The sequence below is a fragment of the Odocoileus virginianus genome, chromosome 6, assembly GCF_023699985.2.
Source record: "Odocoileus virginianus isolate 20LAN1187 ecotype Illinois chromosome 6, Ovbor_1.2, whole genome shotgun sequence".
Classification (NCBI taxonomy): domain Eukaryota; kingdom Metazoa; phylum Chordata; class Mammalia; order Artiodactyla; family Cervidae; genus Odocoileus; species Odocoileus virginianus.
In genome coordinates this window covers 32271684-32343772 of record NC_069679.1, presented here as the reverse complement: position 1 = coordinate 32343772, position 72089 = coordinate 32271684, and the positions used below count along the sequence as shown (strand labels likewise).

The following is a 72089-nucleotide window of genomic DNA, read 5'->3' as shown; positions in this document are numbered from 1 at the left end:
AGTAAAATTAGATGATGAGAGGAAGCAAAGGAGATGAGCAGTTAACTCCCCTTCCCCACTGGGAGAATCTGGAGAGGCTTTATTGGATGCAACTTTCAGAGGCTTCCCTTGAGGACCTAGCAGCATCTCTGTCTGGGGGACACACATTTGACTTCATTTACCTGGTGACTCTGGGGGTGGGGGGTGGCCCAGTGCCTGAGAGGCCAGATGTCTCTTTTTTTTAATATACCAGTAATACATTATTAAGTGATTTATTTATTTATTTGTATTTTTGGCTGCCCTGGGTCTTGGTTGCTATACACAGGCTTCTCTCTAGTTACAGAGAGCGGCGGCTATTCTTCCTTGTGGTGCATGTCCCATATGCCCTGTGTTGCCAGGTGAATTCTTAACCACTGGACCACCAGGCAAGTCCAAGGCCAGATATTTTTGAATGGTCTCACCAAGGCTAACTTCCCGTCGTTCATCAGACTAGAGAGTTTTTAGGATTTGAAATGAGGTTTGCAAATGTGAAGCCTGGAAGAGAGAGATAAAGGCTGCATTTGGAAGCCTCTAAGGCTTTACTGACTGTGGCTCAGATCATGAACTCCTTATTGCCAAATTCAGACTTCATTTGAAGAAAGTAGAGAAAACCACTAGACCATTCAGGTATGACCTAAATCAAATCCCTTATGACTATACAGTGGAAGTGAGAAATAGATTTAAGGGACTAGATCTGATAGACAGAGTGCCTGATGAACTATGGACGGAGGTTCGTGACATTGTACAGGAGACAGGGATCAAGACCATCCCCATGGCAAAGAAATGCAAAAAGGCAAAATGGTTGTCTAAGGAGGCCTAACAAATAGCTGTGAAAAGAAGAGAAGCAAAAAGCAAAGGAGAAAAGGAAAGATATTCCCATATGAATGCAGAGTTCCAAATAGCAAGGAGAGAGAAGAAAGCCTTCCTCAGCGATCAATGCAAAGAAATAGAGGAAAACAACAGAATGGGAAAGACTAGAGATCTCTTTAAGAAAATTAGAGATACCAAGGGAATATTTCATGCAAAGATGTGTTTGATAAAGTACAGAAATGGTATGGACCTAACAGAAGCAGAAGATATAAAGAAGAGGTGGCAAGAATACACAGAAGAACCGTACAAAAAAGATCTTCATGACCCAGCTAATCACCATGGTGTGATCACTCACCTAGAGCCAGACATCCTGGAATGTGAAGTCAGGTGGGCCTTAGAAAGTATCACTACGAACAAAGCTAGTGGAGGTGATGGCATAATTCCAGTTGAGCTATTTCAGATCCTGAAAGATGATGCTGTGAAAGTGCTGCACTCAATATGCCAGCAAATTTGGAAAACTCAGCAGTGGCCACATGACTGGAAAAGGTCAGTTTTCATTCCAATCCCAAAGAAAGGCAATGCCAAAGAATGCTCAAACTACCTCACAATCTCACTCATCTCACATGCTAGTAAAGTAATGCTCAAAATTCTCCAAGCCAGGCTTCAGCAATACAGGAACCGTGAACTTCCAGATGTTCAAACTGGTTTTAGAAAAGGCAGAGGAACCAGAGATCAAATTGCCAACATCCGTTGGATCATCAAAAAAGCAAGATAGTTCCAGAAAAACATCTATTTCTGCTTTATTAACTATGCCAAAGCCTTTGACTGTGTGGATCACAATAAACTGTGGAAAATTCTGAAAGAGATGGGAATACCAGAACACCTGACCTGCCTCTTGAGAAATCTGCATGCAGGTCAGGAAGCAACTGTTAGAACTGGGCATGGAACAACAGACTGGCTCCAAATAGGAAAAGGAGTACATCAAGGCTGTATGTTGTCACCCTGCTTATTTAACTTATTTAACTTGCAGAGTACATCATGAGAAATGCTAGGCTGGAAGAAGCACAAGCTGGAATCAAGATTGCTGGGAGAAATATCAATAACCTCAAATATGCAGATGACACCACCCTTATGGCAGAAGGTGAAGAGGAATTAAACAGCCTCTTGATGAAAGTGAAAGAGGAGAGTGAAAAAGTTGGCTTAAAGCTCAACATTCAGAAAACTAAGATCATGGCATCTGGTCCCATCACTTCATGGCAAAGAGATGGACAAACAGTGGAAACAGTGGGAGATTTTATTTTTGGGGGCTCCACAATCACTGCAGATGGTGACTGCAGACATGAAATTAAAAGACGCTTACTCCTTGGAAGGAAAGTTATGACCAACCTAGACAGCATATTAAAAAGCAGAGACATTACTTTGCCAACAAAGGTCCATTTAGTCAAAGCTATGGTTTCTCCAGTGGTCATGTATGGATGTGAGAGTTGGACTGTGAAGAAAACTGAGCACCAAAAAATTGATGCTTTTCAACTGTGGTGTTGGAGAAGACTCTTGAGAGTCCCTTGGACTGCAAGGAGATCCAACCAGTCCATCCTAAAGGAGATCAGTCCTGGGTGTTCATTGGAAGGACTGGTTCTGAAGCTGAAACTCCAATACTTTGGCCACCTCATGGAAGAGTTGACTCATTGGAAAAGACCCTGATGCTGGGAGGGATTGGGGGCAGGAGGAGAAGGGGTTGACAGAGGATGAAATGGCTAGATGGCATCACCGACTCAATGAACTTGGGTTTGCGTAAACTCTGGGAGTTGGTGATGCTGTGTGTGCTGTGATTCATGGGGTTGCAAAGAGTCGGACACGACTGAATGACTGAACTGAACTGAAGGTTTTACTCTAATGTAGAATCAGCAAGGATATTAACACCTGGGCAGCAGGCTGCCCCTTGGCTCTCTCCTCTCCTCTTGATCTGTCTAATTCCTTCACACAGAGCCTGGCTGCTCAGAGAATGCTGCTGACCTGAATTGGAGTCAGGGGCACAGGAAATGAATGCATTTGTTCATCTGTTGGTTCATTCAGTGCTTCTGCGTGTTGAGCACTATGCTGTTGGAGTGGTTTCAGGTCCCCGGTGGGAATTCCATTTGAAGGGCACTCCTGGGATTGTGCCACTCAGCACAGGCCTGGACTCACATCCCTCCTCCACTGGAGCAGAGCACCCAGCTGATGGCAAACTGGAAGCTGACGATGGGCCCCAGGGGTACGTACATTTGCTGCTGAGGAGACAGCTTCACAGGGGATCCAGGCTCGAGTCAGGGGGTTCAGCCCACCTCCTTCCATGATCTAGGGAAATGTCAGAGTCTAGGTGGAGCTGGTTAACCATCCCAACAATCTAGACTTAATTTCTTGACATTCCAGCAGCGTTCCTATAATTCCAGCAACATTCACCTGCTGTGTATCATGGTCACCTTTTCCCCAGGGTCTCAGCCTGCTTTTTCCTTCAACTTCACCATCTCATTCCCTGTCTTCTGCCCCCCACCTTTCTCTGCTTTTTAAGACTCTACCAATCCCCCTTCCTGGCCCTTTTATTTCTGCTCTCTAACTTCCCCACCCCCTCTAACTGCACTCACTAGTGTTATGAGGACAGTTGGGCCCCTGGAGCTATGCTTTCCAGCATGTTCGATTCTTTGCACACTATGTCTTATCTCTACCCCTACCAGGGAAATCTCAGACACAGCTTCCTGGTTTCCAACTTTAGCTGAGTCCTCAGATCCTTTAAGATGACTGATGACACTGGAAGGAGAATAAGAAGGGTGAGAAGTGAAGTGGTGGGAATGGATGAGCTCAGTCAGGCACAGAAGAAGGAAGAAAGGGGTACATGCTCAGTATGTCAAATGTGGCAGAAGGTCTGGCTGGAATGAGAACTGAGAAAAGGTCGTTGGGATTGACCATTACGTCTCTGATGACCTTGGAAGGGAGGTGGTGCTATTTCTGCAGAGGGTGAATGCAGAAAGCAGACTGCAGCAGGCTGAGGAGTGAATGAGAGGTGAGGAAGTAGACACACAAAAAGGAACTTCTTTAAAGGAATTTGGCTGGGAAGGGGAGGAGAGTTATTAACAGCCTGAGTAGAAGTGAGGTTCTGAGTACTGGAGGCAGATGAACCTGAAGTGAGTCCCAGTTTCATCACTTGGCAATTGCTTGAGCTTGGGAATGAGTAGCACAGAATTTCTTGAAGCCTCAGCTTCCTCATCTCTAAATGGAGAAGGTATCTCATACTTTGTTGGGTTGGTGCAAGGATTAACCAAGATAAGGCAGATAAATCATCATGCACTTGGCATGTAGTAGGTACCCAGATCACCACCTTTGTCATATTTACAGGATGGGTAGTAGCTGGCAGAGAAGGAAAAATGAAAGATTCTGGAAGGGGAGGTAATGGGCACGGCACATCCAAGAGGGGTGGGACAAATGAGGTCAACCTCCAAGAAGGAAGAGCAACAATTCTGAGACCGGGAGGGAATGAAAGGATAGGGGAAGATGCATATCAAATTTTGATGTGCACGGGGCTGGAAGTTGTGATCTGAGAATGATGTTGCCCTTCTTCAGTTCTCTAGGCTTCCTCTCCACCAGACCAACCAACTATTTGAAGAAAGATTCAAGTCCATAAATTAGCTGAACACCAGTGTTTTTTCACGTGGTGTGGTTTCACACAAACATCTGAGGGATTCTTCTGATATATTCAAGTGTCTCTTAAAGTGTGGATCCAGACCTGAGCCTAAACATTTCAGATATGGCCTTGCCCTGTGACAAGCCCAGAGGGCCCCCACCTCCATCTCCAGACACTTGTGACTCTACCTACACTGCCAAAGGCTGTTCAGTCTTCCAGATGCTGGGTCAGCTCTTGGTTTACACTGAGCTTGCAGTCAAACAAAATCTCTAGGTCAGTTTCACACACAGCACCATCCAGACGGGATTCCTTCTTTTGTCATTCCCCGCCGCCACCCCCCCCCCGCCCCGCCCCCCGCCCCCTTTACCACTAAGTACAACACTCTACTTGATTCCTTTAAAATCTTATCTTCATTTTGACCCATCCTTCTAGTCTTTCGCATTCAGTCCCCCTGGCCCCAGAGGAGGAAGTTATATCTCAGACTTGTCAAGTGACTCAACCCCATCAACAAAAAGAGTCCTTGTTAGTTGCAGCCAAGTGGCTCTGATTTCCCTGAGAACAGCCCGGGACTGTGCAAAGATACCTCTGGGTCTTCCAAATGCCCATGCGGATGTGCTCATCTGGGCCAGGATATGTAAGACTTCTTTGGAGAAGTGGGCCCCTCCCTGCGAACTTGAGACACAGCTTTCAGAAAAGGTTGTGAGTAACATCTACTTTCAAGTTCAAAACCACTCTTGGTAAATGAAACTAATTGTACAGAAAAGTCAATACAAATACATACTCTTCCTGGTATCAAATGGAGGCAAGATTTCCAGACAGAATCAACTGGTGCTCAGTAAATGCTGAATAAACAGAGAATGAATAAATGAGCCAACAAAAGAATGAAACATAAATGTGGATGATTTTGAAGCCCCCACGGATGTCAGGTATGGTTTGCTGGTCACACACACGTGCTGTATGGTGGGGAGGAGAGTTGCCCTAGGGTAGGGATAGTACTGCGCAACATACAGACTTCAAGGACATGGTGCCCAGAGATCAAAGAGCTGTCTGGGGGCAGGGGAGCAGGCTCTGAGGACAACTGGTCTTCCCCCAGGTCTTCTGGCATCCTGTTCCCCAATCTCATCATGTATCCTGGAAAGAGCTAGGGTAAAGAGTAATGCAAAATGAAACAGCCATTTTGAGAAGCCAGCTGTTTTACTCCTATATTCCCAAGAAACCATTGATGTAAAACCAGTTCTTGGGAAGCTCCACGTGAGTCACAGCTATTGCTGCTTTCATCAGCACAGAGTGCAAGGGACAGAGGGAGTTGGGAAGAAACAAATGTGGTTGTCCTCATTTTAGAGAGAGGTAAACTGAGGCAGAGGCTCAATGAGGGTGTGGGAGGTGACAGGGCAAACAAAAGGCAACACTGTTGCTGTTTCCAAAGGTCTACCTGCAGCTCCCCAGGCTCTGGCCCACGTGAAGTACAGGGAAACCTCGGCATCCCTTCCAGGAGGCAGACTTGGCCATTTAGAAACCAGGCTCTTCCAAGACCCTTATAAATGCAGGAAGCAGGATCCCAGCTTCTCTTGAATGTTTTTTGTTTTGTTTTAGTAATTGACATGAAATAAAACACAATTCTTATCTTTCCTATTAGTAATGGGCTTCCCTCATAGCTCAGATGAAAAAGAATCTGCCTGCAATGCAGGATTCAATTCCTGCATTGGGTTGGGAAGATCCCCTGGAGAAGGGAATGGCTACTGACTCCAGTGTTCTTGCCTAGAGAATTCCAAGGGCGGAGGAGTCTGGTGGGCTACAGTCCATTGGGGTTGCATATTAACAAACTCCTTGAAGGCACGAATGGAATCTTCTTCATCTCTGTGACTATCCATGGCCCTTAGAGCAGTCCCTTATATATAACAGACGTGTAATAAATATTTTTAAAAATAGTAATGATGACCATCAGTGCTTTTCTCACCAAGAAATACTCAGGCCCATATTCTATTACTATTTACTGAACTCCTATCAAATGCCAACCAGCATTTTAAGCACTCTGAAAATGTTAAGCAGTGAGTAAGGAGGTTGAGTTTCTTCGCTAAGATGGTTGCCCTTTGTTAGTGACCAACCAATGCGGCTACAGCTCTCCTGAGCTGCAGAAGGAGCTCTGGGACCCAGCAACCTTGTGTGGAAATCCACAGTTCACTTATTCATATCAAATGATAGTGAAATATGTTAATAAACTCTTCCCACTTCATTTTCTTCACTAAGAAAGCTGCTATTGTGTAATCTCAGCTGAGATGGGGTCAACTAGGGACATAACTCCTTTGCCTGTTCTCTGACTCCCTGGGAGTTTCCTCAGACGTTTCTGTGGATCTAACTCCACAAGTCCAGCCGTCCTTGAGAAGCTGAGGTGGGGTTTGAGTTCTTTCTCTTGAAGAACAGTGACCCCTGAATGGTCAGGACAGAAAACGATGGGGAAGGCTTCCCTAGGTGGTCCCAGGCCATTTCTTAGTATTCATAACAGGAAGGAATTACACATACAACTGATACAAACGGAATGCATTATTCTTTTTCCCAGTGGCCCTTGTTACCAAACTGAACTTGAGTCTGCTTGCCAAGCAGCAAAGCCAATTTACTGACACCAGTTTGTGATGAAGGAAAGTGCAGCATTTATTGCAGGCACCAAGCAAGGAGAAGAGGCAGCTCATGCTCAGAAGCCCCTGACTCCAGGAAGGCTTTCAGGGAAAGGTTTTCAGGCAACATTTGTGGGGAGGGCTGCAGTGTACATGACTTTCTTCTGATTGGTTGATGGTGAGGTAACAGGGTGGTGTTCCAGGAATCTCAATCATCAAACTTCTGGTTCCAACCAGTCTGGGGTTTCAGCTCCTAGTTACCCTTCTCCACCTTGGGAAGGGGGTGGGGGGCAGATGGGAGGGGAGAAGGGTCTCAGTGTCTGCAAAACAAGATTGTTATGTATATCCCCTGAGGAGGAACTTGGGCTCTGTTTTACAATCATTACTTTTCTTGCTTGACTGCTTTTCCTTTGTTTCTGCATTCTCTCATTCCTTGTGCCTACTTTTTGGAACTCGGTGAAGGCTAGGAGGCTATCAAGGCTTTTTCTAAAACTAAGGCATGGGGAACACATGGGGTTTTTGTACCTGGGAAGCCCCCACAGGGTCCTTCTCAGTTTCAATCCCCCCCTTTTCTTTGATACTCCTCAACTCTGAGGGGATAAGGGAGGTTTGACAGGAAAGGGGAGCCTCATCTAGGGCCCAAGAGTGGACTCTTGTCTATCACTCAGAAATGAATCATCCAAGGAGTCACACGTGCTGACAAAGTAAGAGACTTTACTGGAAAGGGGCTCCCAGGCAGAGAGCAGGAGGGTGAGGGAACCCAGGACAATTGCTCTGCCACGTGGCTCCTAGTCTCAGGTTTTATGGTAATGGGGTTAGTTTCCAGGTTGTCTCCAGCCAGTCATCTTGCTTGGTTCACAGTCTGACTCAGGGTCCTTCCTGGTGGCATGCATCTTTCAGCCAGGATGGATTCCAACAAGAAGGACTCTGGGAGCTTGGCCATCTCCTCCCTCTTTCAGCCCCTCCCAAATTCTCCAGTTTAGTTTTCAGGCAGCAGCACCTATTTCTTATTGGGATCTCCTGTCGTGAGATAACTCAGGCAAGCGGGCCTGGCGAAGGCAGATGTTTTCTGTCAACGGCTCCAGGAAAGGGAATAAAGTTTTGGATAGAGAGGTTAATCAGTAACTCAGCAGGGGAACTCAGTTTTAGGGGAACTAAGTTTCACCCTCACTGGCAGCCCCAGCAGTGGGGCAGTCCCTGAGAGCGGCTTTGGTCTGCCCCATCATGGGTTAACAATCCAGCAGAGACTCCTAGTATCCCCCAGTAGCCACTTTAGTTTTCTTCCTTAGTAAAGTACACCCAATACTTAGCTGGCACACAGAGTGAAGAGGGTCTTGTTGGTTGTGTCTCCGTCTGCACGATGTTGTGAGTGAATGTGTGGGGTGTGGGGGTGGGAGGGTTGAGGGAGCAGGAGAGGGATGCTGGGAGGAACACGCCCAACACTGAGGATGATAAGGTGAGATAAAATGATACTGGGTTCTCCACAACCTCCTGAAGCCTAAGTCCAGACTTCCTTTATGTGAGAAAGAGAGATTTCTGTCTGGTTTTAACCATTTGGGGGTGGAGGGCGGGGTCATTACGAACTGAATCTAAGTCTCGCTGGCTGGCACCTGGCTAGGGCATGAGGCTGCTTGTCCCACTGGAGGTCTGAAGATTTTTGCAAGCTGCACACTTCCTCCAAGAATTATTTTCCTTGTCAGAGGGGAGATCCAGATCACCATTCCCCACAGCGGCTGCCATCAGCTCAAAACAATCTCAGGAAGGATTCATGAAGGGATCCTCAGAGAGAAAACCTCTCTATGGTCCAAAAATCCTGCATAACCAAAGCAAGTCTCTCAGGGTCTCCTTTTCAAGAGTGTGTTTCTGAAAACACGTGATTACACGGTTGTGAGGGTGGGAGGGGAAGGGTTTTAAAATCAGTGAGAAAAAGGCAGCATTTTAGACTCCCAGCCCTCTACCCAAGCTTCTGTTATTCCTTCACCCTGCTTTTCTTTCCCTCTGCTTTACCTGAAAAAACACATTGTCTCTGATTGATAGAAATCAGTTTACACGTCAGCCAGCTAGCAGTCAGATCTCTTTCAATTGAAAGTGAAATAAATTCCTATTCAAAGGGACCTAAACACAAGGTAATAATTGATCAGTTCATCTAACTGGCAAGTCCAGGGGTTCCACAAGCAGCTGGATTCAGGACTGCATCCTCAGTAATATCTCTCAGCTTTGCTTTTCTCTACAAGGCTCCCCGGGCTTCCCTGGTGGCTCAGATGGTAAAGAATCTGCCTGCAATGCGGGAGACTTGGGTTGGATCCCTGGGCTGGGAACATCCCCTAGAGGATGAAATGGCAACCCACTCCAATTCTTGCTTGGAAAATTCCATGGACAGAGGAGCCTGGTGGGCTTACAGTCCAGAGTTGCAAAGAATCAGACATGACTGAAGCAACTTAGCACGCATGCACAAGGCTCCCCCTCCCCAGGTAGTGGCAAGAGGGCCAACAGGGGCCATAGGACCGCCTGGTTCTAGCAAAGCCAGCCCAGTGGAAGGCCAGACCCTCCTTCTCAGTAGTTTCAGTAAAAACCCTGGGACTAGCTCTATAGCACTGGATCATCGAAAAAGCAAGAGAGTTTCAGAAAAATATCTATTTCTGCTTTATTGACTATGCCAAAGCCTTTGACTGTGTGGATCACAATAAACTGTGGAAAATTCTGAAAGAGATGGGAACACCAGAACACCTGACCTGCCTCTTGAGAAATCTGTATGCAGGTGTAGAAGCTACAGTTAGAATTGGACATGGAATAACAGACTGGTTCCAAATAGGGAAAGGAGTACATCAAGGCTGTATATTGTCACCCTGCTTATTTCATTTATATGCAGAGTACATCATGAGAAACGCTGGGCTGGAGGAAGCACAAGCTGGAATCAAGATTGCTGAGAGAATCCATGGCTAATTCATTTCAATGTATAACAAAAACTACTGTAATGATGTAAAGTAATTAGCCTCCAACTAATAAAAAAAAAAAAAGATTGCTGAGAGAAATATCAATAACCTCAGATATGCAGATGACACCACCCTTATGGCAGAAAGAGAAGAAGAACTAAATAGCCTCTTGATGAAAGTGAAAGAGGAGAGTGAAAAAGTTGGCTTAAAGCTCAACATTCAGAAAACTAAGATCATGGCATCTAGTCCCATCACTTCATGGCAAAGAGATGGACAAACAGTGGAAACAGCGGCAGACTTTATTTTTTGGGCTCCACAATCACTGCAGATGGTGACTGCAGACATGAAATTAAAAGACGCTTACTCCTTGGAAGGAAAGTTATGACCAACCTAGACAGCATATTAAAAAGCAGAGACAGTACTTTGCCAACAAAGGTCCAGTTAGTCAAAGCTATGGTTTTTCCAGTGATCATGTATGGATGTGAGAGTTGGACTGTTAAGAAAGCTGAGCGCTGAAAAATTTATGCTTTTGAACTGTGGTGTTGGAGAAGACTCTTGAGAGTCCCTTGGATTGCAAGGAGATCCAACCAGTCCATCCTAAAGGAAATCAGTACTGAATATTCATTGGAAGGACTGATGTTGAAGCTGGAACTCCAATACTTTGGCCACCTGATGCAAAGAGCTGACTCATTTGAACAGACCTTGATGCTGGGAAAGATTGAGTCAGGAGGAGAAGGGGACGACAGAGGATGAGATGGTTGGATGCCATCACTGACTCAATGGACATGAGTTTGAGTAAACTCAGGGAGTTGGTGATGGACAGGGAGGCCTGGCATGCTGCAGTCCATGGGATTGCAAAGAGTCAGACATGACTGAGAGACTGAACTGAACTGAAAGCTGAAAGCTGAAAGCTAAGGGATGGGGCAGCAGCCTTGTAACTAAGTATAAGCCTGTCTTCTGAATATTAATTGCTTATTTGAAATTAAGGCCAATCTCCCTGGATCCAAGATGTAGATGTACAGAGCAATTAGAGAGGGTGAGGGGCCTGTGCTGGGAGGTACCCAAGGGGAGTCCCAGCTCCCTGAACTTCCAGCCCAGTGAGAAGGGCAGGTAGGTCTCACTGCACTCACTGGGCCTGGAACACAGCTGTGAACATCACAACCACCGTCCCCAGCCCAGCCCTGCCCAGGGATTGGAGCCCTCAGGGAAGTTCCTACAGGCCCTCCTCAAGGTCCATGCTGGGGCCCCCCACCTTCAGAAGTGCCCTGTTTGCCTCTGAAAGCTGCCCCAGCCCAGAAACATGGATATAAGGATCAGAAAGGCAACCTTGGTCCCCCTCTCCCAAGGAAATCACCCCCAATGTCATCCTCTGTCACTGTCACCTTCTGAAACAGGCATTCTCTCGGCTGGCACTGCCGAGGAGCCAGCCGACACTTAGGCCTGCCCTTTAGGGGACCTGCACAAGGTTGGAGGAACTCTCCGTCACTGTATCAACCCCACCCTGCCACCCCCAAATGAAATGACCAAATCTGCCCTCGGGTCAAGAGCACAGGAGCTGCGCGAGTGGGAAATGGCCAAGATGGCAGGTCTGCTGCCTCTGCAAACCTCTGCGGGCTAGAGAACACGGGCAGGTTCACGTATCCACCTGGCCAAGACTTCCCCTCTCACCTGCCCAGGTGGGCCCTGGGAGAGTAGGGGCTGAGCCAGGCCTGAGAGGCCCTCGCCTAGGAAGAGGCGGTTTTCCCCTTCTGCTTGCCATCTTGGGTGCTTGGGCAACTGCACTTAGAAACTGGATTGGGAATTTAGGTTTTTCTGCAGTTTGGGGCTAAGAATTGAGGACAGGTCTTTGTATTCACAGCACAACATTCTCTTCTAACATTTCTTTTTTTTAATTTATTTTAATTTGAAGGATAATTGCTTTAAAATATGGTGTTGGTTTCTGCCCTACATCAACATGATATGTATGTACGCCATAAAACAGCTTAGGTATACCTATGTCCCCTCCCTCTTGAAACTCCCTCCCACCTCCCACCCCAACCCAGCCCTCTAAGTTGTCAAAGAGCCCCAGTTTGAGTTCCCTGGGTCATACGGCAAATTCCCACTGGCTATCTGTATTATATACGGTAGTGTATATGTTTTCATTTTACTCTCTATTTGTCCTACCCTCTCCTCCCACCACCACCATCCCCTCGCCCCGTGTCTGTAAGTCTGTTCTCTATGTCTGTGTCTCCATTGCTGCCCTGCAAATAGTCAACCCCCAGAGGTGACTAAATTATAGTCATCTCCCAGAAAAATTAGGACTATGGACCCTCCCAGGTCCAACCTAGAGGAGAGAAGATACGTTCTCATGGAATAAATGAAAAATAATACTGATTTTAAAAAACAAGACCAGAAGTCTCGCAACATTTAAACTTTACAGACTAAAAGAATCTCAGCCTCAGGGTTAAACATAACAAACAACATACAGTACAAATATTAACAATATTATAACACCAAGGCATCATACACAGCATCAGAAATTTGCTGAGGCCACCATTTAATTAAACCAAGTTGAACATATGGCTTTGGTTACATGTGGTTCCAGGCCAGAGGCACAAAAGCCAGTATTTTCAGGAAGGTCGGCAGGAAAAGTTGCCAGTGCAGATGGTGGAGCCAAGGAGTAGCCTTCCCCACCCCCAACTTAATGCCCCAGATTCTAGTGCTTCCACCTTGGGGTGCATGCAGCACCCATCCTTCTCTTCACTCCTGCACTGACCTCACTTATGATGCTGTCCTTGCAAGCCTATGAGCTCCTTCAAAGCATAGACGTGGCCCTGTGCATTTTATAATCCATGTGAGCTTGTGGAGAGAATGAATGAGTGAGTGAATAATCAAGCAGAAATAAATGAAGGGACACAGAGGGGAAAGGGAGCTCTAACCAGGGAAACTTTCTCTTTCCTAGAAAATCTTTGATGAATCTGGAGAAAGTTGGCTGAACAAAAGGTGATCAAGAATCCTGCCATATTATTTAACTTATTGAGTTATTCAAAAAGATGAGAAAGTGATCAGGAGCCAGATTGGAAGGAGTAGATATCCACTAAGTTCCCTTAAGCATGGTAGGATTTATTTTAAGACCACACATAGAAAAGGAAGTAAGGGCCATAGACCAAATGACAGATCTAATGGTGACCTGGGACAAACCATATAGGATCTCTGGAGAGCCCAGCAGAGCCCCAGATGTAGTTCAGGAACCAAGATCCCTAAGAAAATGACACTCTGTCATCTTGCCAGCTGAGCAGCAGGCTCCATCCATCCTTGCCTTCATGCTTCATCAGTGGGACTCCATCTCTGCCCCTGCTCTTCCTGCTGCTTACTTACACACCTGCTGCTTCAGGACCCCAAATCCCTGCTTTTTCTCTGTCTCCTTTACTAACAAGTGTTCCCTCAAAGTCTCCTTGTCAAGTTTGCCAAGAGAGAGGATTTCATTGGTGTCACTGGGCTGAGCCTTCAACTGGCTAACCGACCAGAAGTGGGCAGCTGCTTGGATCCAGGGTGATGGGGTCATGGGTATGAGTCTGTGTGGGGTGGTAGAAGTTCTTTGCAGGGACTGAAAGTGTAGCAGGTGTCCTGAGGGCCAGAGCCCCCAGCCCCTGATCATAGCGGTGACATGATTAAAGTGTGAGAGGGGAAGGGCAGAGATTACTTGGAGTTACCGTGTTGAGTCTGTAGCCTTTTGACAGTTCTAGTGTATGTCTGACGATCCCAGGGATTTCTTTTACTCTGCGAGGTTGGTGAGTACATATCCCTAGGTCCTCCTGATGCCATGTGTGTGCGCCACTTGGGTCAAAGAATCAACGGAGGGTGTTGAGTGTGCCTTCCAAGCTGGTCGTAGTTTGGTGGGGGCTGTGGGGAAGAGAAATGTGAGCCTTGACAGATGATGAACATGTGCCCATGATTTTCATTTACTTTAGGGGAAAATGTAGAGGGGTGACAAAGCTGAGTTTTAGAGGACATAGGACCAAAGATTTTGTGCACTCAGAACAAAAAGGAATGCTGATGTAAGAATGCAAAGTTAGATACAAAACTGTCAATGTTACAGTCTGTCACTGGTTACAGGGGCAACAAAACTGTACTCTCTGGGGCTATATTTTCCCCGACCAGATAGTCATTTGCATTACTATGAAACAAAAAAGTCATTTACATTTTAACAGTTTCCACACAGTCTCATCTAATTTTATAATAGCATGCCTTCCCAGACTCTAATTAATAGTAAATAGTCAAAGTTACCTTCCCCTGAGAGCCAGGTGACCCCAGATGGGCTCATTAGACATTGCTTTCATTTGATATCAAAAGTTTTTTGCCCCTCCCCCAGAAAATTTTAATCATCAGTCTTTTTTTTTTCTTAATTTAAAATCATTATTTCTTAACGGGGAGAAACATCAACATTTTGCTTCAATGGGTACTAAAGAAGGGAAATGATAGTGAATGGGGAGGCCAAACGCTCAAAGTGTGGGGCACAAGGGTTCTCTGTACCTGGCTTGGCGGCTCACCAGCAGGGTGACCTTAAATTTGACTGCACTGGTTCTCAATGGTCTTGTCTATAATGTGGCATTTGAGGGACTGGACATTTTGCAGGACGTTGTGCTAAAGGTCATTTTTTAAATTAAACACACACACAAAAGAAACCCTGGCATCCCTCCCATCCCCCCACCCCCACCCTCATCACCCGTACTGATTAATCCTGAGAGAGAAAGAGGAAGGGGAGAACAGACGCAAAGCAATATCCCGGGAGAAGACCATTTTGACTGCTCCAGAAACCACCACCCAACGACGCATATTTACAGCCGAATGAGGGGAGCAGAAATGGGACTCGTCCTGCAAGGAGCAAATGTGCAGGCGTTGCCTCTTTGGTTGTGTGTAGGACAGGAGGCGGACGGTGATCGCAATTCTCCGTCACAAGTCCAGTTGCTCGCCGGTCTCCCGCCCCAGGCGCGGATGGAAGCTGCTTTCGGTCCCTCGGCGGGCCGGGCGGCTCGCTCCCCGCGCGGCTCCTCCCTGCAGGGGCGGCGGCCCGGAAACTCCCCAGCTCTGCAGAGATCCCACCCTCCAACTGCCACCTCGTGGGCACGGGGCCAGAATCTCCCCGGGTGACTATCGATGAGCCGCCCTTGTTTTGTGAAACACACTCTGCGGTTTCAGGTAACCCTAGCCGGTTGCCATGGGCGTTTTCTGTTTTGACAGAAGCAGGGACAGACCGAATCTCCCGACTTTGCAGACAGTGGAAGTTGGTGTCTCCTTTAACCCGGAAGGACGGAGGGCTGCACCCGCCCTCCTCACTTTCCTTTTCAAGTCACCTGACTTTGGCTAAGCGCCAGGTGTTTTCTCCTTGGCTTGAGCCATGGGGCAGGCTTCTCTCTGCCAGGTGAGGTGAGGTGAAAGAACTTTCAGGAAGACGAGCCCCTTCCGCTTTATCTCCCAGGGTCAACTTGAGCACCCTGTTTTCATCCACTCTGGAACTGTGGAGCCCTGCTCTCTGCCTGCTTCTGCCAGACCCAAAAATGAACTCTGTCCCGTAATGCCAGGAAGACACCCCGATAAGAGGAAGCAAGGGACCAGGGGACCGAGGAGATAGCCAGGAGGGGTTAGACCATGTGGGTGGCGGAGAAGAAGGGAGACTCAGTGCTGAGCACTTGTCCAGCCTCCACTTGTCCGTGGGGTGGGGAGTGCCCGGGACACTTGGGGCAGAACTATTCTTGGCTTGGTGAGACTGGGGTGCACTGTCCGCGGTGTCGCATCACCCCGCCCCCCATATATTAAGGCCAGGAGCACCTCCCTCTCTTTTCGACAACCCGAAATGCTACTGCCTGTGACCAAATGCTCCTTAGAGATTACACCTTCTTAGGCTGAAGACCAGTTAACTCATTTCCTAAATTACATTCCAAAAGCATTCATTAGTTCCTTCAGATGTCAGTAGGAATGATTTTTTTTAAAAAAGCAACAGAATTTCTTTATGACAGGACTTCACAGAAACTTTCATATAAAAATAGGTGTTTTGAAGGATCAAGATTCCCCAATCTAACTGACAGTGGATTTCTTTCTCTTTGGGTCTCCCTTTGGGTGGACAAGCCTTGGACAACGCTTAGCCACCCCCCACCTAGGGACTTTTCTATCCTCCATGGCTTGAAGCACAGAGCTGAATGCTCAGAAGGCCCTTATGTTTTGACTTAATTGAACACCTTCAGAAGTCTGGCAAACCAGAATGTGTGAAGTTACCAGGAAGGAGTCCAGAGTGTCTGGAAACCACAGCAAAGATGACCTCACAGAGAAACCAGTGTGGTGGGGCTCCCAGAGCACTCAAGGAGATGCATCCTGCGTGAGAGGGCACAGGTTGTCCATTGCCTTTGGCTGGCATGGTTCAGGGAAGCTAAAGTAGCCTGGGTGATTGGAAGAGAAGTACGTGTGGATGAAATTATTCAGTGCTGACAGATGGGCTGGAGGTCTCCTCTCCTGCTGGCCTGGCAGCCTCTGCATGGAAACCCTTGCCTGGGAGATGCCCACGCCAGTGAGACGCTGGAAGTACAAGTCCCGCAGATACAATGGCCATGAGTCACAGTAACCTGCCGGCAGTCAGGTGCTTAGGAGGGAAGCTGAAGCCAGGACACACGCTGAGCTGAGCGAGTAGCAGGGCCATCCTGTTGTGCAGAACACAAAGAGCAGAGTGTTCAAGTCCCGGGATCAGGTTTCTCACGATGGAAGCTTGAGCTATGCCCTGAGCTTCAGGCTGTGCTCCAAGATCGGGAGACAAAGCCGTGCCTCTTCCTGTCTGGGAGGATGCCACCCAAAACATATCCATTCCTCCTGGGCTTGGGCAGGGGGCCAGGACCAGAGGGGACCTGTCTCTACCCATGAAAAGCTGGATGAGCAGCCCAGCACCTGTCAGGGTCCCAGAACCTCAGCTACAGTCTACCAGGCTGGAAGATCGGGGTTCTGCTTTCACGGGTCCCTGTGCCAGCAAACCTTTCCTCTGAGCAACTGCAGGCTGTCGGCTCCTTAACGTTTCCGGTTTAACTGGCCTGGCCTGCATGTGAGGCCCTGTGTTCAGGATCCCAGGTCTAAAGAAAAAAAAGAGATGAAGAGGTAGGCGGCCCCTACTTCCTCAGGGCTGGTGACTCCAAGTGTCCTGCCCCTCGGCCTGCCAGACAGCACAGAGTGGTTGGGGTTCTTTTGGGCCTAGGCGACTTTTTGGATCACAGTCAAGCTTATTAAACTTGGCTGACAGTAAACCAGTGACTAACCGGGTAATTAAAGCAGGAGGCCTGGGCGGCCCCTCCTCTGAAACCTCCCCCAGTGGCCTGTTGCACAGGCGAGTGTCTCTCGCTCTCCCAACAGCCGAAAAGTTTTGTGCGTTGAAAGCCCTCTGCTATAACCTCCACCTTCTCTCAAGGTCACTTCTCCACGCGTCCACGGCTGACTTCATCCCCCGTCACCCCTCCCCACCCCTTCCCCACTGCAAGGAAGGAGGAAATCTAACCACATTCCCCACCCCCGCCACTGCCCCAACAGGAACATGACAGAAGGTTTCCAACTAAAACCAAAGTTACTCCGCAGAGCTTCCTGCCAGCCTGATGTGCTGGAGGGCATGCCTGCCCCAGCGCTTTCTGTTCTACACAACTTCTCTGCTTCAGGCTCTCGAGAGCCTACCCGCTTCCTGGGGAGAGTAAGGAGAACTTTAAGGCAGACAAAGGCCACAGTTGAGGAGACCCCAGCTTGCTTCAAACACCGTGTCTCCTCCTGGTCTGGAGCTCATGGTGAATGTCTCTCCCCTGTTTCTGAAACTAAGTGAAGATCTGCTGAAGCCTACAAGGTCCCCAAGGACACTTCTGTGTGCCTTCTTCTAACCTGAGGTGCTTGGGCCTGCCCAGGAGGGACGCTGTCTGTGGTTTACGCGTTCTTAGATGCCTCTGCCCAGCTGACCCTCTCTGAGTGTCCCCACTCTCCCTTCTTCACTTGCATCCCTCTCTTAAGTAGCAGCCCTTTTTCCACCGAGGCGATATGGGTGGAAGAGGAGCTGCGGTTGGGGATGGGAGGACTATATGACTTTTTTGTATGCTATTCCAGAATAGGTTTGTGGTTATTTTAATTTAAGAAAAACAATTAATGTGCCCTCCAAATCTTTGAGGACCTTTGTTCGCCGGAAGTTGTGGACCATGCTAAGCCTGTGGCTCTGTGCTGTTACCTGCCTTTGTCAGGCTGCTGCTTACACTGGGATAGAACCACCCTGACATAAGAAGCAAGAGGAATTTGGCTTTATACTTTTTAGCAAGAATCTCTTTCCACTGAAACTGTAAAACTCTGAGGGCAGAGGGTTTCTGACATTGAACCTCGCGGTTTTGTGATAATGCCTGAAAAATAGCAACTGTTCTCAGATGATGGATGCTGGTTGGATTACTATCATTCCTTTAGAAAAAAAAAACGGTTAAAGAAGTCACTCTGTGTTCTCAAGATGCTGCATGTGCAAGTGTTTAGGCCACATGCGTGTTAAGAAATTGCACATATATCCTCTACATCTCATATCACCAAGAACTGATGTTACCAAGCCCCTTGTCTCATCTATCATCTTATCACCTGTGTTTCGCAGGCTAAGACATAGCAAACCAGATGAAACTTCAGGAGAGCTGCAGACATTTGAGGGCATTTGAGGCAAAGAAATCCAATGGAGCTCTAAACTGGAATGACCCAAGTAGAAAGATGGCCCTGCTGTGAAGTGGTCCCACGCCTCAGACCTGCCTTTGACGTTACTAAGGGCCTCTGGCCTTTGGGCCATTGAAGATGCTCAGCTCAGAGTCTCTGCTGTGGCTGAACTTCCTGGCTGGCCAGGCCTGAGGGAGGCGGAGGAGGAAACTCTGTGGGTGAGCTGGGTGAGTGGGTCGGAGCACAGCACACACCCAGGAGTAACTGCAAGGAGGTGACTTAGGACAGAAGAAACCACAGGATGGACAACCTCCTCTTCAGAAGTGACTTTCTGGTCCCTTTGTCCCCCAGACACACTCTTCAACTTGAAAGTATTAATGGTGCATAGCTCTGTGCACACCCACATGTGTGTCTATGTATATACCTGTGTGTATGTCCTGCCAGATTTCCTTATTCCCAGGGAGAAACATAAGGTACCATCATCATAAGCCTTTTCAGTGTCAAGTTACTGCTTAAAAAGTAAAAAAAAAAAAAAAAAAAGAACAATCCAGCCATCTATGAACAGATAAATTTAAGTGAAAACGATGTGAGTTCTCACCAGTTGCTGATGATCGATATTCCAGAAAGGTATGATGTGCTGGCGATAGTTTTTAAGTGTGATGACAGCCACCAATTTAATGAAGGGTTGGTGGTTTGTTTGTTTGTTTGTTTTCAAATATTGGAACCCTCTGAGTTATACATGAATATTGGTAATATTTGAAATATTACCAAATATTAATAGTAGCATTATGGTGATGGAAATAATTCAGCCACTTCATGGCATGTATGAGTATTTAATTTTATTCTCCTTTTCTAGAGTTAGTTTATAAGTCACTTCAAAGTAAACTTTCCCCTGGTTATCCTTGAGTTTGCTGGTTCTAAGGAGGGACCCAAGGGCAGGATCCCCTGGGAACCACTCCGAGCAACGGGGTTAAGTCCCTGTCTCCCAGGCCATCTGCTGCCAACAAACCAGGCCACCAGACCTGGAGGGCTGCATGTTGGTCATAATGAGCCATCTGGCTGCCTGGCGGAAGGAGCCCATGGGAGCAGGTGTCTGAGATATTACGGACATTACCATTGACCTTTACCAAAGAGCAGGTTTGGTTTTATCCAGAATGGCTCAGCCTACCATTCTTGGTCCAAGACACTTCAGAGATTAGGCTCAAAATCATCAGCCTTCAAATTGAATATTTTCTTATAATTAAGTATTTTAAAATAGAAGTATAGTTGATTTACAATATTCTGTTAGTTTGAGGTGTACAACAAATTGATTTGAGTTTGTTTTTTGTAGATTATATTCCATTATAGGTTATAATTCCCTGTGCTGTATAGTAAATCCTTGTTGCTTATCTGTTTTACGTATAGTAGTTTGTATCTGTTAATCTCAGACTTCTCATTTGTCCCTCCCTCAAACCTTCACTGTCCCCTTTGGTAAACCATAAGTTTATTTTCTATGTCTGTGAGTCTGTTTCTGTTTTATATATAAAATCATTAGTTTTATTTTTATATTCCACATATGAATGATATCATATAGAATTTTTCTTTGACTTACTTTATTAAATGTAATATTCTCTAGGTTAATTTATATTGCTGCAAATGGCAATATTTCATTCTTTTTTTATGGCTGAGTACTATTCCATGGAGTACATATGCCACATCTTAGGTCAGTCTTCTATTGATGGGCACTTGAGTTGCTTCCGAGTCTTGGCTATTATAAATAGTGCTGCTTTGCACACTGGGGTGCATATATCATTTTGAATTAGAGTTTTCATTCTTTCCAGGTGTATACCAAAGAGTGAAATTGTTGGATCATATAGTAGGTCTATTTTTAGCTTCTTAAGGAATCATACTATTTCCCACAGTGGCTGTACCGCTTTACATTCCCACCAACAGTGTAGGAGGGTTCCCTTTTCTCCACACCCTCTCCAACATTTATTTGTAGACTTTTTGGTAATAGCCACAAATTGAATATTTTCTTGAGTGCTCGGGCCTATGCTGCACCTGGGTTGTTCTGAGACTTCATCCTGCACATCCCCCTCCCCATCAGAAGGAGGGGGGTAGGTCTTTACCTTAGTGTTGCTCTTGCATGTGTCCTGACCAGTCACAATGGTAGGGCCAAAGCCTGGCTGCTGGGGATTCCTTGGCTTTCTAGATAAATGTGCAATTTAAGAGTATATAGCGTAGCTTTAGAAGAAATCCTTCAGTTATTCCTTGCTTCCAACAAAATGCCACCCCCAAGATTTTCCCATATAGAAATTCTGGAGCTACTTCTCCTTGTTCTTTATCTGTTTTATGTATTACCACACTGAGATGTGTGTCATGAATAAATCATCTCTACTAGAGTACCAAAGTATTACATAAGTGATTAACCTTTAAAAACTAAAAGAAACCTCAAAGTTGTCCATGTCAGAAGTTATTCCCGTGTCACTTGGGTTCAGGTGCTTTTCTAGGTGGGAAAGGAAAAGGTGTCAGAGTCTATATACTGGGTGTCACACCTGACGGAGTCCAGGGAGCAGGCTATGTTATTAGGGGTTGTTGGGAGCAGGGTCACATAGAGGGAGAGCCCAGGTGAGCACTGTGGGCCCCTGGCGCTGCATCGGGGTATTATCCAGCGGTGGAAAGGGGGATTTCTAGCGCCTCAGAAAGCTGGAGCCTTCTTTCCCCCTCCAACCAAGGAAATCACCAAGGAGATGGATTTAACTCTTAAGACCTAATAGTCTCCCTCTGGGGGTTCTGCTCATTTGGGAGCAGACTATTAGAGCATACCCAGACCAGTCCTCTGGACCAGGTTTTCTGCTCAGAGTCTCAGACTGTGGCTCGAGGGTATGGTTTGCTTGGTCTGAGGAATTTCTAAATTCAAGGTGTCATTATTTTAAAAGTGGGAAAATTCAGGTAAAATGGAAACTTCTGACTTCTTTACAGGAGTGTTGACTCACTTTGCAGGAGTGTTGGCAACATTAGGCTCTCATTGGTACATGGCAACAACAGGCAAGAGCTGGTGGTGGCCAACCCCATGAACTAAGGCACACCAATCCCCACACGCACACCCATGCAGTGCCCCCTGCTCAGGTGCCCGGCAGGCAGGGAGGGTCCTGATAGGGACCACCACTCCCATTCGCTCTGCCACTCAGAGGCAGTCTAGACACACATTTCCGGATCAAAGTCGGGCCCCAAGAGCCATGACTGACTCCTGCCTCATCCCCCACACAAACACAAAAGCCTCCTCCCCATTTAGTAAAGCCAAAGAATGTCAGGATCAACCCATAATTGAAACTTTTGAAAAAGAACTAAAGGCAGCTTTAGCCATGGCATTCCCCAGCTCCTCATTAAAACCAGGACTTCCTGTGACTTGGAGACAGCTGGAGGCACAGGATTGAATAATTCCAAAGCTCGCGTGAAAGATGTCGGCCTCCAGAATGCACAGGAGGCTTGTGAGATTCTTGATGGGCTCTTGAGTCTTGCAACACGTGTGTTGGGTGTTCCAGACCACAGCACAATGGCAAGAAGCCCCGAGCCCTCGGACAAGGCAGCCGACAGCCACAGTCAAGGCTGAGGTCCCACTGACCCCAGGCGAGCCCAATTCACTGGCTCCAAAGGAGAACCAGCTAAGAAACAGGCCCAGCCCCGGAGCACACTCCCATACATGGTACATGCCACGGTTCACTGTGAGGGCTGCCATCTCCTCTGGACTGAATTGTGCAACATATGTTTAAGGGGGCTTTGTTGTCAGAAAACCCTGGAGCCCTTTGAGGGATCTTAGATAGCATCTGCTCCAGGGTTCCCAATGGAGACTGCTGTTCAGAATCACTTAGAACACGTTGCAAATACAGATTCTGAGGCTCCAGATCTCACCTCCCCACCCTGCTCCCCAACACACACCCAGAGATTCTCCTGACCAGTCATAGTTGGGAAACCTTTGATGTCATGCAAACCGTTCACTTCCATTTCTAAAGTACAGTCCTAGGTTCAGTAACTTTTCCAAGGTCACACAGCTGGTCTGCCAGGACTGGGCTTAAAGTACAGGTCTCTTGAATACAAACCAGGGCTTTTTTAGCCCATGGGGTCGCAAAGAGTCAGACAGGACTGAACAACTAACACTTTCTTCATTTTAGGCTTCCCTGACTCAGAGGGTAAAGAATCACCTGCAGTGCAGGAGACCCAGGTTTGATCCTTGGGTCGGGAAGATCCCCTGGAGAAGGGAATGGCTACCCACTCTAGTATTCTTATCTGGAAAATCCCGTGGACAGAGGAGCCTGGCAGGTTACAATCTATGGGGTAGCACAGAGTCAGACACAACTGAACAACTAACACTTTTTTTCTACAACACACCACCTCCTGGATGTACCCACGAAGGGGCGGCCAGACAATTCCAGAGGGTTTGGATGAGGGAGAGGGTGAGAGGCAAAGTCTTTGTGCATGTGAAGCAACCTCAGATCACTTCCCTAATGTTAGCTTCCATTGTGGCTTATGGCCCAGATGCCTCTGTCTCTTGTCATCTGGGCAGGAGAGTTTGCTTCTGCCTCTATAATTACCCCAGTTTCGCTTGTTCTTTCAGAGGTCGGGGAAGGAACTATGCATGTGTGTGTGGACTTCTCTGTGCCTCAGTTTACCTCTATAGAAAAATGGAGAGGATGGCGGCCCCTTATGTCTGCTTTTTTGGAGCTCTGTTGACCCTTTGTGTGACCATACAAGGGCATCCTCTGGTCACTTAGGCAGAGAAAGAAGCCTTCCGTGCCCACACAGAGCCGGCCTTAAAGTCAAGGCTACTCTTGCCACATTTTAAGTAATTCTATGTCAGAATACCATTGTGACTCCTCTGGCTACCCCTACACGCCCTCCAGGAAGGGCTGCTCATCTTCTCTTGGTCTCTGGAGGGCTGGTGAAGAATTTTGAAGGGGTGATCTTGGAAGGAGCCCCAGTTTTGTAGGACTAAACAAGATAAGGGCTTCCCTGGTGGCTCAGATGGGAAAGAATCTGCCTGCACTGCAGGACACCTGGGTTCAGTCCCCAGGTGGGGAAGATCCTGGAGAAGGGAACGGCAACCCACTCTAGCATTCTTGCCTGGAGAGTTCCATGGACAGAGGAGCCTGGTAGATTACAGTCCATGGGGTCGCAAAGAGTAGGACATAACTGAGAAACTAACACACACACACACAAACAAGATAAAAAATTAAATAATACTAGTAGTAGTAAATAGCTAGGATTGAGTTGTTATTAAGTGTCAGGCATTCTGCCAAACATTTTACATGCATTTCATTCTCACTACAGCCCTATAAGTGAAGTGTTACGAGTTTTCTCATTTTACAGATGTGGAAAATTGGCTCAGAAAAGTTAAAGAACTTGCCCAGCATCACAGAGCTGCTAAATGACAGAGCCGGGATTCAAACCCACATACTCTGGTCTCCAGGGTCAAAGCTCTGATAAAAGGGATTGATGACAGGTCTCTGTCATCATGAGGTTAACCTTCCATGTGTCGGCGCCCGGTGCTCCTTAGTGGGATGTCACACCCTGATGCAGCTGAAGCCAAGGGCAGCTCGGGTGCCGCAGCTGTAACTGTCTGCTGGGACATTCACAGCTTCGTCAGTTCAGGGACTGCCTGACCCAGCCTGACCAAATTAGAGCAGCTAATGGACGTGACATAATTTGACATGTACATTGTTAACCGAACCCCATGGGAGATGATTTAAAATAGAGGCAATACCATGCTCTGAATTATTTTGGGTTACGGAGCCCTTATTCTCTAACTCTTGTAGGAAAAAGAATTGTGTCATGATAAACTGAAAACCTCCAAGAAACCGCTCCAGGGTCAGGAGAGCAGCCGAGTGGCTGGATTGGCAGAAACTCTTCCTGAGAGTTTCAGGGATTTCACCCTCATTTCCTAACAATTTATCCCCCAAGCATTCCCCAAACCCCAGTTAAGAGCCAATAATTCTATCCATCCTCCTCCCCCAGACTCCCCAACCAGGAGGACTCAGAACCCTAGTCAAAACCCAGCACTGGTAAGGCTGCAAAACAGGTGCAGCTTGAGGCCCCCAGGTGCATCCCCCATCTGCTTTTCCCGCTCTCAGGTGCATAGGGCCAGTGAGCCACCCAGGGCTGTGCTTAGGGACCCACACGGCTGCACCCTCTCTGAACATCACCTAATATCCGCTCCTAGTCATAGTCTTTCCCATTCTATTCCCCATGCCCTCATACATGCTTCCTGACCTTCATAAAGAGCTTCATAAAGTGCCACGGATCCTCATGGCTTAATACATGCTCATCCTCTGAAGCAAGAACTACTGATTCTATGACACATACACGCTTGTGTGCTAAGTCGCTTCAGTCGTGTCTGACTCTTTGCGACCCTATGGATCATAGCCCACCAGGCTCCTCTGTCCACAGGATTCTCCAGGCAAGAATACTGGGGTGGGTTGCCATTTCTTCCTCCAGCGAATCTTTCAGACCCAGGGATTGAACCCATGTCTCTTATGTCTCCTGCATTGGCAGGCAGGTTCTTAAACTAGTGCCACCTGGGAAGCCCCATATGACACATAGTTAGTACCCCTAATATATTTACTGTGGAATTACTTAAAGTAAGAGGAGCAAAGTTTCTCTAGCAATCCCATGCCTTACTTCCAATCAATAAGCCTTTACTAGCTTTCAGGCTAGTAAAAATGATTTTGAGAGTAAAAGACTTTTGCCTTTTAAAAACTGAAGCACTTTAAATAACACTATTTGGGAAGGATGGCTAGGAGAGATATAGAGCACATAGTGACCTCCCCATATGCATTTCCCTTTCCCCCTTCCTAGCAGAGCCCCACACTTCCTAGCCATGCATTTGGGAGAGATTAACCTAACTGCAGTTCTCTGGGTGGACCTTGGTAGGGTCAAGACATCCAGTGGGTTCTATTGTCCTGGCTACCCTAGACACAGTGATTGGTTTGGGGATGGCCACCTGGACAGTCTAAGAATAAAACCATAGGAGACTAAGAAGAAATGAAGAGACACTGGGTCTTCTTTGGCTTGTCCAGCTATTATATCTGGCCTTACCTAAGTCCACACAACCTCTGGATTTCTCAGTTACATAAGCAAACAAAGCCTCTTTTTGTTTAAACCAAATGAATATATAACACAACAATACATAACCTCTTGATTCCTTTTATGATTGAGCTTAGAGACCATTTTGTCAAGTTATATCACCTTTTTTTTACAGCTTATTTAACTTCAAAAATGAACATACCAAAAAACAAATAAAATCCCTAATTCTTCACTCTTTAGTCAAGGCCTTCCAAAAATTCCCTAGCCTTGTGATATCCCAGGTGAAGGAGGAAATAACAATGGTTTCAATAAGATAGAAGCCTATTTCTCTATCATACAAAATAAAACAGGATTCTGGCTGATATGGGAGCTACAGTGTCATCAAAGTTTCAGATTTCCTCTTTTTATTCTGCTATCCTTAGCATATGACTTGCATCTTCAAATTCACTTCATGGTCCAATGTGGCAGCTCCAGCTCCAGCTATCACATTGATCTTCCTGTTCCAAGAAGGCACAAGAGGAAGGGAGAAGGAGGAAAAAAAAAAACAATATGTCAGTAGTCTAGCCCCTCTTAAGGAGTTTTCATAGAAGATCAACCCAAAGACTTCTGCTTATATCTCAATGGCCAACCCAGATGTAAATGTGGTTGACAAATATAATCTTCTAGCTGGGCATATTGTCATCCAGTTTAAAATCTGAATTGGGTTATGAGGGGAAAAGAGAGCGTAGATACTGTGTAGGCAACTAGCAGTTTTTGCCCCATCCCATTTCACAAGCAAGCCTGGCTTCCGTGTTCAGTTCTGTTGCTCGGTACCTGCTCCTCCAAAGAGACTCCCTGATTCAAGCTGCAATTACCCTCTCCACAGACCCCTAACGGTTGGTAAAGAATCTGCCTGCAATGCAGAAGACCCAGCTTCAATTCCTGGGTCAGGAAGATCTGCTGGAGAAGGGATAGGCTACCCACTTCAGTATCCTTGGGCTTCCCTTGAGGTTCAGCTGGTAAAGAATCTGCCTGCAATGCGGGAGACCTGGGTTTGATCCCTGGGTTGGGAAGATGCCCTGGAGAAGAAAAAGGCTACCCACTCCAGTATCCTGGCCTAGAGAATTCCATGAACTGTATAATCCATGGGGTCACAAAGAGTCAGACAAGACTGAGTGACTTTCACTTTCACTTTTTCAGATCCTTAACATCTTGAGCTGATTGCTCCCCGTCCCCCCACCCCACCACCCACCACCACCACCACCACCACCACCACCACCAAGGATCCCTTGACCACCATCTTGTGATTAATCCAGTTAAGAAACTTTTGTTGAGCACCTGCTGTGTTTCAGTAGAACACCTTAGTCTTTCATTAGAATCTTGGCTTCCATTTACATTAGCACATTTGATCTTCTTTTCTGTCATGCTCTAGTCAGACCCATTCATACTTACCCTTCTTCATTCACCAGTTTCCCTAGAACTATGTTCTTTACAACACAGGTCTGCTCTTCAATATCGAGTTTCTAACTTCTTTCTGACATTAAAGTTCTCAATCTCATGGGTGAGCGCCTAGGGCAACAATGACTGTGGTCGAAAATAGCAGCTGAGTGGGGGCCAGTCTCCAAATCGTCATGGATGACTAGGTGTGGTTTGGTTTGGGGAGAGGTGACTGAAGCCAGGGCAGAGACTTCTTTTTCAGTTCTCCCAAGGCCTTCTGACCCCTTCTTACACATTTCAGACCCCATGGACACCATTGTAGTCCTCATTAGTGAACAGCACACACAAGGCAAGTCAAACAATAATAATGAAATGAATTATTGATGTGATGGAGACAAAACAGCTGCTCTTCCCTACCTCACCTGCACAAAAATAGAAAAAAAAAAAGATTAAAAAAATCAATGCCTGATAAAGCTAAGAAATTGTGCTACCTTGAGTCTTCATATAAAGAATACCTTTCAAAAGTATCTAGTACTTTCACTTGAATTTCCCATTTTGATTTTAATTATAAACTGGAAGCTATTGTAACTCAAAAATGTACATTCTCTTATGTCTTTTCAACTAGAAACATCATTAGGCAGATGTGAGCAATTATCCACATTTGGATTTTTTTTTTTTTTTAGTTTTTCAGAGGAACAAATAAGTTATGCTTTAAATCCTTGTTTTAAAACTAAACCATCTGTGAGACACAGTATTATAGGTTTAACCAAGAGGGCTTGACTTTGGGTTTAGAAAGTTGAATTGATCCTGTCATCTCTTTTATTAAAACTATCCATATATTCTTAAACCAAGGAATTGAAATAATGCATATTTTAGGGCCAGAAGCATTCATCATCTTGATGACCAAGAGATAAAGGGCAAAGAGATTTAAGATCCAAGAGCTCTGTTACTATATTGAAAGGGGAGAAGGTAAAGAAATTCCAAGGGAAGGTGTTGGCATATATCCCCTCTGCTTTTTAATTTCCAATGACAGACAGTGACATCACCATTCCAAACAGTTCCCATTCAGATTAAACAAAATTTGATTCTCTGGGGAAAACGGGCAACATAAAACAAAAAGAAGTGCATCTTGCTGAAAAGCCAGTCTGTACTCAGGCGTCACACCACCATCAGCCTGACTGGATCCCCGCAGAAAAGCAGTGCCAGTAATGACTTCACACCCCTAGAAGCACAGTCAGAAGCCCCCAAGGAGGGCAGGGAAACTGGCTGGATCTCAGAGGAGAATTTTTGGTGCTGAAGAAGACAAAGGGAGGAATACCGTCTGGGAAACAGAATGACCTTGCAACAACCTTTCTGCTTATCTCGGAAAGGTCATTAGAAGGAAAATGGACCCAGAAGAGCATTCTCCTCTGTCTTGGAGTCAAAGACCAGCCAGGCCCTGGCAGCCCTACAGCCTGGGCTTCTTTCCAGGCCTGCAGCTCCCCTACCGGCAGTTGAGCAATGTGACCCCGGACAGGCCTCTGAGGCCAGGGAGCCTGACCAATAGCTCACGGATGAGAAATTGCACTGTCCTTGGAGACGTTGCCTGGTGGGCTTTAAGAGCCTCCCTTGTTTTCTTCCCCCTCCAATATACCACAGCCTGGTTTCCTCTCCCCTTCCTGTCGGAGCATTTTGTTCTGAGGACCTTGAGCCACAAAGCTAGAGGGGGCATGCAAATCATTTTACACAAGAGGCATAGGTCCTGTACAATGAGCTGTGCAAGTCTCTTAACTTCTCTGTGCTTCAGTTGTCACAACAGTAAAGTGGGGATTAGGATCGAGTTTACTTAAAAGGTCCACTAACCAGCATTCAGCAAAATCCCACTGGGAAGCGCTAAGGAACAGTGTCCAAGTCACAGAGCTCCATGAAGGCTGGCTGTCACTGCAAGTAACAGGGGAGCAAGTTTTCCACACGTTTCCACTCTATCAACACTCATTCAACTCTCCCAACAGGGACAAAGATGATAAGAGAATGAAATGTCTCACTTGATGTAGGAATCCTTTCATTCTGTCAGTGGTTCTTGAGATATCAAAAGTGTGTGTGTGTAGATTAATTTTACAACGTCTACACTGATTAGGCTCCTTTTCCATCTAACAGTGAAAGGCTGTGTATTCAGTTGTGAGTGCTCTGGCTTCAGGAACATGTGGATAAAATGTAACCAGCGTTATCTTGGTTCAAATTCCTTTTTTGTGACCAACTGTTGTCTCAGTGAACCTTTGCAGGGTTTTTATTTGTTTTCTTCTTAGTTACAGCAGAAACTAGAATAAACATATCCAGACCTTCTCACACAGAGATAGACTGATGCCAAGTAGGTCTGTGGGGGCCTCATTTTGGCTCCCCTGGTCACCATGCCGAACAGATTTTCATGCACGTTGAAGACAGTCCATTAGTTCTTGGCAAGGCGAATGAAGTTTTCAAAGCTGCTTGCTCTAACAAACTCCCAATCCCCACCCACTCACCCCCTGTCACCCCGGCTTTTCATACACAAAACCTTGCTGAAGGGGAGAGGCTCTCCCCCAATTGTGGAGAAGCAAGGTCAACCCCATCTGCGATCACCCTGCCACAGCCTTGATAGTCATCACCTCTGGGATGCCCCTGGACTCTGCTCCATCATTAACTTCCCAGGGCACCACCTAGATTAAAATCTCTCCTTCCTTCTGAGGGAAGAAGCATTTTTATTTCAAAATCATACAGTAAGGGCTTTGAAAAGTAGTTTGCAAACTTCTCTGCCACCGGGGAAGGCATGTCCATTCACGTCAGAGATTTTCCCTCAGTGCCTTAGCTGTTGCGCTGACTGAGCTTCTAAGCGCTCACAGTGCAGCCAGAAAAGAAACAAAGAAGTTTTGCCTCTCTCTGTCACAGTAGAAATGTAAGCCATGATGATATGGGTTGAGCCAGGGTTCTCAATGGAATCTTTAGACTGGTTCCTGGGAGGAAAACCCAGGAGGATTCTGTTATAGTACCAGCTGCCACAGTGCCTGGGTTCCTTGACCTAGATGTGCTCTGAGCAAGGCCTCCTTCTAGTAAGGGAGCAAGCACTGTAGTGAAAGAGGCTAAGGATCAATATTCACCAGCAACCAGTATTGTGGTGCATGGTTACCATGGTAACATCAAATGACTGTCATGAGGTGAAAAAATTCTCTTAAAATAAATGAAACCAGAAAAGATATATTTATAAACCTCTTACCAAACACCTATCTGTTGACAAAGCAGAACCTGTTCCTTAAGCGACAGATACTCAAAGATTGGGAGGAAGTTCATGACATAAACATTTTCTTAAAAGAAAGGTTATTCTCACCCCCTAAAAATGATCTGGAAAAATAACAAAAGCAGATTTTTTTTTTTAATGTGAAGAGTTCTAAGGAGTGATAGGCCTATACACTTAGATATTATGCAGTTATGACATTAAAATTCTGCACTAAACTGCTGATCGCTTGTTTGAAATTTACAAAGTGGTACTTAGGAGTTTTCTTCTAAGTTGGACACACTATTTCTGGCAGGGTCAATAAATAAATTGTCATAAAACTTGTTATACAATGAGAAAAAGACATTGGTCACACAGATAAAAACTTGTGGGCACAGCTTTTGCTGTGCTCTTGAGAAGCTCCATCCTGCACTCGTCTTACCTTATGAACAGCAGTGTACCCAGCCAGAGTGCCCAGGTTCACAGCTCCCTAGCAAATCAGAGGTGGCCCGGAGATATAGTTCTAGGCAGTAGCAGCTAGGCGGAAGTCCCTGGGGAGGATGTTGTTGGGAGACAGTTCTCCAGAGTCTCTCTCATTTCTGTGTACCTTACAAGCAGAGGACTCACTGATAGCAACAGAGTATCCTTCCAAGGATGCTTGCATAGCATAACAGCCTCTGAAGATACAGATACTATCTCTCCAGAGCAAAGACCCAGCCGGCCTACAGCTCATCCTGTAAGATTTGGGGTCCCTGAGTTCAAGGTTCCTCTCCCGGGAGGCAACCCATTGAGTGTGCCGACATTCCTGTGGGCCTATCTGTATCACCCCTATGGGACTTGAGGGCAAGAACTACCGCAAATCCTGCTGCTTGCTGTGTGCTGAGTAATAGAGCTGGCTGCCCCTGACTGAGGAGTCTCATGACTTCTACCAGCAACCATGAAACCAAGGCAGGCTAACTTCTTAGCGTGCAAACAGGATGATACTTCAGACCCTTCATTGTTTTTGATTAAATTTTTTTAAAAAAAGAAAGAAAAGTAGGAGAAAGTTCTTGCCCACTGGCCCTTCTCCTTTCTTCCTGCCTTGTTTCAGCAACCTCAATTTGGGAACCATGAGGTGACAAGCATGAGGACAAAGGTCAACATGCTAAGGATGGCATAGCAGAAAGATAATAAACTAATAGAGAATTACTGTGGCAGCCCTGGATGACATAACTTGAGTCTTCTTGTTATGTGAGATAAATGAGCCTCCATATATCAATGTTGAGCCTCAATATATCAATATATGATATATATATATATATCAATATATGAGCCTCAATATGTCAATGTTATAACAAGTCAATGTTAGTTGTTTTTCTGCAAGCAAATGCATCTCTAAAGTTGGTGTCAAACATCGTAATTACATAATAGTAATTGTGTCTAACATAGGCAACTTAGGGCAAGTATGTTGCTACCTTCCTTACTTCTTGATCTGGATACTCTTTCTGTATATGAACATTATTGTATATATCTTTTATAAGTTAACTCAAATCCTTTAGGGGAAATTGGGTAAAATTCAATTCAATAAGTGTAATTTGGTCCTGGTCCAAATTTTTCTCTAAAATTCTATGAGTTATCCCTTAAAATATTAGTTATCCTTTAAGGTATTAGTCAAACAGTAGGGCTATCTCTTTCTGGAAATGTCTACCACATGCCATAAAGTCTGTTTAGTCACCAGTGTGTATCCAGATCCAGCAGAATGGATGACTCATAGCAGGGCCTTCAACTTTGTATTAACCAAGTGTTCATGAAAGGTCTCTCTTTATCAAATGTGTTGGTTATGCCCAAAGAAAATTAAGATGTAACAGAGAGTATTTCAATACATTAGATCTGTCATTTGACTATAATAAGCAGTTTAAAAAAAGACCACAGGTCAACTTCAAAGGAATAGCTTCTTATCTTTGTTCCTTATGATTGTAAAATGCTACATAACCTAACAGTGGAATTCAAGGAATCTGTTCAACCTTGAGAACTAGTGCAATAGGATACCAGAAGTAATAACAATCACCACCAGAGATGAACACATCTTTTAATGTTATGTACACAGATTATTTTTAGAATATTTGATAAAATTTAAACTCGTGTCAGAAAGAAAAATCAACTAATGTACAAGATGAGAATATAGAAGGTTAGAACTTTACACCAAAAGTAGAATAAACCAAAAGATGCTCGGCACAATGAGTTTATAGATATCCTTAGTGTTGTTTTCAGTATATGTTATGATTCCTACTTTTGGTTCAAAATCTAAATTATATGAAATTATCTATAATATGTGTTCTTGGTATGATTTCTGTTTAAAAAATCTCTCCAAACCACAATGAAATACTATTTCACATCCATTAGGATGACTATTATTATTATTTTTTTAATGCAAAACAGTAAGTATTGGCAGAATGTGGAAAAATTGGAACACTTGCTGGTGAGACTATAAAATGATGTAGCCACTGTGAAAAACAGTTTGTAGTTCCTCAGAAATTAAACATAGAATTGCCATGATTCAGCAATTCCATTCCTAAAGAACTGAAAAGAGGGACTGAATCAGGTACCTGCACCCAAGTGCTCGGAGGAGCATCATTTACAATGGCCAAAGGTGGAACAACCCAACTATCCATCAGCCTATGAAGGGATTAAAAAAAAAAGTAGTATGTGTACACAGTGAAATATTATTCAGCCATAAAAATGAACAAAATTCTGATACATGCTACAACATGAGAGAAACCTGACTATATTATGCAAAATAAAAAAGGACAGATACTGCGTTATTTTTATCCCAAATGACAAATATTATTTTTTTTCCCTTTATGTGAGTTTCCTGGAATAGGCAAATTCACAGAGACAGAAGGTAAAATGATGGTTACCAAGATCTGGGCAGGGCGGTTGGGAAATTGCTCCTCATTGGGTGCGGAGTTTCTGTTTGGGTTGATAAAAAAAGTCCTGGAAAATAGTGATGATGTTTGCTCAATATTGTGAAGGTCCTTAATACCACTGAATCGTACACTTAAACATGGTTAAAATAGTAATTTTTATGTTGTATATATTTTACCACAAGGGAAGAAAATCTATTAAACAAAAATTAAAGTGAAAAGATGGGTTTTGTTTCTTTGTTTTAGGAAGAGTAAATAGAACAGATTTTTAAATTCCGTTTGGGTTTTGTTCTTTTGTTTCTGCTTGCTTTAAGCCCTGCCTGCCTGTGCTAGGAAGGAGAGTGACTAAGATGCCCCCACAACATTGCCAAAGCCATTCAGGCTGTGGGTTTGTGTGGTCATGCGCCTCAGAAGGTCTTATGTCATTTGGAAAGCTCTCTAGTTCGGCAATCTTCAATTTGTCAATGCGCAGGAGAGTGTATCATTGCAGCTCCCCTCCCCCCACCCCTCAGGCATATGTTGGGCTAGAATCTGTTTGTGAAAATATTATTTTAGGATTGCTTTCACTCCTATCATCTGCTTATTTTCCTTCCTGCATATTTCATAATGTAGCATAGAGATTTCTGATTCAGCAGTTAAAATAGTCTGTGCATTAGTTATCACTTCCTTGTGACCCACTTTATACACAATTACTCATTCTGGCATTGAAAGTCCAGATTAAAAAAAAAAAAAATCCCTGGGACTAAAGTATGTATTAATATCTGTGGGAGTAAAAAGGAGGGGGAAAGATATTGACCAATATCTATTGCTAGCACTCAAAGGACTCCAATCAGCCCAAAGATTTCCCATCTCATTTACTCTTCTGTAAAAGCTCTCAAATTACACCCTCTTCAGTTATTCCACACCCACAATCCCACTTTTTCCACCTCCCTACTTTCATTTCCTTCCCCTCAAAATACATCTCTATGCTGAATCCACCAAACACGACTGTCTGCTACACCTCCCTGCGCTAAGGGTCGTGGGGAACTCAAAGAGCAACGGGACAGTCCCTGCTCCGAGGAGGCATCCATGCCAGTGCAGTGTGCCCCCACCCACTCAAATGTGCTACAGGCACCCCTAAATGCTTATGACAGGCAGATTCTTGGGCCCCACCCCCCATTGGAGAATCTGATCCAGTTGGTCTGCACTTTTAACACTTCTCCAGGGAATTCTGATTGGGACCCTAAGAACATATTTTGAGAGATACAGTTACACAGTGGAAGGCAGCAGAATCTCTTGCAAGCTTCACTGCGGTGGCTCCAGTCCCATGAAAGAACAGAGAAAGGGGAGACAGAATTGGTCTGAGAGATTGAGGGAAGGCTTCCTGGAAGAGGTGCTTTCAAAGAAGAGCTGAAAACTAGACAGTGGGAGACACAGAGGCACTGTCATCTGCTGCCACCCACTCCCAAAGGTGAGGGCAAGACTTTGGCCATATCCCTGCCATCCAGGACCTTTGGAGCAACTGGGGAGGAGAGGAGACCCTGGGATAAGGGATACACTCCTCTTGGAGAGGCCAAGTGGATGATGCTTTTTTCTGGGGTTCCTTCCCCCACACAGAGCCCCAGCTCCAGACCTACCTGCTGGCAGAGTACCCTGCCCGAGGTCCTTCACTTCTTGAGGGATGACGTTATCTGCCTTGTAGGCTGGCTATAAGAATGCAGTGAGTTAATGTGTGTGCAGTACCCTTGGTACACAATTAAAATTCAACATATAAGAGCTAATGTTATTCTTATCATTCTAGTTTTTTCCTTAGGATAAATTCCTAGAAGTGGGATTAATGGAACAGCAGTATAAGTGTTACTAAATGGGACGTATAAAACAATGTGTACAAATTTTGAGTTTTATAAAAGTGTCTAAAATTTGACTGCTAGAGATAAGGATGATTATTCATATTTATAACACTAGGTCCTTGGGAGGATATATACTAAGATATTGTTGTTTAGTCACTAAGCCATGTCTGATTCTTTTGCAACCCCATGGACCATAGCCCGCTAGGCTCCTCTGTCCCAGGGATTTCCCAGGCAAGAATACTGGAGTGGGTTGCATTTCCTACTCCAGGGATTGAACTATGTCCCGACCCAGGGATTGAACCTATGTTTCCTTATTGGTGGGCAGATTCTTTACCACTGAGTCACCTGATAAGTGAAAGTGAAGTCACTCAGTTGTGTCCGACTCTTTGCGACCCCATGGACTGTAGCCCACCAGGCTCCTCCATCCATGGAATTTTCCAGGCAAGAATACTGGAGTGTGTTGCCATTTCCTTCTCCAGGAGATCTTCCCGACCCAGGGATTGAACCTGGGTCTCCCACACTGTAGGCAGATGCTTTACCATCTAAGCCACCAGCGAAGTCAAGAGCCACATGGGAAGCCCAAATCAAAATATTAGCAGAGATCATCTCTGGGTATTTTCCATGTTCTTCTTGCTGCGTCGACAAATGGCAGCCACTCTCTTCCTCCTCCTCAATTCTCCTCTTCTCTCTCCTTCCCTCTGGACACACACACACACAGCTAGTTTTAATGCCTGGAAGTTAACTCTTTTTTCTCCTAGGAGACTCTTATTAAAATGTAAATATATTACCTGGGAAAAGCACCACTTTCAACTCTTCCCCCAGGTTATTGATTCAATCAGCTGGCTGAATCCTGGCCCACAGTGAGCACAGATGGAAGGACTGGGCCAGGGCTACCGTCCCCAAGGATAAGCCCAGAATAAGAATGATGGCAGTGAGCATTCCAAGAGTTAGAAGGCACGTCAAAAACAATGTGATGTTCGAGGAAAGGACACTAAAGACCAAAGTAGGTTTGCAGAGGAGGGCTTGCGAGGGAATGCTCTCTGATTTGGTAGATGTTCAGCCGGACGCAGAGGAATGAACCAATGGACCTTTCAATGCCTCCTGCGTAGTTCTGTGAAAAGCCAATTATTGGATGCAAAGAAAGATCATGAGACTGGAGATTGCTTATTTGCACACACCTGTTCTTCTTGGCATATATTTTAGAGCAGAAGGTTATGGTTTATACAAGTGAGTTTCAAAGGGCTGGTAAGTAACTCACTTTGAAAGCCCTTCTGAGATCTCCGAGTAGATAGATGCAACAGTTTGGCATTAAACTGACTCATTAAAATGTTTCCTGTATGAAAACTTTCCTTTTTTGATTATCTTATTTCATAGCTCTATTACTTTTGACCATAGGGTTGGTTTTAGAAAAGCAAAACCCTGTAACATTCCCTCCAGTATATTTTCATACCACAAGTGAAATCTACATTTTTGGAGCAATGCTTTGAGAGATTGGTATTTCTGAAATGCAACTTCGTTGTTTTTAGTTTTCCCAACTTTGAGACAGAAACACTTTTTTTTCTTTCTATAGCCCAGAGCCAGCCCTGCCTAACTCAGGGCCCAAACTTCATATCAAAGTTCAAATTGTAAGAAACAGATTTCCAGTTCTTGAAGACAGGGGCTGCGTAGAAAAGAGGATACTTAGGTTGTCAGTGGAGGCAAAGCCTGACACTGTCTTGCGTTTATCATAAGGAAAAATAAAGGGAGGTGGGAAGCTGAAGGAAGGGGTCGGCTAGGCTGTAACCCATCTTGTGTACTCTTCCTCGATTTGGCCTCTACTTCAGAGGAGGCTCCAGGATTGGGTCTTTCAGGGCTCTGTCTTTGAAAGAGACAGGCCCAGGGGTTTGCTGGGCCTTCTGCTCCCTGGGTGAGGATCTCAATCCAGATCTGGTTGTGGAGGGAGCCTTTCTCTCTGGCCCTTTTAATAATTCTGGAGGGAAAGGAATACAATCCCCCAGGCAGGCAAACCTGCACCGCAAATAGAGAACAGGATGGGCAGGGGCAGGAAGGGTCGGGCCGCACTGGGGGAGGGCAGAGGGAGGAGCCCGACAGAGCAAGTAGTGGTGGTGGGGGGGGTTTCCTGCTAACCAGAGTGGGGCATGGCAAAAGGGCGTCTGCAGGGCTGGGAGCTGCTGGAGCTTCCCTTTCTCTGCCTGAGTGGGTGATGCAGTTGTCTGTCCTGGGTCCTCTTTGCTTCTCCCCTACCAGGATCCCCATCAGAGCATCTCACCTACCTCTGCAGCTCCCATCTGCATCAGCGCTTTTCCCAGATCTCTTCTTCCCTGGGGACCAGACTCATGCATCCCTCCTCCACCATGACATCGCACTGGCACCTCAAATCCAACCTTTCCTGAGTGACCCTGGTGCCTCTCCCTTCTAATATGCCCTCCACTTGGAATCTATTATCTCAGTCAGGGGGTGGGGTGCTCACTCACAGCAGAAACCTTCCCCACCATCCCATCCTTGCATCTTACCAAGTCCTTATGACCAACTAGACCCCTAAGCCACCCTAACCACAACCTGGGACGCCAGTCAGGCCACCGTCACCTCTCAGGGGACTGGAGTGGCAGCCCCTTCCCTGGCCTCCCTGTTCTACTCTTGTCCTCCTCATATCCAGCCTGGCTGATTTTTCGAGCAAGCAAATCTGATTCCATTTCAAGCCTCTTTCTATGTTCCCACTCCCATGCAATATATTCACAACCTAAACTTGGCATTGGCAGCTCACAATTCTATTCAGAATGGCAGCTTTTTTAAAAATTACTTTACGAACTATTTAAAACACACAAAAAGGCATAAAGGCTATAACAACATGCATACCCATCCCCTACCTTCAGAGATAAAGCCTTATCTCTACAACAGCCAAAACTCCCCCTGCGTCCCCCCACCTCCTCCCCCACAGAGTAACTGCCATTCTGCATCTGCCAGCACTCCTCTGATATCTTTGTAATTTTCCTTAACGTGGCTTTTCTATTCCCTTATAACGTGTCATTATTCCTTATGAGCCTCTCTTGCTGGTTAGATTTCAGGGAAGTCCAGGAAATGCTATGAAGAGACCACTGAAAAAGTTGTCCCTTCAAGTACATTCTCAGACTCTCAGGTCACCTCTCCTCCTTGCTGCTCTCCAGTGTGACGCTTTGTGCAAATTCAGTGGGTTGGAAGGGTGATGTCTGTGGGCACCCTGTGGGTAGGGGTTGGGAGGGCAAAAGACAAGGTGCTCAGATCCACACCACATCCTCCAGATCCTCGCTGACCCTGCTGGGGGGTAGCTGGACCCAGCCTGCTCAGCTTCCTGGGCCACTCTGTGCCAGGGGTGCTCTGCCACCCTCCCCTCCAGCCCACGACCCAAGAGGCCCTCCCAGCCTTGGCCCTCCCCACTTGTCCTTTACCATTGCAGACCCCAGAGTAGACTCTCTGATCTCAACTCAACCATCTCCCGTAAGACATGGGAACTGAAGGGAGTTCAGAGAAGCCAAGCTCCAGCTTGGCTCCTCTGCCTAATCACACTACTCTGTTTCACTGTGATAAGTTGGGGCAGTTTGAGAGGTATTTTCCTTTCTGATCCCAAATATGAAGCAGAGCAACATCCACCCACTCCCAGGTCTGGGGTTCACATCAACCTCCCTGGCAAGCAGACAAGGTTGACCTTCATCTGTACCCTTCTTACCTCTGGGCTAGGTAGTCTCCAAAGAGGACCACTGCTAATTCATCTCTCCCTGTGTGTGCAAAGTGCTCCTCCCATCGAGAAGTAGAAGATACTTCCTTTCCCTGACTTAGGGCTGGTCTTGTGACTTGCTTTGATCAACAGAGTGCAGTAGAAGTAATGTTCTGGTAGTTCTGAACCCAGACCCTACATGCACTGGAAGCGTCTTCTTCCTCTCAGTTGGAAGCCAGCTGCCATGTACTCTGATGTCCTCATACTGTGAGGAATCCACCTGAAGAGGCCAGAGAAAGAGAGAGAATGGCCCAGCTCTTCCATTTATCCCAGCCAAGGCACCAAACCTGGGGGTTAAGAAGTTTTCTTGGATGTTCCAATCCCAGTGGATATTCCATGAACAGAAGAACCACCTAGCTGAACTCAGCTCAGATTGCAAAATTATGAGAAATGATAAAATGTAGTTTTAAGCCATCAAGTTTTGGGTGGTGGCTTATTATGCTCAATAGCAAAATGAAACACCCCTCCAGCCGCATTTCTCCCCACTGCCTGCCTCATACTTTATGCTTCAACAACTCATAGCGGCCTGTGTGACTCCCTGCACAGGCTGTGCTGTGTCTCACTTTCATAACTTTTATTCAAGCTATATTTTCTTTTCCCCACCTCACTCCTTTGCCTGGCTAACTCCTGTTCTGCTTCTGACTCTCTCTCTCTCTTTTTTTTTTTTTGAGGTATCTATGGTACCCTTAGGCAAATCCCATCATTACACTATAATTATCTATTTATGTATTTGCCTCCCCAACTAGGCTTGAATTCTTTAAGGTTAGGTACTAACTCAGCTTTGAGGCATTACTTTATATGGAAATGTGAGCAAGTCCCTTAAACCTCTTTAGTTCAGATTCTGTGTCAGTCAGGGATAGAATTCAGTTGTCTGTAGTAGAAACCCAACCTCAATGGGTTAATGAAACAATGGTTTATTTTTTCATGCACCAAGACTGAAAGTAGGCCTTTGGGGGCAGAAATAGTAGCTTCACAATGTCAAAATACCCCAGTTTTCTGCTGTATTCCTGCTTCACCACCCTCAGGATATGGCTGTCCTCCTTATGGTTGCCTCAAGGTCACAATATGGCTGCTCCACCACCAGCCGCACATCCCGTGTTCCAAGTAGGGTGAAGGAAAGAACAGGAGGAAGGGACAATGTCCATATAAGGACAGCCACACTTTCCCAGAAATCCCCAGAAGACTTCTACTTAAGTCTCACTGGCCAGAACCATATCACATGGCCGTTCATAGCTGCAGGAGAGATATGATAAAATGTTTGCAAAATGATTAATGTTGACAGCAATCACCCATGGAGTGTAAATGTTGGACTAGAAGCAGTAACTGCTTCGGGTTATCTGTAAGGAACAAAAAGAGGATGGATTTAGGGTAGCAACTGGCAATGTCTGTATCATTCCCTACCTGTAAAACAGGACTAAGACCTACCTAGTAGAGCTGATGAAATTGAGAGAGAATGCAGGCAAAATACTGTTCTTTGTACCAAGGACAAACTATGCATTCAATAAAGGCAATTCTCTTTCTGTATTTCCAGATGTAGCACTTAATTCAAACATCCAAGAGTTTTCCCTGAAGGGGCAGAGAATTAGTTGGCTCAAGGCAACCATCCCACTCTCTGTCTACAATGCTTCTGCAGTGCATTTGCTTCTGATGATTAACAAATCTTTTCTCAAAGGTCTATTCAACTGTTAATAAATCCAAACAGAATTATCACTACGACTCTTCACTTAACAAAGTGTGACCCAGAAAAAACAAAGCTTGGGAGAGACAAAAGGCAAACGAGCTGTTTTCAATGGTTTGTGGCTCTTGTGCTGCATATTTCATTTCTGATTCATTGAAAACTATCTAGCACACAGGAGTCACTTAGACTGGTGCGCAGCCTCAGACCAGGGGGGTTAAGGAGAAAGTCTCCAAATTCTTAGTCCCTGGCACCTGGAAATGTTAGCAGTAGGAAGATTTTTTTTGCTAGGAAACTGCTCTGTGAATCTGTAACCACCCTTGCCCCACTGGGGTTTTTTTGTTTGTTAAAGCAGACTAAACATTTCTGTATAGGTTAGGACATTTTTGTTTGTAAGAGAAAAACACAAAATGCCTTATTAAAAAGTGAATTTATTGCCCTGACCAAAAAGTCCAAAGTAGAATTTCAGACACAGCTGGCTCCAAGTGCTCAGGAATCTCTCTGTCTCTCGGGTTCTATCTCTGTGGTAACAAGACTGGCCACCTGGGGCTCCTGCGTATCAACCCACCACACCTCAGCAATCCCAGCAGAAGGAGGATGCCTTTTACCCAGTGGTTCCAGAAAAAGCTTCAGGATTGGCTCAGCCTGGGTCACATGCTTACAACCGAATCAATCACTGTGTTAAGGGAATGTGGGTCTCTTATTGGTTAGTCTGGGTCACATGCCTGAACCTGGAGCCAGGAGGTGGGCTGAGATTGGGAGATGATCCTCCAGAGCATAATTAGGGTACTACCACCAGCAGAGCAGTGTGCCCAGGCCCAGCCTCACAAAAGTTTATAGAGTTCTGGACAGATTCAGATTCATTTGATTTTATTGAAAGTTAACACTATAATAATACCAGTGATACTCTTTGCCATCTGTCAAAATCCTACTCCTTTTTTCAGGCTCATTTCAAATGCCACCACAAACATATCTCTCTAATGAGATTAATTTTCCATCAGCACTTTATTTTCCTCTCATGACATGTATCATTTCTTGCCATGGATTATGGTGAGTTACACACCCATTTGTCTCCACCCTTGAGCTGAACAAGGCCCCCCTCTCATTCACTACGGAGAGCCTGAGGATAAGGGTTTCTATCTGGCAGTGACCAGGCTTTGGAATGCAGAGAATGCAGGATGGTGAGAAGGGGAGAGATCACATGGCCCCCTCCAGGAGGAAACCACATATACAGGGCAAAATTGGATTTAGAAGTCAGGCTGGCTTTTCTTTTTAAAGTCATATTGGAACCGTCCTTTTTTTTTTTTTTTAATATACATGTGTGATGAAACCTGGAGAGAAGCTGAAAACAGATTCAAGCCTTGAGATGGCAGCAGTCTTGGAACTATCATGTCCTGAATGAATTAGGGAGAAAGACAGAGTTGGGAGATGCCTTCCTCCCTTCAATAAACAAAAATGCAAATATCCCAGATGCCTTTTACACCCTCCCCAGGGCTAGCGGCTTATTAATCAGTTCAGAACCTTTCCACGCTGCTCCAGTTTTTTTACAAGCTGTCTGTTTCCTCTCCTGTCCTTGGTGGCTTCCTTCCAGGGACACTCCCCTTGGGAGAAAAGGCGCCGACAAACGGAGATCCTTCCAGAGTCACCCTTGCTTGCAGACACCTGCAGATTTCCCTTGAACATTTCCTGTTCAACTCAACAGGTTTTAATTATGTGAACTAATATTTGCTCACTCTTAAACGATGTTTACCCTCGTAAAAGGCAAACTCCAAAGCACTAGGACTAGGCGAGCCCAGAAGGAGCTAAACGTTGATGTAAACAGGCTCGTGATTTCCCGCCACCTCACATTTCCTCACTGCTCCATCCTTCTGGGGACTCTGCACCTTGGTCTTCTCATTTGGAGCAAATAATCACAAATTCTCTCTTTTCAGTTTCCACCTACCCCTGGTAGAAACAGGACTAAGTTCTCCTCCTAAAGACACCCCATCTTTCTGTGCAGAAATATCCTCTGTTGGTTCCTTACTCAAAGACTATGTGACCCTAATGGCGGCCACAAAGGTGCTTCCCTTTCTGTGGCTACTGGGTCCTATTTCTGAACCAAAAATGGAAGACTGCCTCAGAAAAGCTGAGACGTATTTTTACTCAGTTCTTGTCAAGCATATCATATAGTTTGTTCCACAGCCAAGTTTCTTCCTCATAATTCTGACATGTTGGTCTGAAAACACACTCATTTCCCATAACCAAAAGAGCCTGGAGCAGGGGAACTTTACAATTCAAGAGACATAAAAGTGGAAACTAGTCACATGAGGCTTCATTTGTTCTAACAGCAAACGCAAGAGTTTCTAATGTATAGTTTGGGGTTGTTGTTAGAGTTCAGTGTTCTTATTTTGAGCTGAGAGAAAATGTAAGGTTTTTCCTCCCCTTCTACCCCAAACATGCACACCAGGCTGCTCACATGGTGGGGTTGGGGGAGGAGCATCTTGGGAAAAGAAGCAAGAATCAAGTCACACATCTATCAACCAATGGGAAGTGAGCCACTTTATCCACAAAGACTGAAGCAAGAGCATGTGAGTGCCCTTCTGTCTACAGTAGAGCCTGTGTGTGGATCATGAGAAGTCTGACCCACACCAGAACTCTTCTCAGTGCAACAGATATTTAACAAGGCAAAGCTCACACCTTTCCTCTTCTCTAAATTGGTTCTGTGATGTTGGGGGAATGAAAGTCTTTGACTTTCAATACACATCACTCTGATATAAATAAACACTCTGAGGCCTCACACTTGACTTCCTCAAAGCTCAGGTCTTCACTTCCCCAATGTGTGGTCAAATACACCTGTTCCTCAAAAAAAAAAAAAAAAAAAAAAGGCATATTGGTTTCTTCTAAGTAAATTATCCTGGGATATTTCTGAGGCAAGGTCCTCTACCTAGGGGATCAGTTGGATGCACATTGCTTTTCTCCAAAGACACTAACCTACAAATTCAGATAGGCAGTTCTGGAAATCAAAGAAAAGCTGCCATATGCTGTGATCTTTAATCACTGCATGCCTTTGGGTATAAATAGTTCAGCTGAAAACATGCCTGTACAGACAAGCCTGGTACACTGAATATGTGCACGCACACACAATGCCATTGTCACAAATAGAAAATCCCATGCTTTCAGGACAGTCACCAGCCAAATCCTTAAATTGTGAGACTAAGAATGAAAGTGACAAAATGAGTGATTTCAACCCACTTTGATTATATTTTTGGAGCTTGGTCAGCAGAGCAATTTCCAAGTGAACCAGCTCAGACAGTTCACCAGGGAATGTGCGGTTCACCAGCCAGAAACCAAGCTCTTTGTCAAGCTAGGGGGATGTTTCTTCTCATTTCAGCTCAAGCTCCAGTCATGTAACTTATTAACTAAACCACAGGTAACCAGCCCTCTCCAAAACGTGTGAGGAAAAAGGTTTTAAAGAGGAGGGGCGAACAGAATAAAACCAGCTCACACTGTGAGCCAGTGGAAAGTCTGTGAATAACCAACAGCTCCACACTGAGCACTGCTAGTTAACAGGCACAAGCCAGTGCTCCATCTCAGACAAACTGGGAGAACAAACTGAGTCCTCACATGCTTCTCCATATGTGGCCCTACACCCATCCTGCAGGTGGGCAAGAAAATCGTTTCCCTTAGGTCAGCAGACTTGCTGGAGGAAGTCATGTCTATAAACAAAAGCTGACCCTGGGGACTGGATAAAACTTTAACTGGACCCCTTTCTATACTGAGGATGGGTTCAGCTCACACAGCCTATCTGGGGACGTCTGCTCAGATGGAGGGGAGCTGGGCCCTTAGGAGGAAAGAAGAAGCTGTGGGTCTCCTGGCCCAGATCCAGTGTGCCGTCTGTCTTCCTGAAGACTCTAGGATGGAGTCTTTCTCCTTATCAGACACAAAAATCCACGAGAACTGCACTTTAAAGTTCCATAAACACACAGTAAGTGAATTGTCACTGACCATTTACACACATGGCATTTGTGGTAGCAACCACTAATACAGAACTTTTGCCCATTTAAGATCTGAGGCTTATGTTTGGGGAAACTATTAGAAGGTAAAAAAAAGAATTAAAAAAAATTTTTTTGACAGTTTCTTAGCTTGTTGGTGTCATCACTTATCTTGGAATTTTTTTTTAATAAATATCTAAAAATCCAGAGAGCAAATGGTGTCATTTAATTCATGCCCTGAGTGTTGGGCATGAATTAGCCTCTGTCTCTCACCATCAAAAATTTCAGACTGATTAAAAATCCTAATATAAAAATCAAAATGAGTATTCAAAGGAAACAGAATATTTTATAATCTTGAGATAGGGAAAGACTTTCTAAACAAAATATAAAGCTCAGAAACCATAAAGAAAAAGATTTATAATTTTGCATAAAAAATTTTAAACTCTGTGAAGTAAAAGTCAATATAAATAAAGACCAGGAGAAAATATTTATAAGAGCTATAACACAGAAAAAAATCCAGAATAAATAGAATACATACAAACCACCCAATAACTAATGTACAAGGAAAAGTTATAGAAAATTCACAAATATAATTTGCCAGGTTGATATTACTCATGGCCCCAAAATTTCATTCCTAGATAATATACCCAGCAAAAGTGTATGCACATGTATTCTGAAAGACATGCACAAAGACATCCATAGCATCATTATTTGCTAGTAATTGAAAGTTGGAAAGAACCCAAATATCCATCAGTAAATAAATTGTGGTATATTCACATAATGGAATATAATAAGCAATGTAAATGAATATATTACAGCTACAAGCAAGTACACGAATGACTCATAATGTTGAATGAAGGAAGCTAGACATGAGTGCATGCTGTATGATTCCATTTTATGAAGTTTAAAACCAGGCACACCTAATCTATGCAAGTTATATTACAGAATAGTGATTACTTTGGGGGAGGTGGGAAAAGTTCTGATAATATTCTATTTCTTGATCTGAATGGTGGGTATAAGAATTCTGTTAATTCTTTCAGTAGTATACTTTTCTGTATACTTTTATACTTTTCTGACTGGTATACTCTTCTGTATTTTTATACTTCGAGAAAATGTTACCAAAAATCCAAATGGTCAATAGGCATATGAAAAGATGCACAATGAAAAGATGCAATTTTAAATGATGCAGCTTTTTCTGCATATGATGCTGGCAATTTTTTTTTTAATTTATAATGTTCAATGTTCACAAGTATTTTGGTGTCTTTGTAAATTAGAACAAAATTTTCAGGGAGAAGCTTTGGCATTATTTACCCAAAATTCAAATGTACATGCCTTTTGATGCAGAAATCCTACTTCAGGAATATATCCTTCAGAAATAGTGATGCATAAGCACACAAATTTGTGAACAAGAAAGCTTGCAGTAGTATTGTTTGTTTGATGCTGAAAAATGGCAAACCACCTATGTGTCCGTAATTTGGCAAGAATGTAGCCTTTAAAGAAAATGAGGGAAGCTTTTATTTACTAACACAAAAAGAACTCCAGCAAACATTGTTAAGTTTTAAAAAAGTTAAGTCACAGAACAGGAACATATTATATGATCTCATTTATACATAAATGACCCTAAATGTAAACTTTTCAAATAAAATTTAAAAATAGAAAACAAAACTAAAATCTGATGTGGCTCATTGATCTAAGTATCTTACAAATCCTACCCCCCCTGAAAAAAAAAAAAAAAGCACCTTAACTTCTCTCTGGAGATAGATAGAATGCAGTCCCTGGACCGTCTCTGTTTCCCGGACAAATCCTAAGACTGAACCGCAATAGGAAAGAAGTGTTTCTTGTTCCACAGCCTCCCAGAGGAGCCTCAGTGTCTCACAAATGCCAGCTCCCACACAGGCCCGAGCAAGGGCACATGGAGTCTGTCCAGCCCTTTGTGCCTCCGAAGCACTTTTCAATAATTAACTAAACTGCCTAAAGGGCGGGGTGGGTGTGGCTCCCACAGACTCTACACTCCCTGGACAGAAGCAGTCCTTTGGAATGCAAAGGCATCCCTTAGCAGTGGCTGTTCCCTGGCCTCTGCCCTTCCTCAGCCCCCAAACTCAGAGAGGCGAAGGGCTTTCAAGGCCCTGCCCAGAAGGCAGTTCTTCTCCCGGAGGAGTTATACTATTCTCTGTCCTCCTGGCCCCGCCTCTACTTACGGAGGAAGAACACTGCAACTGGCAGCAAGAGAAATAACATCTTAATACTGTCGACTGCAGCTCTGCCTTTTTTTTTTTTTTGCTCAAGGATCCTAGGAACAACAAAAAATGCATACATCCTTCCAGTTTCTTATTGTACAAATAAATAGCAGGAGCAGTCTATGCTACCATATTTTCAAATGGTTAGCATCTGGAGCAAACTTTTCCAGCCTTTGGAATTTAATAAGCCATTAAAATTTCACAGTTTTGGAGTAGCACAACAAAGGATTGCTGATTTTCATTTTACCAAGTACAGACAGTTTCAAAAACAACCTGACTCTCACCACCATAAATGAGTAGGCACCTCAATACCAAAACAATGTGAAAATGACAATCTCAGATTTTAAAAGCAGTGCTTTAATACACTAAGATCTTATGAAAGGCACGTTTTTCTCATAGACTGTTAAACATTTCCTCACAGGCTGGCATCAGTCCCCTTGGAAAGAGTTGATAGAGATTAAATCCTAAATTCCCAAACCTGTGTATGCCCAATAAAGACAGGAAGGCATTAAAAAAAAAAAAAAAATGACAGATTCCAAGTACCCATCCCCTATTTACAGCATCTGCCTCTCAGTTCTTTAAGAATGGAGCCCTGGTATGTGTATTTTTTTTAACTGTTTTTAACTATGGTAAAATATTTATAATATAAAAGTTACCATTTTAACCATTTTTATATGTACAATTAAAAAATAAATGGTGTTGGTTGTTTTTTTTTAAATGTACAATTTGGGTTTCCCTGGTGGCTAAGACAGTTAAGAATCCACCTGCAATGCAGGAGGCCTGGGTTCAATCCCTGGGCTGGAAAGACCCCTTGGAGGAGGGTGTGGCAACCCACTCCAGTATTCATGCCTGGAGAATCCCAGGTACAGAGGAGCGTGGTGGGCTACAGTCCATGGCGGGGGTGGTGGGGGGTCACAAGAGTCAGACACAACTGAGGGACTAAGCTCGACTAAGCAGACATATGTACAATTTAGTGGCTTTAATGCATTTGCAATGTTGTGCCATCATCACCATTGTTCATTTCCCAAAACATTTTTATCATCCCAAACAGAAACTCAGTAATAGTTTAAAAATAACTCCCCATTTCTCCCTCCCCCTGAGCTCCAGGCAATCTCTATTCTACTTTCCAGGTACCACATATATATATTGAATCATATGATGTTTGTCCTCTTGTTATTTTACTTAGCATAATGTTTTCAAGTTTCATTTATTATAACATGTACTCAAATTTCATTCCTTTTTATGGCTAAATATGCATTATATGTATAAGGTACATTTCCTTTAACCATTCGTCTCATGGTAAACAGTTGGGTTGTCTCTACTTTTCAGCTGTTGTGAATAATGCTGCTGCAGACATTGGTGTACGAGTTTCTATTTCGTTGCCTGCTTTCAGTTGTTTTGAGTATATACCAAGGAGTGGAATTGCTGAATACAAGTAATGCTATGTTTACCATTTTGAGCAACCATCAAACTGGTTTCCACAACAGCTGCACCATTTCACATTCCCATCAGCAATGTATTAACAGTTCCAATTTCTCTACAACTATGTCAACACTTACTATTTTCTGTTTGTTTTTTCATTGTTCTTGTTTGCTTCTTTTTGTTTTTCGTTTTGTTTGGTTTTGGTTTTGGTAAAAGCCGCCCTAAGGAGTGTAGAGTGATATCTCTTTGTAGTTTTGATTTGCATTTTCCTCATGATTAATAGGGGCTTCCCTGGTGGCTCAATGGTAAAGAACCTGCCTGCCAGTGCAGGAATTGTGGGTTTGATCTCTGGGTCGGGAAAATCCTCTGGAGAAGGAAATGGCAACCTACTCCGGTATTCTTGCCTAGGAAATCCCACTGACAGAAGGAGCCTGGCAGCCTACCTTTCCATAGGGTCGCAAAAGAGTTGGACACCACTTAACAACAGAACAATAACAACGCGACTAATGTTGCTGAACATCTTTTTGTGTGCTTATTGACCATATGTATATCTTCTTTGGAGACATATCATATTCAAGTCCTTTGTCCATTTTAAAATTAAGTTTGGTTCTATTTTTTTGTTTCTGAGTTATAGGAGTTTTAATATGTTCTGAATATTAACTCCTTATCATAATTGCAAATATTTTCCCCATTGTGTGGGTTGTCTTTTTACTCTCTTCAGAGTGTCTTTTGATGCACCAAGGTTTTTATTTTGTTGAAGCCCAGTCTATTTTTTCTTTTCTTGCCTGTGCTTTTGGTGTCACAGCCAAGAAATCATTATCAAGTCCAGTGTTATGAAGCTTTTCTCCTGTGTTTTCTTTTAAGAGTTTTATAGTTTATCTCTTAAGTTTAGGTCTTTGTTCCTAAACAAAGCTGATTTTTTAAAAATAGTATAAAGAAAGTGTCCAATTTCATTCTTCTACATGTGGATACCCAGTTTTCACAGTACCATTTGTTGAAAAGATTGTCCATTCCCTATTGCATGGTCTTGACACCCTTGTCAAAAATCATTTGATCATATATACAAGGGTTTGTTTCTAGGATTCTATTTTGTACCATTGGTCTATATGTCTGTCCTTATGCCAATACCACGCTGCTTTGATTACTGTAGCTTTGTGGTAAGTTTTGAAATCAAGAAATATGAGACCTCCAATTCTGTTCTTTGTTCCTCTCTTGAAATATTGTTTTGATTATTCCAAGTCCTTTGATATTCCATATGAATTTTAGAATAGATTTTTCTATTCTGAAAAAAATGCTGTTGGGATTTTGAAAGAGATTACATTGAAAGTGTAGAGCAATTTCTGTAATATTTTCATCTTAATGGGCTTCCTTGATGGCTCAGATGGTAAAGAATCTACCTGCAATGCAAGAGACTGAGTTTGATCCCTGGATCAGGAAGCTCTCCTGGAGAAGGGAATGGCTATTCACTCCACTATTCTTGCCTGGAGAATTCCATGGACTGAGGAGTCTGGTGGGCTATTTACTACAGTTTATGGGGTCACTAAGAGTCACACATAACCGAGTGACTAGCACACACTTCATCTTAACAAGTCTTCCAGTCCATGAACACATGATGTCTTTCCATTTATTTGTGTTCTTTAACTTCCTTCATCAATGTTTTGTAATTTTCAGTGTTCAAGTCTTTAACCTCATTGATTAAAAATTTATTCCTGAGACTTCCTTGGTAGTCCAGTGGTTAAGACTATGCTTCCACCATAGAGGTCACAGGTTTGTTCCTTGGTGGGGAACTAAGATCCCATATGCTGCACAGTGTCACCAAAAAAAAAAATTATTTTTATTCCTGAATACTATCTTTTTGACATCCTAATAAATGGAATAACTTTCTTAATTTCCATTTCAGACTTTTCATTGCTAGTATATAGAAATGTAACTGATTCTTTTGTATTTTATTTTGTATCCTGCAACTGCTAAATATTATTCACACTAGCTGTTTTGTGTGTGTGTGTAATCATTCATCTCTCTGAACAGAGATAATTTTATTCTTTTCTTTCCAATTTAGATACCTTTTCATTCTTTCTATTGCCTAATATTTCTGGCTAGAACTTCCAATATTATGTTAACTAGAAGCAGACATCTTTCTTTTGTTCCTAATCTTAAGAGAAAAGCTCTCAGTCTTTCACCATTTGAGTATGATATTTGCTGAGGATTTTTAATATATGGCCTTTTTAATACTGAGGAAGTTTCCCTCTGTTTCTAGTTTATTGAGTATTTTTGTCATTGATTGTTAAATTTGTCAAATAGTTTTCTGCATTAATTGAAATGATCCTGTGAGATTTTTTTTCTTCATTGCATTAATGTAGTATATTGCAGAGATTGATTTTTAAATATTGAACTCTCCTTGCATTTCATGAATAAATTCCATTTGGTCATGGTACATAATCCTTTTAATATGTTGCTGGATTTGGTTTGCTAATATTTTTTTTAAAAAGCTATATTCTTATTGGACCCTGGTATATAGTTTTCTTTGCTTGTAGTGTCTTTTTCTGGCTTTGGTATCAGGATAATGCTGGTCTCATAGAATGAGTTAAAAAAGTATTCCCTTTTGTTCGATTTAGGAAGATTGTGAGAAAGAGTGGTTGGTATTTAAAGGCTTCTTTAAATTTTTGGTGGGATGCATCAGTAAAGATATCCTGGAATGGTTTTTTCCCCTAATTTATTTTACTGAAGTATGATCTCCTGGTGGCTCAAATGGTAAAGAATCCGGCTGCAGTGTCAGAGACTTCAGTTTTAGCCGTGGGTCGGGAAGGTCTCCTAGGGAAGGGAATGGCTACCCTACTCCAGTATTCTTGCCTAGAGAAAAGCCTGGACAGAGAAGCCTGTCCATGGGGTCATAGAGTCAGACCCTACTGAGAGGCTCACACTTTCACTTCCATGATTGATTTACAATGTTGTGTTAATGTCTGCTGTACCTCAAAGTAATTCAGTTAAACACGTCTGTATTCTTTTTCATATTCTTTTCCATTATGGTTTGTCAAAGGATATTAAATACAATTCCTTGTGATATACAATAGGTACTTGTTGTTTTGGAGTGTATACTCTTTAACCAACTTCTCCCTCTCCCCTGCTCCCATGTTTCTGATAAAGAGTTGGGTTTGGGCCTGACTACCCCAAATACCAGTCTGACCACTCTTAGATACAACTCTTGATCAACTAGTCATATTATATTTTAAAATAGAAAGAAAAGCCTTTGGATAAGAAATGTACCCAAGCTATTCATCTCTGGAAGTGCCCACAGGAGGGAAAGAAGAGAACAAAGGGGTGAGCGAGCCTCTGAGAATGAGCAGAGCATTGACACCCTCGGGAGGAAAGGTTGCCTGGTATACAGGTTTGCCCTTTGCCTGACTGCACCTGCTTCTATCCAGATAGCTTCTCCCCGCAGTTACACCTGGCCTGCAGCCACTAGCATTCTGGGCAACTGCTTAGTCTGAGAGAGGGTGAAAGGAGAAGGTGCTGTGTACAAAATGCAACTCACAGGACTCAGCTGACCAGGCATCAGGTCCCTCCCTGAGCGCTAATGGACCAAGCGGTGGTGCTGCATCAGGATAGGGAGCTCCTTGGCATGAACTGATCAATGTGAGGTTATTCTCACGAAAACGTTTTCTTAGTCCTGTGCACACAGATCCTGGACAATGGGAAAGCATCCTAAAACTTGTAATTAAAAAAAAAAAAAAAAACCTTGTAATTAGACAGGAAAGCTATTTTCTGCAGGTCCCCTTTGCCTTTTAACCGCAATCTCTCTTCTCCCCACCCCCATCTTTCCTCAGGCACTAGTCTACGCTTCCAGTAAAAACTTGCTCAGCCACTTGTGTAGAAAGAGGAATTAATATTTGAATACTCAACGGACTGGTTCTCCTTGGGAGCAAGTAGCCAAGTAAATATCCAAGTGAGAACCAGGGAAGGAACAAAATGGCATCAAGCCCAAGTGAGAAGTGCCTCAGTCATCCTGCAACACCCTGGATGTGCCCAGAGAACTACATCCTCTCTCTAGGTGAGTCACGGCCTCCACACCCAGCAGGGTGTAGACACAGTGCACTGAAACTCAAATGAAATATTAAGAAAAAGTCAAGCAGGTAAAACACTTCCTTGCTATCAGTTTGATAAAATACTCAATGCTGTTTCAAGATGGAAGACAATAAAGGTTAGGTTTTCAACAATACAAGGTTTTACATGATCCCACTAAAACTAGGGTCCTACAATAAGGCTTGAAAGTGTATAGTCCCATAGATATTTCCATCTATAAACACAGAAGTTCATGGAAGCTCTGAAAAAAATTTTTGTTTGTTTGGTTTTAAGGGGAGGCGAACTTCAATAGTGCTCTAGACCTTAAATAGATGATGAAAGACAGTTTGGGAGATGTGAGTTTCCTCTTCAAAAATCCAAGATGTAAACACATACTTAAACTATTCCTATTTATACTTTTTCCCCCCTTACACCTCATAACATTTCAGTACAAAAGAGAAAGTGATAATAGCATCTCAGCTTTTCATAACTGGCTCAAGAGACCAAAGGCTGAAAAGAGATTGTAACATTAGCTAGAAAGCCTGTGATTAAAAGTCCAAAACTTAAGACCTAACACTCAAATATTCTAAGCTACTATTACAACAGAAACATTATTTCTCAAGATTGAGAAGGACTAGTGAAAAACTCTGTGGACCTACAAAAGCATGAACTTACCTTCAATGCTGCAGTAACCTAAGCTCTGATCTTAACAAGCACAGAAGTTCATCTTCCCCTTTTTATAGCTAGAAAGTGCCCCAAATAAACTTTACTGGGTCATTTCATCACTATCATGATGATTATTGTCAATAAACACTGATTAAACATCAGGACTTGGCCAGCACTAACCTGAACAGAACTATTTCAACTTCCCTGAATCATTCCTTGGTGAACATATCCAAGGGCATTGCTCCATCACTGTTCTGGAATTGTGCTCTTTGCAATTTATATATGTGTGTGTGTGTGTGTGTGTGTGCTGCTTTTGACACAAGCTTTCCTTGTAAGTAGGCATTAAAATACAGGCTTATAATTAGCTTCTAGGGAGGCAAATGTATGGTAGAGCAGGGCTCAGCAGCAGAGAAGTCAGGCAGGTATTGAAGAAACCTGGCCTGGAAGACGCATAATACAAAGGTTTTTTGAAGTGTGAGAAATACTACTAAAGTAAGGAAAGGAAACAGACTTTTCAGTTATCATTTCCACACATATTAGCACGTGCTTCTGAAAGTGTATTTGCACCTTGTCCAATCTTGGAAACCTACAATAGGCTGGCATGTAAAACACATAATCCCAGACAGATCACAGCTACAGGAGGGCAGCATTGTGTCTAATCATGCCGGTGTCTCCAGTCCTGGGGCCTCCCTCCCTTGCTTCCTTCCTCTCTTTCTTTCTGCCCCCCTCCCTCCTTTCCCTCTTTCTGGTGTGACCTGTGTATTTTATTCATTCCTTAGGCAACTTGAAATTGCCATCTCCCCTCCCTCCACCCTACCATTGATTTCAAGGTGGCAAATTGGTGATGAGTCTGAACTGTTTTGCCTCTTAAATTCATCGCAGACCACAGTTGCCGAATCATTTACTGAATAAAACGTAGGTCACATCATTCACTGTCTGGCGATCACTCTTCTCCAGGTAGATGGTTTACAGGCATCACTGTGGCAGGAAGTCATCCTGTGTGGGTGCCAAGTCATCCGCAGTCAGACTCTCCCCCAGGAACGCTCCTTCAGCCCATGCTGGCATTGAGACAGCTGTCCCTCCTCTGTACTCAGGGCGGTTACCAGCCATCAGATACTTGAACATTAACTCCCATTCTTTCAAACCATGGTAGTACCAACCCAGTGCCCATGATGATGGAATCCCCTCTGGTTATGGCTCATGAGATCATTTCTTTAAGAAGTGTTCTTCTGGAGCCATCTGCCTTAAGTGACAGGGTCCCCAAATGTGCAGTTCTCCTGGATAGCAAGGTTGTAATCAGTACTCTTTCCATCTTTGTAGATGCTGGTCACTATCCTCATACAGCCTCTCTCACCCCATGGTTCACTCTGTAAATTCTGGACAATTCACTACTCTCTTCCATCGCTGACATCCCACCTGGACACGGAAATGGGTGTCCTCATGGTATTCAGCATAGATGCCTCCAGAGGAGTTAGACATCTTTTCTGTTGTCATTGCACTGTGGCTGATGGACCCACTCGCCTAGATTTCTGCCATCATCTTCTCCCTCCCAGAGACGGAGAAGTCACCGACTTTCTAGAGGGTGTGGTTCTGGAGGATATGGCGCTGTCTGAATTCAGCTAACCTCGTCACACTCCTGGTCCTTGGCCTGGTACTTGTTACTGGTCTCCTTGGGGCTGTGGTGGGGGTGGATGCTGGGCCCAGTAGGTGCTGCCATGCTGGGGGTGTGCTCATTCCTGGTAACACTGGCCCAGTTGACCCCATCCCACCTTGCACCAGTTCCAGTTCTTGGGCAGATCTGATGGTGACCCATACTCACGAGGCCCAGAGTCTGTTCTGGACCCCAGCTGGGCACGCTGTTCCCAGCACAGGGGCTGGTAGCAGCCACAGATTGGGCGGAAGGGGAGGCCCCGGGCCATGCAGCCAGCAGCAAGGCCAGCACGAGCAGCGGTGGTGGCGGCCATGCTTGCCCGGATGTCTCCTTGGCTCCCGTGAGAGTGGAACCTGACCCCAACTCAGACCCCCAGTTCAAGTATCTCTTGAATCACATCCTCACAGACCTCCCCATTTGTTACTTTCTTAGGCTCTGGCATCTAAATCTAAGACCAGAAGTGAACTCTAGATCCTCATGTCTCTCAGTTTACAGGATCCTGCCATGGTACATAGAACTAGCCTCAATGCAGAAATAGAAAGGGCACTTGATTCTTTATGCTGTGCCTGGTCTAAGTTCCAGCTTACCTCACAGGGTGTTCTGGCTAACTTGTTTTCTGAACATTCCAACCTCCCCTGAGAACTCAGAGAGGTAACATCCACACCAGGACCTGGGCACCAGGCCCTACCACTATCCACCCTTTGCAACTGTTTTTCTCATGTTGTACCAACTCTTCTTGCTACCCTTCTTGATATATTTGAAGACTGTGTCTCACCTGTTTCACTCAGATGACCTAATAAACTATTTTCTCTGCTCAGTTTATTAAAAGTTGCAATGGACTTGAGTTTTACTAAGCTTTAAGTTTGTTGCCACTCATCACAGTCTATGCTTGTCTAAGTGATGAATACAGAGGTGCCCCTGGAATAGCTAAAGGCTGTGTGGAGAAAATAATATCTTCTCCAGGAGCGTGTCTTTTTCCCCCCAAGATACATGAGGTTGTGTCTGTACCAAAAATAGAGCAGGGTCTTCAAGGACCAGATCTTATGGGGAGTGTGACCTTTAGTAAAACTGCCTTTAGAGCAAACTCACAATTCTCACTGTTCTCCTCACACCTTGTTTCCTCATAAAATTAGGCAAATATTAATAGCTGCAGAATTCAGGTAATTACACAGTGCTTCATACTGCATCATATAATAATACCATTTCCAAGTTAGCCTGAGTTTAGTATTGTATTCTCGGCAGAAACGCAGAGAGTAAGGATGCATCCGTATAATTCCCAAAAGTCAAGCAAGTGACAATTTGCCGGGCTCTCCTCTGTAAAATCTCTTTTGTAAAATTAATAAATAAACTAGAAGGTATAGAATTCTATATTTACTATAGTAAAGTATAGAATATACTACTCTATACCTTGGTAGGCATCCTATAGAATTTACCTGTAGATTGCTTAAAGATAAAATTCAAAAGCTGTTAAAACCTGCTCATAGGATGTTAACATACAGAAAAACAAGTCAATGGCTTTTATATAATGAAGAAATCACTGCGTTCATCACTGATTCCCTCTTCCCTCCAAAGGCTACATTTCTAAGTTCAGTGGCAGAAGAGAAGATACTCATTATCCTTCCATCATTCCCAGAAGTAGTGCTGGAGAAAACATAACCACCCAGGCATGTCATCACTACATTAAGAGGGGTACACCCACAGGTGAAGCCGATCCCCAGCAAGGTGTGGGAGGTAATGAGCAGAGCTCTAGTTTGCAGGGAGGCATAAATCACAGAACTGTTGTACTTCAGAAACTGCTGCATTGTAACCAAAGAGCTGATAATTATGTCAATGAACATTCTACTGTCTCTTTACTATATCCATCTGTTCACTTACAAAACTAACACAGATGTTCTTTTCAAAGGCCATATATTTCTGAAAAATGCAAAAGGTCTCACTAAGAGGAAAATACTAGGTGGAAGAAAGCATTTTATTTTTATAACATTTCTGTTAGCACGTGTTCATTGATCATCTTTATATGAGATGCATTATTCGGTTAATTATCTTTATAAAATTAAAATATAATATATGAGGGAAATTGCAGAAAAGAAAGAAAAATTACAAACTGTGGTAAAAGTAGCTGGTTCTATAGTAAATTTTAGCTTACTAGAAAAGTCCCTTTCAGCCAATCTTTATCAAGCACCCTATATATCAAACACCATGCCAGATGCTTTAGGAACACAAGAAGGCAGTATGATATATGATCTGTGTCCTCCAGGCATTTTATTAGTTTAATTGGAAAGAGCAGTGGTATGCAGATGCAGATACAAAAATCAACAGTGCTGGACATGAGTTGTGCCATAGTCAAAAGTACAGACTGGGAGCCCAGTGCCTCATCTTAAATCCCAACTCTACCCAGAAGGCCAGGATTAGAGTTAAGGGCTTACCTTGGGCACACAATTTACAAGGGTGCCAAAAGTTTGGTGATCAAAATAAATATTTTAATGCGATATTTTAAAAAATCAAAATTAATACAAAAAACTCATGATGCACAAAATAGCAAAAGTTTAAACACATACAGTCTCCAGAAATCCTGTGTCAAGTCATGCTGGAGCCCGAAACAAAAGAAAAACATGTGTCCCTGCATAGACGTTTCATTGTATTTTTAACTGCTATTATTTTTCTACGACACTGATGTAGTTGAGAAAATGTTGAAAATGAAAAAGTAGGTGCACTAAACATCACATTATTTTAAGTTTCAATATTTTACTTTTACTCAAACTAGAATTTATTCTAATTTACTTTCCTGGCTTTCAAGGAAGGAAGCTTATCACTTACTGGCTTTGTGAGCCTGAGTGAATTTCTTAACCTTTCTTCTCTTAGATTCCTCCTCTATAAAGGGTGGGGCAAACAGGGCCACCTCACAGGGTTGTCATGATGGTTAAATGAGTTATTACATTTTAGGCACTTAGAACCGCACCCTGCCCAAATTCTTTCCAAGGTATGAATTCACTATTACAGTGTCTCACATAGACAGTGAAAGTTCTGGAAGATCAGAGACCAGAGGTCAGCTTCAGTGGAGATGACTGGTCACTCATGATCTGATACACCACTGCACAGGATCATATGCTCTATGGGGGCTTGCTCACCACCTCATAGTGAGGTCTACAGTAGGTCAAGACCCATGACAGGCACTTGATACATACTTTTTTATTGGATGGGTGACAATCAGAAAGTTCTTTACAAAGAAGATAAAATTTGAGTTGGTTGGCTTTGATTAAATGATAGGAATAAAAGTGGAGATGATGAGAGAAGGCATGGTGACTTTAAATGTGCTGAGTTTGAGTTACTAGCAACATACCTAACTGGGAGTACCCATCAATCTTATGGAAATGTGAGGGAGGCAGTTTGGTAGAAAGAATCAAAATGTAAACATGGCCATAATTCACATGGTCGAGATAGGAGCATTGCATAAGCAGATGCCTCTCTAGAGGAGCAGATAGGTACTAAGAAGAACAAAGAGCAAGACCAAGATGTGGATACAACGACGGGATGAGTCTGCAGAGGAGCTGCGGAAGACAACTGAGAATTCAGGATGACTCTTGAGAAGTAGCAGCCTCCAAGTCGTATAACATCTCCCTGACTCCAAAGACATCTCTTAAATAAGTGTGAATGATATGGATTAAGAAAGACTTAGATCATTAAAGGTACTCATTAAAAATTATTTTGTGTCTTCCAAAAGTTGATGAAAGTTCAGATGAAATATCTAGCAGTTAATAGAGTAGGGAATTGCATGGCAGTCCAGTGATTACGACTCTTCGCTCTCACTGCCAAGGACCCTGGTTCAATCCCTGGTCAAGGAACTAAAATCGAGGCTAAAAAGTAAGCAAAAGGAACATACACACACACACAAACACAGTTGATAGGATATATGTTAACATCATATATTTACTTCTAACTACATTCCAGAAAACACATTTATAAGCCATTTATTAGCTCATGGGGGATAAACTGGTATGATATACACTGTGGGTTGCCTGTTTAAATGTATCCCTTCCACTCTTGGGAAAGCCTTGACTTGGTTCCCATGGCCAGGTGCCTCGGAAGGGGCACCATGGGTCAAGCCCGGGGATGGTGTTCTAGATTCAATTCTAGCCAATGAGACATGAGGAGAAATCTTCTGGTTAGGGGCATACTTCTGGGAGAAACTTTCTTGCTATCAAGGAGTGACAGGCAAGAAGAGGCCATTCCTTCCCTCTGACTCTGGAAACCTTGCTGGGATTTAGAGCTTGGAAGAGCTTCATCTGTCTTAGGACCATAAGGGAAGAGCCAACACATAGAGGGTGGCAAAGAAGAAAGTTGGATGGAGCCCGGGTCTTCCATGATGTCACCGAGCCCCTGGATTAACCAATGCTAGAATCAACCCACCTCTGGCCTTTTAAATGGAACAATAAATCCCCCTATTGTTTAATCCCATTTGAATCAGAGTTTCTGTGACTCAGTCGATCATGGTTACAGGTTTAAGAAGAATTGACCTTCCCTCTTCTAGTGATTCATCAATTTTTTACTAGAATCCAGCCTTCATATGTATGGCATGAATTAGACTTGTGAATTCCAAAAATGTGGGTTCTTTGCTTCTTAGAATAGGATCTATAATGAATAAGAAAATATTAGCATATGCTTGCTTGTCTTAAATGTATCAATAAATTACTAGGCTCACATCGCCAGCAGAGATACCCCACCTAAGCTGCCTTGCTACGCAAGATTGGAGACTATAATAATAAATGGGCTCTATTCAGAGAAGTAGGTGGAATAAGGGGCTCAGTAAGAAGCTTGATTGTGGATTCTATGCATTTCACTTGTTACACAAATATTTGTTTCCAGCTGGAGTAGGAGTCCCATATTAATTAGAGCTAGAATTGCTGATTTTGTTTACAGAATATAGATAGGAAACATTCCTCATTCTTGTCTCTAAAAAGTTAGAGGGGGAGAGGAAGAGTGACATTATTCATACCAGAATGGCTTCAAGATGAGGTTGCATCACTTATGAAATTTTAAGGCATCACAGAAGATAGTGACACCAAATACAAAGCCAATTAACCCTTCTATTTGGCAGCTGATAGCCTTTCAGCACATCTATTTTCTTTTTCTCCTCATTAATTTTAAATGCTATTGACAAGTCTTTTTTAACTTATTCATTTGTTTTTACCCCTCTCACTCCCCATGCACGGACCCCTCTCTCCCTTCTACCATGTGAGCAAAGAACAGGTTCTGTGCTTCCTTGTCTCAAAGGATGCTGTGGCAGAGCATAGAGCACAAGTTACCTGCAATATATTTTCCTTCTTGACTTTTGTTTTCAAAAGCTTAAGCCATTGATTCATTTGTAGGGTGCGTGTGTGGCAGGAGGGGTGGGGGGCCTATAAGGGAAACATGAAGAAAGTGGAGTATTCATCAGACTAAAAGATTCCAGGAGACAGGGGAGACAGACAGAGGTCTAGGCTTCTCAAGCATCAGCGACCAGAGCCATCTCCATAAGTGCCCTAAGGAGGACCAGATCTTCAAAGGCTCACACTTTATGATACAACCAAGGAACTAGAACTCTAGGCAACAGCCTCACCATAGGTCACCATGCTGTATGTGCTGCGGGGGAAAAAACAGAGCCAGCAGGTTTGAAGGGACTGTATTGGTTGGGGCAGAAGGCGTCTCGGAGGTCACCAGTACAGTCCAGGGACTGAAGACCAGAGGGCTTTCCCCTATATCTTGGTGCTATGAGACCCCGAACTTCCAAACAACCCTTGGGGTGAGGAGGCTCTGGGGGCAGTCATGAATGCCTATAGATACACATTACCCTCTTGCTATGTAGGAAAATGTGAAGTTGAAATTAAGTTGATTTAAATATATGCAAAACTCAGTATTCCTTGCCACCTAGGTCTGTCCTAGAAGTTGTACCTGCAAACATTGACCATTTAGGGCCCACCCTCAGCGAAATCCCTCTCTATGTTGTTAGTGTGTCCAGTTTGGGAAAGTGCCAGAAACCCTTGACTCTAAATTTATCTTAAAATCTCTAAGTACGGCAGCTTTCATGTGAAAGGGCACAGCATGTATGCTGCCAGACCATTCTAGATAGAGGCCGACTAGCAGCACCAGAAACCCCTCTTTAAATTTCAGGAGCATCAGATTGTCCAACCTACTGCCTGGTTGCAAGCAACAGAAGACAACTCTGCTCACTTTATCTTAGATGGAGTATTGGGAGGACATTGAAGAGTTCATAGGATAAATGGGAGGATTGGAGACCAAGGTTCAGAAAATGGGCTGGACACCAAGAGAGGATGGACAGTAGGGACCAAAGTCATGCCATAGGAGGGTCTGCCCCTGCTAGTCCCCACTGCTGCCCACAGCATGACACCATCACTACAAGTGGTTTCTAAACAATCTTTGAATCTTCGCTTTACTCCCTTGCTGTTCAGTGTCCCAGAGAGGAGGGTCTGACTGGCTGAGCCTGGATTCTCTTCCGAATGTCTGGAGTAGGGAGGAGGAGTCATCCTTGATACAGAGTGGAGCACCTCTCCTCCCCAGTACACAGTGAAGCATTGCCTCCAGATGGAAAGGAGGATGCTAAGCAGAAAACAAACTAGGCAAATGTCCACCACATTCCCAACCATTTAGGGAGAACGAAAGTGTATTAAAGTTCTGAAAGCTCCAGCTTTAAATGAACTACCTTGGAAATACATTTGCCTTATTTCTTGGAATCAAGCCCTGTAAAAGTGTTACGTAGGCTTGTAATTTCACTCCCAGATCAATTTGTAACCCATGACCCTGATTCCTGCCCCGTACTTGGCCCTGGATTGCTGCTTCTGTTGATTTTAGATTACGATAGCAATTCCCAGCTCAGGGACAGAGGCTTGCCAGGCACCCACATTTAGAACAACACTTTCACTTTATCTCTCACCTCTTACCTCTCAGGGTACACATGAGTCCTGTTGGCTACCTGGTAAGGTTAAGAGGGAAGATAAGCTTAAGGACCTTATCGATCCCTGGGTCAGGAAGATCCCTTGGAGGAGGAGGAAATAGCAACCCACTCCAGTATTCTTGGCAGGATAACCCCATGGACAGAGGAGCCTGGTGGGCTACAGTCCATGAGGTCCCAAAGAGTTGGATATGCATGTGCATCTGTGCATACACACATATATTCATATTCAGCCTTAAGGACCACAGAATTAGAAAGCTATTTCATCTCCTTACTTAGACGCAGAACTAAATTCTTGAAAAGTAGGACTATGGCCTGTTTTTTAAGCTCTTCAAGAGGCAGAAAACACTATCCTTGATACATCCAACAATACATAAGACACAAACAATGTTTGAAGACTCAGAAGAAAACAGAGAACCCTTAATAAAAATGGGAAGTTGGGGGAGGGATAAATTAGGAGATTGGGATTAACATATACACAGTGTTATATTTAAAATAGATAACCAACAAGGACCCACTGTATAGTACAAGGAACTATACTCAACATTTTTTAATAATCTATAAGGGAAGAGAATCTGAAAAAGAATATATATATATATAACTAAATCACTCTGCTGTACATCTAAAACTAACACAATTTTGTAAGAAACTATACTTAAATTAAAAAACAAACCAGAAAAATATGAAGGAAGATAGACAAGCATAGGAGGAAGAGGCCATCCAGGGGATTATGACAGCGGCTGGGGACATAACCTCCCCACATGCATGACTGCTCCTGGCTGCTTTGCCAGCTTCAGGCAGCAGACAAAGTGAGCAGAAAACAGTCAGCGCTGGAGGGAAGAAGCCTCCAGGATCTGAGTCTGACAAAAGAATCTCCCTTTCTCAAGAGGTTCATCAAGATCCAGAACATGACACAGGGGAACACATGCTCTGGAAAGGGAAACACCAGATGAGGTCTAAGGGCACATTCAAACCTGTGTGTATTAATTGCTTAGTCGTGTCCGACTCTTTGGGACCCCCATGGACTAGCCCACCAAGCTCCTCTGTCCATGAGATTCTCCAGGCAAGAATACTGGGGTGGGTAGCCATTCCCTTCTCCAGGGGCTCTTCCCAACCTAGAGATGGAACCTGGGTTTCCCACATTGCAGGCTGATTCTGAGCCACTAGGCTACAAACCTGCAGTGAGCACTACAAAGGTCTTAGCATTGGTCAAAGCATGACCAATGCTTGATACATGCGAATTCATCGAATTTCTTTCAAAAAGAGAAGTAGGGAAATTTTAAGTAAAGGCAAAAATCTTTCCAATGCTTCTTCTTCTAGTTTTCCTTAGCTTTGCCCCTCGGTTCAGGCTATATGTAAGGGTCTTGTGTTGTTAGTTAGGCCAAAGAAGGACCAAGTCATCCCAGGCCGAGCCTCCCTCCACCTCCCCCAATCCCGGGTAACCGAGTGTGCCAATTAGCAGGGCCTTGAGAGCCACAGCACCAGTGGCTCCAAAGTTGGCCACTGGCCAACAGTGAACAGGTTCTGGCCGGCCATACCTCAGATTTGGAAAGCTGCTCTGTACCCAACCCTGAGGTGCGGTGTGAAGCCCGGACAAGAACAGGCAAGTGCTGCCGAGTTCTGTGGACGCACGGGGGCGAGGAGCCTGCTCTGGGCTTACTCCAAGTTAGGCTCTGAAGAGGGAAACCTGGGGCAAAGGTAAAGAGTCCTGAAGGAAAACAGAGCAAATTTTAAAATTCTAAGGATTCCGCTGAGACACAGAAGCCTGCATCTCTTCCCTGCCCCCGTCCCTCATGACTGATCACTCTGCTTAAGGAGTTTCTGCCTCGGGGAAAGTGAAACTACGTATTTGTCTCATTTCTCATCTGAGTTGAAGCCAACATATATAGCAATTATAGATATAATAGAAAATATAAACAAAATACCTAATATTGAAGTTCCACACAACATTTTCTTAAATATAATTGACAACAACTGAAGGTCATGGATTGAGGTTTTTGTGTGACTCATGTTCATTTCTTTCCATTTCTTAGCTGTCACAATCATCCCACAGTAAAAGGCTTTCTAGCCTATTATTACTTCAGGAACACTAACATTTCTCAAGGGACCTCCCTGCCCCAAGGAGTTTTTACTCCATCTCCAAAGAAGATAGAACATTCTTAAGGAGTGAGTCAACTTATCACATTAGTTAAGGCATCCATTGCTTGGCCATCAATCTTTATATCAATCAGATCTGCATAGATGTGCTATAGGAGACCAAGTTGCTCATCTGAGGGCAAGCCTTCAGCTGGTCAGAAATTCCCAGGGTGAGTTTTACAAGCAGCGCTGGGACCCTCATGCTTCCATGTTTTTTGATGTAAGTTGCTGGCTCTCAATCATCATGTTTTAGGGCTCAGAAGGAAGTGAAAATGGCTTCAGTTCCAAAATGGAAGTGTACCATATAGTTCCACAAGATCTGGGTACACCGGATTTTTAATTCATAAATATGCTTGCAAACTTTACAAGTGCTCAGCAGTTTAAGTTCCCTCCGTGCTCAGCAGATGACTTAGTTTCCTGATCCATGAAGAAGAAAAAGGGCATCAAGACTGATAACTTGCTCCATGTCTCTCCTCTCTACTTCCTACCTTACATGTTCACTCACCTCCTTGCCTCTAGCTGAAGGGATGGGGACCCCTTCCGAGACCCGCATAATGCTCCTGAGAGTGCTCCATCCTCTTTCTTCATTTTCTCCCTTGCCAGTAATTCCCTGACCCCCTCTTCTCCCTGAGAAACATGGTCAGTGCTGTCCATCCTGAAAAGCCTCTTCGTTCTACTCCTCCCCATCTCGCTGCCAGTCTCCTTGAATCCACTGTCCTCCTTTCTCTTCACCTGCCACTCATGCTGTCCTGACAGCTTTTTTCTCACTTGAACTTTCTTCTTTGGATGTTCACATCTATTCTCATGATGTCATATATCACTTAAAAGCTGATAATTCCAAAGATCTGTCTTTTGTCCTAAACTCTTACTTCCAAACCTTTTCTCAGTGCATACTGGTTATGTCTACCTGACTGTGCCAGAGGGGATGTGCCAGAGACACCTAAATAAATAAGTCTAAATCCAAACTCATCTATTTTCTCATTTCTTTTCAAATCTACATCCCCAGAAAATGCCTGAATTTTATCAACCTAAGAGTTACTTTCAAACATCAGAAATTCTAAACAAGGAAATGCTACACATATGAAACAATCCCAAAGATATAGAGGAATATGGGAGAAATCTGTGACATCCATAAAAGCAAATAAGAAAAACACTGAAGAATAACCTAAAAAATTATTGAATAAAGAAACCCCCAGAGATGTATGGGAAAACAGATTAAATAGTGAATTAATATGGTATCTTAGAGACAACTGGTAAAGATGAGACAGCTATTAATTAAGAAGTCAAAACTGATGGTTCTTGCTTGGATTTAATTTGCTTAGGCCTACCATTTCCCATTGAAAAGATCAAAGGACATCATTACCTGGAATATGGTATTACTGTTAGCAAAGTTGATTTTCTTGCTGGATCTGCCCAACAGAGCAGGAACATGTGCTTCTAGGAGAAAAGTAAATGTGATTTGTAGCTTTTCACATTCACTTACAGTAGAGCAGACCCCATAGTAAGCAAGCCCTAGAAGTACCAGGGGAAAAAGCCAGGAGGAGATGGGTGTCAAAGTCTTCATTTCCTCCATGTGTTAAAGTTACACACATCACAAACTGTGGTCACTTTCTACAAATGACTCCAAGATATAAGAGAACTGGATTCTAATCAATATTCACCAGTTCCCGGCTTTCGTGTGTATATTATTCAGTGACCTTTGGCAAATGACTTACATTTTCTGAGATGATTTCCAGATCTCAAGACAGTCACACAAAAAGGACTGTCACACAGTTACAAATCATTCAACAAAATCAAGCTCAAGCATAGTTAAATGTTTGAAATTCCCAGTCCTGCCAACTGACTTGTAGAATGTTCAAATATAACTTTCCAGTTGCCAAAAAATGGAATCATGTTAGCTTACATTTCTAGGAAATGTCAGATGAGGCAATTTTGAAAATCCACCTGCTGTGCCTAAGCCTGAATCTAAAACAATAAATGGTCCATTTTTCTCTGGAAGTTGAATTCTACTGAATTAATCTTGTTACAAGATGAAAGCCTGAAAGTAAATACGATGAATCACTCCTCCCACCATGCCGGTGTGTGGTGTGAGCTCGGCACCCCGCTTTCTCCCCAACATGGCTCGAGTCAGGAGCCAAGCTTCCGAAGCAAAGTGTGATCAACAGATGCTCGTTTCCATAACTGGCACTTCTCCAGTAGCCAATCCCAAATTCAATTAGCCACTTATCTGAAGCAGAAAAGGATTTCTAAAGCATTCTAGTAACCTGTGCTTGACTTTCCTCTGGTCCCCGCCCCGGCCCTGTGTGCCTCTTCACCCAGAAGCCTTTGAAGCATGCATGTCAAGCCCAGGATGTGTACTAATTCTTATTGTCAATAAACAGTTCTCTAAAAATGTCCCTGAGACTGTTCTGCTAGAGAGAAAGAATAAAATCCCATTGAACTGAAGACCACGTGTCTTCATGGGAAGGACACTGCCTGGGAAGGATACTAGAAATGAGGCTGTACGTGTAACTCAGTACTAACAGGTCTCTACTAATGTTTTACTTGGGCTAACTCACAACAGGCCTACTGTAACCTACCCAGCCCTGGACTCCCTTCAACCTGTGGCTAGATCTACATGGCCCCGGTGGCTGTGTTCGTGTAATACCACCTGAGCAATACCCTCACCCCATTCTTCACCCTGCTGATCTCATATTCAGTGAATTCTGTCATTCTTGGAACAAAGGACCTGTCTACACTCAGTCCTCTTAACAACTATCTGCTCTAAGATGGGGTTTCCAGGAACCCATGTGACTTCACAATCATCTCAGGGGGTCTTGTTGGCTCAGAGGGCTGGTGTCAAGCTGAAGCAGAAGGTATGGATGCCCATGGAGTACTGGCAGATGGCGAGGGGAGGTTAAGTCAAGCACTACCAGCTGGAACCACGTTCCTCTTGCCGGCCCAGCATTCTTCGCCCAGCTTTTCTAGGAGAAAATCTCCTCTTGGCTGTGGTGAGCCCATCCATGTGGGTCAGCTGCCCTCCCCTCATCCTCAGAGCACCCAATTCCTCCAAGGCCACAGTGACTGGGATTAAGCTGAACCTGTGACCCAGGTCAAGCCAAGCCAAACCTCTTATAATTTGAGTTCTCAGATAACACTTTCTCCGTGCACTGAGCTAAAATAATGTGAGTCTTGCTCACCATGTGGAGAGAATATGTCTGCCAGGTGGAGGCAGGGGCCTTCCCATACACACCATTTGAGCCTTGCATCTGACCCTATTTGGAGCCTGGAGTTCACTTATGTGAGCAAGTCAAGTCCCATGTTTATTTCATCTACATACTATGTGATTCTTTCCCTGAAAGACTCCCAACACCTAAGCTCATCCCCTCCCCAGCTTCTGCCTAACTTATTTAGATGGTTATCTTCCACCCTTTTGTGGCCTTTGCCTTAAATTTTCCATATTATCCCCTCTAGTCCTTTAAACTCAAATCAGCATCTAACCCTGAAAGGACATTTCCTATAGAAACCCATACCTGCCAAAGCTTTCGAGCCTCTGATATATGTGTATATGAATACATTCCATCCCACTGTCATATCCTAACTGCTATTCCATAAGACCCAGTCTTGCTCTATCACTGTTCTTTAAACAAGAGGTTTTAATTGGTGGGGAAAAAAAGAGAAGATTCTCACTTTAAAGTGTCCTACCTTTAAAAAATGAAATCCCATGGTGAAATACAGTGAGGCTCCAGGGTGTGTGCATGTGTTTTTTAATAAATGCTAGTGTTTGAAAGCTTATTGTACACTAAGCAGTGTGCTGAGGACCTTATATGTATTTATTCATTAGTCCTTAAAAAAACCTTGTGTGCTGGGTACTTTTCTCTCCTGTTTAAAGGAAGAGGTATTAAGGCTTCAAGAGGCTAAAAAATCTGTTCAAGGTCACCCAGCTGGTAGGCTGAAGTCTTTGTACTGACTGAATCCACAGACTCTTTTTATCATCCCTCAACCCCACCTGCACACCAAGGAACAGACATTTGCCTTCTTGGAATGCCTCAATGAGGCTTCTGTTGGAGTTGCTCTGCACAAGTAACTCAGTACTAGTAGGTCAACATTTCAACTGGGTTAACTCACAACTCTTCTACCCAGCTCTGGACCCCTTCCAACACACAGCCAGATCCCAGGGGATCTGGTGGCTTCCTTGATTTAGTATTATTCATTTTATTAATAGTATTAGTATCCATTTAAAAAAAAAATGAAATATGCTTGGTTATTTTGCTTCTTCGTCCACAGCAATTCTAAAGGAATAAAAACTTAGAAGTGACTGTGAGGTAGAGGCCGAGCCCAGAAAACAGTGAGAGATGACTGGGAGAGTCAAAAGGAGTCTGTAAAGCTCTTAAAGAGCCTTGGGAATTCTAGATGTGCCCAGAGTCCACCTCTTCCCATGGCTCTCTCTTGTCCGATTCACAGCCAGCCCTCAGAGCAAGGAGTCCACCTTCTATTGATGTTGAAGGACAGCATCATCACATGAAGTTGGTCCTCCAGGATACTGGAGGCACTGTATAGCCCTGTAGAGTTGGCAAATGTGTGACTCTACTAAAAAGCTTATGTGGGGATTAAATAGATATGCAATCATCAAACTGTCCTTTAAAATATCTCAGTTCATCTCGGCTCTTCCCTTCATGGTAATTTTGAAGCCAGGAATCACATCTAATATGTCTAACTTCATAATGTGTCATATAGCACTTAATGCCCAAATGTCTTTATTACATAGATAATAAGTTCTGTTTCCTTCCATGATGAGCAAATTGTACATCCTTAAACACTGTCCAAGTTGTAAATGTTTTGTGTTAGATGTTCCAGAGAAATCATTCCCTGAAACTTAAAAATGTTTAACTTACAGAAAGCTACCTCATTACCTTCATCTGCACTCAATATTTTTATTTGCCCACAAATCCAGGAAGACTAGAACAAGAATAAGAAGAGTAGGGAGAGTATTTTAGAAACTGGGAATGGAAGTGAGAAAAAGTAGAAGAGACAGAAAATCTATATCAAAAGTAAGCACAGTAAAAGAATCTGCTAAAAGTTGAAAATGATTCTCAGCAAAGAAGGAAATCTCCCCCTACCTACCCCTTACTTCCATCTCTACTCTGCAGATTTTGAAAAACAGCAATACTTTTGTATCACACTTTGTAGAACACTGGTAGTCAGTCTCCAAGGTGACCCCAATGACTCCTGTCTGGTGGTATTCACACTCTGGTATAGTGTGTGTGTATTGAGGAAGTGGATGGGGGAATGCATACATGCTTGTATATCCATGATTGGAGGGAAGAGATCTGGGTTTAAAAGTTTAAAAGTATTCAATATATTCATTAAAGAAAACTAAAACATAGGTAGAAGAAAATTACCTGAAGTTCAGGCCCTCATGGAGCAGGAGTTCAGCTTGTTTTGACTTCCCTCACATCCTCTGCCTACCCAGGCTCGCTTGTCTGTACAGCACCGTGAGTTCATGACAATGACAAAGGATGAATCGATCAATGTTCAAGCCTGGCCTTGACAATCCTAGCAAAGGCCCTCCTTGACTATGCTTTTTTCTTTTTTTTTATTTTTATTTTTAATTGGAGGATAATTGCTTTGCAATGTTATGTTAGTTTCTGCAACAACATGAATCAGCCATAGGTGTATTTATATATATTTATGTATCTATCCCCTCCCTCTGGAGCCCCCCTCCCATCCCCCACCCCATCCCACCCTCTGGATTACATTTTTTTCTTTTAAGATTCATTCTCAAAGGCACAGAAATGAGTTATGAAAATGTATGTGTTTATAAATATGTATAAAGGGCACTTCAGTAAAATACTTTACAAGCACTTTCAGCACTTCCTGTGTACACCACACCAGAGCAGCTGTTTCCGGGAACCCTAAAGAAGACAGTTTCCACCCTTAGCGTCTAAATCTGATTTTATACTGCTCCTCAGCTAACATCAAAACTCATTTGTTTCACTGCGAGTCATATTGTTCTGTGGTCATATTGTTCTGATCACTGGATAAAATAGATAATTTTCTAAAAATTTAGATCCTCCATTATTCTATAGTGCATAGAGGCCTTGAATAGAATCTCTATGTATATAAAATTTTGTCTTATTTCCCCTTTCACTGCTGGAGACAGGAAATATCAAGTTGGCTTAAGTAGAGTCAGTTCAGATGCTTCTGTCTTCAGTTTACAGTGAAAAAAACTCTAATAGTTTAGGGCCTACTTTGTACCTAGCATTTTATGAGAATTAACTTTAATCCTCACAACAGACTTAGAAGGTAATATTCACCCCATTTTACACATAGGAAAAACGTGGTTCTGAGGCATTAAGTAACTTGCCTAAAGTCACCCAGCTTATAGGTCCTGGAATCTGGATTAGAAGAGCAGTCTTTACCCTCGAAGCCTCTTGTTCTTTTCATAGAACCGCCCAACCTATTCAACAGGGCTCTTATTTTCCATCTGATCACCAGGCCTCCTGTCGCTTGACCAAAATAGCTTTACTGGTCTCGGTCCTCTCACAAGAAAACTGAAACATCGCTTGAGGAGCAGCCAGTTGAGGTCTGTGGGTAGGGTGGGGGCCTCAGAGGGGATGCGCAGACACAACCAGCATTTCCCACACAGACCGAAGTGGAAGCCAAACACCTTGCCTAGAACGTTTAATTGTTAAAAATTCATACGTTCTCCCTAAAAAAGAAGGCAGTTTTATTGAAAAGGGGTAAAATAGTCACAGAACAAATCAGATACAGTAGCTTCGTCTTATTACTTAATCACCTAGATTTTTTCTGGGTGCTTATTTCTTGGGCAAGCAATTTTTTTTTTTTTCCTTAGCGTCACCAGTTGACTTGTTCCTTTTAGAAACCCTCCGTCCCTTGGTGTTCAGTACCTTACCCTTGCTTCTCTGTAGTTGGAATGAGGGGTTTAAACAATCCAACTCTGAAATAGCATCATTAACTATTTGACTACAGAGCACCCATGTGCCAGACACTGTTCTTGGAAATCTGAGGTGTTTTCCCTCTTGAATGTAACTTCCTGTCTGGAAGATATTGAGGTGAGGGTTCAAGTTCGGTGTCCCTCTTTCACATACAACTTCCCTAGTCTTTCACTTGTTTCAACAGTGGTTTCTTAACACCTACTATGTACTAATAATTCTCAGTGTAGTTAGTTAGTAACTGCTACTCTGCTGGTTTAGCTGCAGGTGGAGGGAGAGAATGAGTAAAATAATTAAGGCCTGTCATAATAGCTAACACTCATACAGGGCTTAAAATGGACCAGGCACAGTTCCCAGGGCTTTACATACCTTGACCCATTTAATTCAACACCAACTTTCATTTATAGTTGAAGAAACTGGAGCACAGAGAGGTTGAGATACTTGCCTGAGCTCACACAGCTTGTAGAACCAAGATCTGAACCCAGGCAGCTGGGCTCCAACTACACATTTTTAAACACTGTGCTACATTGTTTCTCACATGATTAAGTTAATGGTATCCCAGGAATGTTTTATTTAAAAAGCAGACAAATGTCCCCAAATGCCAAAAAATTTCCCCAGAATCATATGTAACCTCTCCCAGTCCTGAGCAGAGAGATGGTTAAAATGAGCTGCTTCGTGTGTTCTGTAATTCTGAGCAGTTCTGTATGTTAAGTGCATCCATTACTTAGCAGAATATAACTGCTGACTCTGCCATTCAGAAGAATCATTCTGAAGCTGAAGTGGTAATAATTCAAAATTGACAGACTTGGAGAGACTTGAAAAGCCAGGCTTGTTATTAGCGTTTAATGGAATCAAGTATTTAATAGACCGTAGTAGAAGTATTACAAAAATAAATCTCAGTAAATGAGCAGATTTCAGGAATATTTGGGGAGCAAAGAATTTTTTTTAGTATTTCATATATAAGTAGTAGTGGTTATTCCTGGAAATAAATCCCTAAGTTGACAAAATGGCTTTTGTTTTTGACAGAATTGTTTTAGATTTCTTAAAGTGTTTATTTTTAGAAAGGTTCAACTAGAGCAAAAATAATTTAAATGTCAAAAAATTATTCAACATTACATAGTTCTAAAGATACAGCACAGACTTGTTAAATACTGTGAAAAATAAATATTAACTTTCTGATTATCATGTAAAGAAGTGTGACACTGATTGTTATTTAAAATTAAAAATAATGCAATTGCATATCAATTCAATACAATCCTTATGAAAGATTTTTAAGTTCAATGTAAGCATTAATAAATTCTATTAGTTCCTACTTATGAGTCTGTTGGTAGAACTGGCATGCTAAGCTGAGACTAGGATACTAGAAGCCTATTTTACTGAAATAAGTACTAAAAATACAGTGCATTCCTTTCTTGTTCAATTCAGTATGTTAGTGACCCCTAAAAAATAAGGGAGACCAAAGGCATTTCCAATTGGAAGATGTCACATAAAATTGACATTTCTGTCATCTCT

General features: G+C 43.6%; 1 long non-coding RNA gene across 5 annotated transcripts; it reads right to left on the bottom strand.

Annotated features, from left to right (window-relative positions):
• Positions 1 to 25861: 25861 nt before the first annotated feature.
• On the bottom strand, positions 25862 to 66373 carry LOC110124390 (uncharacterized). Of its 5 annotated transcripts, none has more exons than XR_011488236.1 (4): positions 66222 to 66373; positions 65006 to 65079; positions 38832 to 39099; positions 32447 to 38345 (listed from the first exon to the last, which is right to left on the bottom strand). It is a non-coding gene; the product is annotated as an uncharacterized lncRNA (long non-coding RNA). The 5 variants fall into 5 exon arrangements; XR_011488235.1 differs by lacking the exon at positions 66222 to 66373 and adding an exon at positions 65546 to 65714; XR_011488237.1 differs by lacking the exons at positions 65006 to 65079; positions 66222 to 66373 and adding an exon at positions 25862 to 26254 and having other exon boundaries at positions 33294 to 38345; positions 38832 to 39354.
• Positions 66374 to 72089: the final 5716 nt, after the last annotated feature.